General features: G+C 48.4%; 1 protein-coding gene across 2 annotated transcripts; it reads right to left on the bottom strand.

Annotated features, from left to right (window-relative positions):
• Window positions 1-2,498: 2,498 nt before the first annotated feature.
• On the bottom strand, window positions 2,499-51,688 carry TFDP1 (transcription factor Dp-1). Of its 2 annotated transcripts, XM_059685196.1 has the most exons (12): window positions 51,504-51,688; window positions 50,519-50,593; window positions 29,967-30,033; window positions 19,161-19,270; window positions 15,306-15,427; window positions 13,714-13,879; window positions 13,181-13,324; window positions 12,073-12,141; window positions 9,869-10,020; window positions 8,974-9,140; window positions 8,223-8,301; window positions 2,499-2,780 (listed from the first exon to the last, which is right to left on the bottom strand). In XM_059685196.1, exons 2-12 carry the CDS (start codon window positions 50,528-50,530, stop codon window positions 2,636-2,638), a joined length of 1,233 nt encoding a protein of 410 aa, XP_059541179.1. In that variant the 5' UTR covers window positions 50,531-50,593; window positions 51,504-51,688; the 3' UTR covers window positions 2,499-2,635. The 2 variants fall into 2 exon arrangements, with proteins under 2 accessions (XP_059541179.1, XP_059541180.1); XM_059685197.1 differs by lacking the exons at window positions 29,967-30,033; window positions 51,504-51,688 and having other exon boundaries at window positions 19,147-19,270; window positions 50,519-50,576.
• Between the last annotated feature and the right edge of the window lie 1,654 nt (window positions 51,689-53,342).

Genomic DNA, 53,342 nt, shown 5'->3' with positions numbered 1-53,342 from the left:
ACATCACTTTTCTTACTATAACTTATTTTTTCTATTAAGTTGATGAACTACCACCCATGTTAATATAAAGACTATCAATACGTTGATATAAAACATGACATGATAATGTACATCCTGGATGCTTGCTTCAAAAAAATGCAGTTTCTAAATTGTAAAAATAAATATATTAAAAAGCCACTCTTACTCTATATAAAACAGTCATGTGTTTCCTGATTTAGGGTGGAGAGGGGAATCAACTAAAAATATCAAACACCACTTTTTAAAAAATCCTCTTTTTAAAGTTTCCATTGCAAGTCAGGGAAATTACAAAACCGTTACAGAGGGACTGTTGCCTGAGAGCAGGCACAGTTTCAGGTCGTACGAACTAGAGGTAATTACAACCAGTAAACCTTCCCTTCACCAGCACAAGTCCTTCCTCCAGCACCAGGAACTCGTGTGAAGTCTGCAACTCCAGGCCTTTCGAAAAAACTGAAGTGAGAACAAGCCGTGTGAATGAAGCTGCTCTCACCAAGCGTCACCCACTTTTCACCCAAACCATTGCGAGAGGCCTGCGGCCCTTCCTGCAGGAGTGTCAGACACGTCGCCACAGACAGCTGCACCCAGACACCGGACAGGGAGACCCGTCAGCGTGAAACCCGGTTACAAACACAGTGTTTGCCGAGAGGATCAAAACCCTGTGAGAATTCTGGAAGGCCAACTGAGTCGTTATTTGCTGGGCAGCTCTACTACGTAAGACATGAGCAAGTGTTTCCTCACTGCTGACACAACCAGTAAGACTTTCTGAGCCAACCTGGCTGGTGTGGCCGTGTGGCTGAGTGTTGAGCCATGAACCAGGAGGTCCCTGTTCGATTCCCGGTCAGGGCACATGCCCGGGTTGCAGGCTCGATCCCCAGTAGGAGTGTGCAGGAGGCAGCTGGCCAATCATTCTCTCTCGTCGTTGATGTTTCTCTCTCTCTCTCTCCCCCTTCCTCTCTGAAATCAATAAAAACATATTAAAAAACGTTTTGAGCCACCTCAGAAATGTCACAGCAGAGGTCAGAAGTCAGATCCCCTCAGGTATGTCATGATAATGTAACACTGGAGGTCAGAGGTCCGACCTCTTTTCTTACCTTACCATCTTCTTTTTCTGAAAGTCAACCCATAAAATACGCCTCAACTGTGAGGATTCAGGAGAAAAGCAGGAAACACTCTCTCCCCGCACCATGGCCACAGGAGAGGAGGTGCTGCTTCGGTCTGCGGCCCTGGGACGTCCTCCTTGGGGCCACGCCATCCCTCGGGAAGCTGCAGGACAAGCTGGGGGCCCGTGGTGGGGTCCCAGCCCCCTACGCCTGGGCCTGACAACGTCTCCTCACTCCAGCAAAAAGCAAGACTAACAGGATAAAGTAACTTCTAGACAGTAATCCTGAATTAGAGAAACACAGCTTGTTTAAAATGCCCATGCGCGTTTTATTAATAAAAACTAACAGTGCCAAGTTAAACAAGTCAAACAATTAAAGTCTCTTTATATTCCATAAAATATTACAGAAAAGTTTATTTGTGTTTCAATAAAAAGACTATTGTTTTAGAACAGGCAGCTAACAGCAACTGTGCAGTTAATGGTTCTTCGTGGATAAATTTTAAAAGAAGCTACTGCCTGTCCTGAAATTCCTTTTCCTTTTTATAAAAAAAGAACTATTAAAAATGATTGACAAATTTTGAGTTAAAAAACTGTTAAAACATTCTCTATATTTAATTTCAACTTTATAATAGATTACAGGAAGATGCTCATGAAACAAATACAACATTTGTTTCAGTACATGTCTTTAAATGATAGACTTATAAGTATGTAAACAGCTATATAATAAAAAGTTCCCAAACGCTGCCTGTAAGAAATCAGGCAAATTTTACCATAAGCAAAAAACCATCCCAAGCTTTCCAGAGTTTTCACAGCTGCACCAGCACGGCAGTAAACTACCAAACCAAACACACAAACACAAATGAACAACTTTGAATGTTCGCTGCACCATAGACAAAAAAAAAAAAAAAGAAAAGAAAAGAAAGAGAGAAAGGGAAAGTATATGGAATCACACAGTCAATATAATTTAAGGGGAAACACATCATAATAGGCTTTGTGGTGCTCAATGTTGACAAGCAGCTCTGCCCTTGGCCTGGTTCTGCGGACGCCCCCGACTTTCACAAATGGGAACTCGGCCTGGAGCCTCACTCGCCGCCATGGGGTGGCACCATTCACCACGCGCTGCAAAGAAGTGGCCTTCGGGGTGGCCTCGACAGGAGGACGGCATTTTCGTTGATGTAGATGGAGCACAACTTCTTCAGCAAACTCAGCAAGAATTGTTAAGGGGCAAAAAGGAACTCCGAATTTTAAAAAAATAGAAAAATGAAAACACAAAACCCTACCAAGTAAAAGCCCTGCGCCAGCGACTAGAATCCACACACTGCAGCCCGTCTAAGACCCTGCAGAAAACAGCCCTCGCTTGCTTATCAGAGGTGCACGTCAAATGCAATAGCTTACCAATATCTTCTTGGGAGGAAGCCAAAAAGAAACAGGAAAGCCCACATTAAGAAAAGTTTCTCTTTCCTAAACATGTTTTCCTGAAGCTGAACTTGAGGGGAGCGGGGCCTGTGAGCACACACTTCAGTCTTCCTCGTCGTTTTCGTACTCCTCGTCCTCGTCGTCATCCTCCCCGACGTAGGACACGGGAGTCTCCACCCTGGACCCGCTGTACTGAGACCCGCTGGAGCTCGTGGCCAGCATCCCATCCGCACCGTTGGTCAAGTCACTGCAGGGACAGGAAATGACACAAGGGCATCAGTGACCCATATGTGTCGCCCGCGCCAAGGACAGGCATGCATCTCAGAGAGGTTTGGGTAGTTTCAGTTATACAAACAAAAGCAGAGAGTTTCCCACATCCACAACACCGAGTCCCCACACTGTTACTAGTTCCACCCCTTTCATACCCTCTCCCACCCAACTTCGTCCTCTTGAATATAACCAAGAAGACGAGGGGAAATTGGCAAGGCCACGATACTGCATCTCCCCCCCCCCCCGCCCCCACCCGCCGCCATTTATCATTACATCAGAAACAGAGTCCCAAAGCTATAAACTGAAAAGCCATTAGATCCTCTTTCCAGTCCTTTTACTTATGAACTCCTTAATCTCCAGGGAGGCAGAAAACGATTAGGAAAAAAGGGCCCCAAGGATGGCACGGGACCCTCCAAAACAAGGCTCCCTGGACAGCAGCGTGGGGCAGTGTGCCCATTATGTGTTGTGTACCTGTGATGGTAGGTGTGTGCATGTATATGCACGTATGTGTGCATGCATGTTTAATCACAACCTTAGGCCCCAACCTCAGCTCCTCTGGTGTCAACAGAGAGCCCAGGAAGCTGAGCTGTGACAGGGGAGTCTCATGCAGACACTCTCTCTGAAACCCATGCTTCCAGAGAGGTTCCAAGGACCCCCAGCCTTCTACAGTTTTATAAAATGGCATTTGCTGAAAGTCAGTGGAACTGGCCCTGGGCAGAGACCAAGGACCGAAAAGGGTAGGGGGAGCAGCTGGGCTGCACAGCCTCCCTCCTTGGGGGGAGGGGCGAGGGGGGGGGCGGGGGAGAGGGTCTGCATTATGCTCCTGGGAGCCTCAACCAGGAACATGTGAAAATTTGATGTCACAACTAAGGGGTGCAGGTATTGGCATCTGAAGCCAAAGGTGCTACCAAACAGTCCCCAAGACACAGAGTGCGCCCACAAAGAGTTGTCTGGCCCAAAATGTCAATAGTGCCACAAACGGCCTAAAACGGTAAGAGGCTGTAAGAGCTGGGATCCTGGTGAACGACTCCTGGGTTCAGTCACCACCCAGCATCCCAGCACAAAGCAAGTCAGACACCAAGGGTTAGTTACCATCCTGGGGCACCAACAGGGGATGGCCACGCCAGCCACGCAGAGGAGGGACAAATGCACAAATCCACCATGAATTGTGACATACTCCGGTTTGGGTCAAGGGTCATTTCAAGCCTGGCTGGCATGGCTTAGTGGTTGAGCATCAAGCTATTAACCAGTCATGGTTTGATTCCCAATGCCTGAGTTGGGAATGCCTGGGTTGCAGGCTTGATCCCCAGTGTGGGGTGTGCAGCAGGCAGCCAATCAATGATTCTCTCTCATCATTGACGTTTCTATCTCTCTCTCTCTCCCTCTTCCTTTCTCTCTGAAATCAATAAAAATATTTTTTAAAGAAAATAGCTCTACTTCTTTAAAAAAAAAAGTCATTTCAATTTTGTAGTACTTGAGTTGAGCAGCAAGAAAAGGATCCCAAGAAACATCAAGTATTGAAGGGAAGCCAATCTAGAATTTAAAATCTGATCCAGATCATGCAAATCCTAGCCTCCAAGAATACTTCCTGTAACTAACTCCAAGTTGCCCCAGAAGTGGCACAGAAAACCCGATTGAAGATACCAGAGCATAAAGACTCCATCAAAAAATTATTAGACTTAATACATGAATTCAACAATGTTGCAGGATACAGAATTAACGCCAAGAAATCTATGGCATTTCTATACACCAATAATGAATTTACAGAAAGAGAGACTAAAAAAGCAATCCCATTTATATATCGCACCAAAAAAATTAAGATACCTAGGAATAAACTTGACTAAGGAGGTAAAAGACCTGTACTCAAAAACTACAGGACACTGAAAAAAGAGATAGAGGAAGACATAAATAGATGGAAGAACATACCGTGTTCATGGATTGGTAGAATCAACATCATCAAGATGTCCATACTACCCAAAGCAATCTATAGATTCAATGCAATCCCCATTAAAATACCAAGAGCATATTTCACAGACCTAGAACGAACTTTCCAAAAATTCACCTGGGATAAAAAAAGAACCCAAATAGCTGCAGTAATCCTGAGAAAGAACAAAGTAGGTGGGATCTCAATACCAGATATCAAGCTGTATTACAAAGCCACTGTTCTCAAAACTGCCTGTAACTGGCACAAGAACAGACATATAGATCAATGGAATAGAATAGTGAACCCAGAAATCGACCCACACCACTATGCCCAATTAATATTCGACAAAGGAGGCATGAACATACAATGGAGTCAAGACAGTCTCTTCAATAAATGGTGCTGGGAAAATTGGACAGATACATGCAAAAAAATGAAACTAGACCACCAACTTACACCATACACAAAAATAAACTCAAAATGGATAAGACAGGAAACCATAAAAATTCTAGAGGAATCCACAGGCAGCAAAATCTCAGACATATGCCGAAGCAATCTCTTCACTGATACAGCTCCTAGGGCATTGGAAACTAAAGAGAAAATAAACAAATGGGACTACATCAAAATAAAAAGCTTTTGCCCAGCAAAGGAAACCATCAACAAAACAACAAGAAAGCCCACTGCATGGGAGAACATATTTGCCAATGTTATCACCAATAAGGGTTTAATCTCCAACATTTATAGGGAGCTCATACAACTTAACAAAAGGAATATAAACAACCCAATCAAAAAATGGGCAACGGACTTAAATAGATACTTTTTGAAAGAAGACAGAAGAAAGGCTAAAAGACATAGGAAAACATGTTCAAAGTCACTAATCATCCAAGAGATGCAAATCAAAACGACAATGCGGTACCATCTCACACCTGTCAGAATGGCTATCATCAACAAATCCATAAACGACAAGTGCTGGAGAGGATGTGGAGAAAAAGGAACCCTCATGCACTGCTGGTGGGAATGCAGACTGGTGCAGCCACTGTGGAGAACAGTATGGAGTTTCCTCAAAAAACTAAAAATGGAACTCCCATTTGACCCAGTGATCCCACTTCTAGGAATATATCCCAAGAAACCAGAAACACCAATCAGAAAGGATATATGCACCCCTATGTTCATAGCAGCACAATTTACCATAGCTAAGATTTGGAAACAGCCTAAGTGCCCATCAGCAGGTGAGTGGATTAGAAAACTGTGGTACATCTACACAATGGAATACTACACTGCGGTAAAAAGGAGTTCTTACCATTTGCAACAGCATGGATGGAACTGGAGAGCATTGTGCTAAGTGAAATAAGCCAGTCAGAGAAAGATAAATATCACATGATCTCACTCATTTATGGAATATAATGAACAACATAAACTGATGAACAAAAACAGATCCAGAGACAGAGAAGCATCGATCAGCCTGTCAAACCTCAGAGGGAAGGTAGGGGAGGGTGGGGGGTAAAGGGGAGAGATCAACCAAAGGACTTATATGCAAGCATATAGGCCTAACCAATGGTCACAGACAGGGGGGTGAGGGCATGAGTGGGGGGATGGGGGGTAATGTGGGGATAAGGACACATATGTAATAACTTAATCAATAAAAAAAATTTTTAAAAAAGGATGCAAAGAATAAAGCAAAACATATTGATGAGGGGAAAAAAGATACCAGGGCATGAAAGGGTCAGACTGCACTGGAGATGTGGCCATTGAACACTGGAAAACAAGGAGTTTGGGGGCACACAATGAATAAGTAACAAGTGCCCCTGTATTGTGGCAATATGCATCAGGAACCCACCCAAGGCCAGAGCTGCAATATATTCCAACATATATATGCACTAGAGGCCCAATGCTCAAAATTCATACAAGAGTAGGCCTTCGCAGCCACGGCGGCTGCCTCGATCCCTCTCTTGCAGCTGCAATTGCAACCCCAGCTTCGTCCAGAAGGTCATCCAGAAGGACGTCCATACGGCCGTTCAGTCGATTTGCATATTATGCTTTTATTATTATAGATTATTATAGATATATGTTAATACTTTTCACTGGTATTTGGTAAGGTGTACAATAAAAACTATTAAACACTGCACCCTTTAACAAAGTAACTCCACATCTGGAAAACCCAGCCTAGCAAAACAAGTCAGGAGGAGTGGAAAACTGAGCCATAAGGCTGCTCATTGCAGCTTTTCTTGTAACTGGAAACCACCTAAATATGCAACAACAGAAAGCAGGCCAGTAAATTATCATGCCTTCATAAAATATTGTATCATGCTACCATTAACGCTGGCTTTTCTTCTGAAATGGTAATGGCTTTACAGCCCTCATAAAAACTGATATGAGTCTCTGAAAAGTTCATCAATAAGATGAAATTTCATGAAGATGAAAGTTTAGAAAACACCCAAATTCCACCTTGAGGTAACCAATGCTTAGCATTTTACAGACTGACCCCTACATACACACACAGCAGGGGAGTGAGAATTAAACACTGAGCTGCCCTCCATCAAAATCTGACCGCATGCCAGACGCCCTATAAAGGACTCTGTCTCTTCACAAAGCCTTGCACAGATGAATGCTAGCCCATCGCCAGTTCCCATCTCCCGGCTGGGCTGCAGTGCCTGGGACCCCCCCCCCCCAGAGCGGACCCGGGGCCTCGCACCCTCGCTGCCTATGCCCAGCTCCCTCGGGACCACCCTGTGGCCTCGTCTGTGTCACACGGAAACCCAGAGTGCCCTGTTCAAAGGCTGTGGAGCACGGCCTCAAAGGCATGGCACACTGCAGTTTATTAGCTCAATCCCATCTCTGTTGAACCTCCAACCTGCTAATTTATCATATATTTTAAGAAATTAAACATTTATTAATACTTAGGATTAATATAAAGTAAGATGCATAATGTATAATGTTATACGATATAAAAGTTAATAAACGCATCTTTATCTTTAGAATACTAGGAGAAATGCTTAGGATGACAATTCTCTGTGGGACTGCCAGTCAAAGGATAAATGCACACGGATTTAAATAACAAAGCTTCATTAACAGAAAAAATACAACAGTAGAAAGCAAAGAGAAAAAAAGCAGAGAACAAAATTTTCTATGTACACTGAGACCTCAAGTGTGTTAAAACAGGGAAGAAATGACAGAGAAATACTGTCACTTGGGCTGCAGCAGTGGGGCTCAGGGGTGTGTGCCCCACTTCACTGTGTGCGACTTTTTAGGATGAAGAAATCAGTAAGAAAGCTTCTTTCCACTCAGGGGACAAGCTATGCGTGTGCGACGTGCCCTGGGGTGGGAGAGAGGGGTGACGCTGCTTCCAGGGCTCGGGCCCCACTGTCTGCACAGTAAGTCCAATTCCCAACAGCCGAGGAATTGAGGTTGTTTATATGAAAGCCGGGGAGCTTCCCGTTGCCAGGTGACAAGGTGCCCCCACCCCGCCCACCCAACCTGCCCAGAACTGCAGTCAGTCACCTGGCAGAAAGCCTTGTGCCGTTAGAGGTCGAAACCGCTGACGTGAGGAATACGCTGCCGAGTGATCCCTGAGCCATTTCTGAAATGAGAAGGAAGGTAAAGCAAACATCACGAAGCGGAGACCACAAGAAATGGGCGCCCGTGCTGAAACAAGAGGGCCTGGCACCTCTGACCGGCCCAGCGTTTTCTGCACTGCGCCACCCGCCACGAAGCAGCACTGCTCTTCCAGGGCGTGACCACGGGGCCAGTCCTCTGTAAGGAGGCTTGGAAGTCCTTAATTTTCGTGTAGTCACCAGTGACAACAAAGCTATTCCACTGAAACTTCATGTCGTCATACAGCAGAAAGCAGGAACTGAGAGCGAGGAGGACTGACATCTGCTTACTTTGCTGCAATGGCCTATCAGCTACCTCAGGAGACACATCCACACCTCTTAGACTCCTCAAAGAATTTCCTTCTCTTCCTTTTGGGGCCCTACCTGGAAGGTGAAGTCATGGCTCAACACCTTTATCGTATAAGCTGCATGGCCAAATCCACAAAATGCCACTTAGGCATTCCCAGCAGGGAGGGGCCTGCCAGATGGCCATCCTGCTGTCCACGCCCATTCCTGGGGTCCCCAAGACTCTCTCACGTCCCCACCTGTCCTTGCTCTTGGTGCTGCACACCTGAGCCATCCTCAGTAGAGGGCCAGGTGCCTGGGGAACTGTCCTCACTCTAGCCACTCGGCCACCACAGTTACGGAGGCCGACTGACCTGTCACATAGGGTTCCAGTGCTTTCGGCACCAAGCTTCTTGCCATTTTCAGGTCTTCAGCAGAGCAGCTTCCGGACTCCAGTCCATAGGCCATCCCCATGCGCTTCAGCACTTCTATGTCGTCATGGATTTCAAACGTGTTGTCAAAATTGAATAGATACTCGAATCTGGAGGAGAAAGTCCCTGTTAGAAAAGTGCCAACTGCAAGACGGAGACGGCCATGCTTGGTTCAGGGCTCTGACCATTCCGCAGGTGCCCTTCCATCTGGCGTCTTCACAAAATCCATCAACTCAGAAACAATGACCCGAGAGGCTCAGGCAGCATCGCTAACCACCGTCCACACTCTGCGGGCACATCCCGGCAGGCTGGTCTACCCTCAGCTCTGCCTGCCTGCCCCACAGGACCAGCAGTGAGCACCCTCTACTGGTTGTGCTATGTCTGAGCTGCTCTCCTAACAATGATCCTAACAGGTGCGATTTACTTTCCTTCTCAAAGAGAGATGCCTGCCCAGCCATGGTGGCTCAATGGTTGAGCGTCTACCTATGAACCAGGAGGTCACAGTTGTATTTTTGGTCAGGGCACATGTCCAGCAGGGGCAGAAGGCAGGAGGCCGCAATCAATTATTCTCTCTCATCATTGAGGTTTCTATCTCTCTCTCCCTCTCCCTTCCTCTCTGAAATCAATAAAAAATATATTATTTAAAAATGAGAGCGATACCTAATCAGGGAAAAGCAAATTTCTAAATTAATTATGCTAAAAAGATTATATTTAAAAATTATAGATACTTATATAAATAAATTGACCAGCAGTTAACACCAATGACTGTGGCATTCTTCACTTCTGACCTGAGACTCCCAGCTGAGACCATGGGGCCAACAGACAACCTTGTACCTACTTGTCATTAGAAATGCTGCAGTCGATGACGGTCTTCTTGCTGGTGTTCACAATGATGAAAGGCAGGTGGATGACAGAGTTGGGCGGAGGTGGCCGGTTGGCCTGCTGCTCTGCCTGGCGGTTTCTCTGCACCAGATTCTTGAAGGCAATTTGCTAAAAAAAAAAAAATGAGCAATCAACACATGACTCATATCAGTCGCCACCAAACCTAACACCTTCTCCCCCGGCATCCTCAAAACCCCTCCCTGTGCCCTACAGGACAGCAAGAGGGTCTGGGCTCGCCTTGGGAGATCAGAGAAAACTGAGGGGCTGAAGGCCCCGGTGAGCTGCCCAGCAAGGAAATGCATCCTAAAAAACCAAATCCCCCGAGAACCGAGACTGCCGAGACCCACACTCACACCATTTCGACAGAAACACCCTCACAGAGAAGGAGGAGGAGAAACGTGTCTATTCTGGAGGTTATGGTCCGCCCACCCGTCTGGGGAGGGGTCTGCGAGTGCCCACGCCTGTCCCATCCACGTGTCACGCCTTAGAAGGCAGACGTTCAGTTGTGGACCTGTAGCTTCCCGGGAAAGCAGAAACGCTCGATGGACCTGCTGGCAAAGGGTGTCGCCTCTGGGGACATGGGTCCTTATTTTAGCCTAAAGCCAGAAAGCCAGGGCCTTGGGCCCTGAAATGACGTTTACCTTCAAGATAATTTTCTTACTGTTAATGTAAAGCCAGGAGGATCCCCTCCCTCCCCAGCCAGCCTTCTGCCGAGCTGCCCAGCACTGGGACCAGGAGCTCCAGGCAGGCCTAGTGGGAGAGAGGCAGCGACCTGGATTTTTTTTTTAAGTAGCTATGAAGTGCTATGGATGCAGAAAAAGAAAACAATTCATTCTGGAGGGGACAACTGAGTGGAAGAACTTGGAAGTCCAGAGGGGCCACTGCCTGGAGCAACCTCCTGTCCCAGCAGAATCTGTGACCATTTATTTGCTCTTCCACTTCCCAAGTCCCCTCTGCCCCGCATCCCTGGCTGTGACCACTTCTCCCCCTGTCAAAGCACCCCTTAAGCTGGTCCCCCTCTTTTGAGGGCAATGGAGTAACCCAGAGTACAGTAAGGCCTCCCCATGCTGAGCGTGCCTGGCCTGGGCGAGGCACACACCCTTTGCAGTGGACCCTGGGCTCGCTGGACGCTGGGGCAGATGTACCAACCCCCACAGTGACCCCTCCTGGACTTCTCCCATGTCCTGAGATCTCCAAACTCAGCTGCTAGGCCTGTCCTCAGACCCCACCCCCACCCCCAAGGGTCTCGCTACCACAGCTTCTAATACCCCTGACCCTCTGGTTTTTGGACACATGTTCCCAAGGCTCCACAGCGGCCTCCAACCTGACCACAAGGCCCATGGCCTTGCTGCCCTTGGGGTCCACAAATATCTCAATAAATTGCTGCTAAGCCATCCTTCCCTTTACTGACCAATCACCACTTCTGCTGGCTGCTGGCCCCGTGCCCCAGGCAGCGACCCCAGCACTGTGCTGCCTCAGTCTAAGGACCAGCCAGTCCCCCTCCACCAAGATGCTTACACATATGTTTGAGTATTTGCTTCTAACCCAGAACATGCATCCTCAGGACCCTACAGGGGTGAGGCTGATGCTCAGGGATCTCTCTGCAGGCCCAGGGGATGCCCACGCAGCTCACTGTCCACCTATGTCTGAGAGGACAGGAAATGGGCACATTGACACCTGTTCTCTGACCATGTGTGCTGACCTCTGACCAGTAACTGCCACCTCAGGCTCACTCTGCATCTCACACCCCTGGGTCTGGGGTCTGGTACTCAGAGCACACTTTACACACACCCCAGAGAATTTGTACATGCTCCCTTCCTGAGGGGCTATCACTCTGCCATTTGGACACTCTGTGACAAGTGAGGCACTCACTCATGGTCACACTCACACATGCATGCATGCTCACACATTGCTCTTACATGCTCGCATACTCTCACAAGCATGCACACACTCACGCTCACACAATCTGTGGCCACAAAGCCCATGTTCATGATCGTTCGTATCAACGACACACTCACAGGATGAGCCCAGTGAATATTTATGAAATTCACATCCAAAACCTCAAAGCAGAGATTTTATTCACCATGTAGGAATAGAATGAGTTGCAAGTTACTAAAGACATTAAAATTACCTTGCCTCCAAAGATAAGCCTTTCATTACCTGTAGAATAAGTTCTTGAAGTTGAGACTGTTTCTGTTTTATTCTTTCAAGTCTTCTTTGTCTCTCTACCTTCAAAAACAAACCACCAATACGAGAAGTCATCGCAATTGGTTTAATACAGCAGAGTTTAAAGCCCGTATCAACACAAGGTCACCCAAGCAGGCTCCTGAAGAATGTGTTCACCCTGAATCTAATGATGGAAAGCAGACCAATCTAGAGCATGGCACATGAGACAAGAAACAGGCAAGTTTTTCTTCAATCCAAAATCTGCATACTTTTCTCCCGTCTTCCCTCACTTTCTGCATATGGCTATAGTATATTTTTAAAATCCGGGTCCTGACAGGATAGCTCAATTAGTTCAAGCGTTATCCCTATATGCCAAGGTTTCGGGTTTGATCCCCAGTCAGGTCACATACAAGAATCAACCAATGAGTGCATAAGTAATTGGATCAACAAATCAGTGTTTCCATCTCTCTCTCTCTCTCTCTCTCTCTCTCTCTCTCATACAAGAATCAACCAATGAGTGCATAAGTAATTGGATCAACAAATCAGTGTTTCCATCTCTCTCTCTCTCTCTCTCTCTCTCTCTCTCTCTCTCTCTCTCTCATACAAGAATCAACCAATGAGTGCATAAGTAATTGGATCAACAAATCAGTGTTTCCATCTCTCTCTCTCTCTCTCTCTCTCTCTCTCTCATACAAGAATCAACCAATGAGTGCATAAGTAATTGGAACAACAAATCAGTGTTTCCATCTCTCTCTCTCTCTCTCCCTCTCTCTCTCTCTCTCTCTCTCAACTCAATATATAAATTTTTTCAAATTATTAAAAATCCCCAAAGTTAGGATTCAGAACTGACCTACACTAGAGTTCACTGCCCTCACTGGTCCAACCACCCCCCCACCCACAGTGAGGGTCTGCAGAGCCCACACAGACGGGACAGCCCACCAACGTCAGAGACCCTGGGAAACCAGGACAAACCTGTCCACCTGGTCCAGGCCAGGCACAGACAGCGTAAGACCCTTAGCAGCACCAAGGCTACAGACAAAAACGCCTGCTTTGGAGGAATGATTCTACCTGGACACATGAACACAAAAGGTTAGCTGCGTACCTCTAAATTCTGACATTCCTGAGCTGAGTTGGTGGGCAAACCAATCCATTTGATTTCCTTCTTCTCCTTGGAGATGATGTTCATGGCCATCAGCACATTTAAGGCATCATAGACTCGCCGTCTTATGTTCTTCTGATCATAAGCCTGGGGAAGGGGAAGCAGGAGTTTTCCACATGATCCAGGACAGCTCACAGATCAACGTTAAACGTTAGACCCTGAACTCAAGGAAGTGCACTGTCAATCTGCTGTGTGTCAAACAAACCCACGGCAGCAGCCGGCACCACTCCTAACCCATCTCACTGAACCAGCCAGGCCAGGCCAGTAGGCATTTCTGCAGGCAGAGCTAGAACCACACACAAAATCATTTAGGGATCATGGGGCATCATATCTGCAAATGGGTCAGAAAAAATTCCTTTGTACTGTTCTCGGACCTCTCTGTACACCTGAAGGTGTCTCAAATAACACAGTGGGCTGTGCAGTGCTGGGGTGCCTGTAACTCCTGGCCGCCCCGTACCCACACCACACAAACTTACGGATTCGTTTGGTAAGATGTGGTTATCGGCGGCACTGAACTCTGCGACCAGCTCGTCGGCCACCTCATTATAGGACGTGGTTCCCTTCCTCTGCACCTTCTCACAGACCTTCATGGAGAAGTGCCTCAGGCCCTTACCGTTCTTCTCGCCTTTCCTGTTGCGTTTCCTTCAAAAATACAAAGGAGAGGTAATGCCCTTAGCATTCGTAGAGGCAGCCTCGAATTAAGACACGTTTACCTTAAGGGGCTAGCAACCTACACAAGGGCCCGAGTCCCGTGGGTGCTGGAGCTCACGCCACAGGCCGCAGGGGAACCTGGCTCTGTCTCCGAAGAGCACACTCAGCACCACCAGTGGGTGTCCGACGTTTCCTCTCTTTCTTCAGAGGCCAGACCTCACGTCTGTATCTTCAACTCAGGGAAGATGGGGCAGACGCCCAAAGGGATGGGACCCAGTACCTATCTGATCTGTACCCATACACTAAACACTGCTTCTTCAAACAATGTCCATCAACATCAGGAATTATGAAAATTTTACTGCAAATTTAGGACTTTTTAGGGCAAATTTAAGCTAACAGACAAGGGGAGTGCTGAAGACCGGAGTGTGCTTCCAATTAGGAGTGAACCCAAATGTCTGAACTTTAAGTCACCACGTTAAGGAAAGGGCAGTTCTGAGTTTCTAACTGGATGACTTTGAGGACTGATGATTTTTGCTTGAGAACCAAAATAGACATGATTTTATAGCTTTGTCTCTTTGTCAGTGTTTAAAGAAAGTCGCAAAGCTGACCTTCAAATAAAACTGTTCTCAAATTGGTTTGCTTTAGTGGAAGAAAGGATCAAAGTGACAGTGTGGTGGGGCCGTCCGGTGGGACCAGCGCCATGAAAAGGCAGCTCCATGTGGCTGCAGCGGGTGAAGCTGCTGCGAGTCCATCACATTTACACGTCATCCCCTGAAAGTTACTTTCCAGTGCAGACAAGGGAAAGTGCCAGGGTTACACTGTGCTGAAGGTCAGCTCCCTCCTCTTCTTCCCCCAAAGCTGACCACACCTTAGAGTGTAGCATAGCCATCATCCCAACTACTGGGGGCAGCTCTCCCGCCCGTCACAGTATAACCATCACCCCAAAACTACTGGGGGCAGTTCTCCCACCCTCTACAATATAACCATCACCCCAAAACTACTGGGGGCAGTTCTCCCACCCTCTACAATATAACCATCACCCCAAAACTACTAGGGGCAGCTCTCCCGCCCTCCACAATATAACCATCACCCCAAAACTACTAGGGGCAGCTCTCCCGCCCTCCACAATATAACCATCACCCCAAAACTACAGGGGGCAGCTCTCCCGCCCTCCACAATATAACCATCACCCCAAAACTACAGGGGGGCAGCTCTTCTGCCCTTTACAGTATAACCATCACCCCAAAACTACAGGGGAGAGGCTCTCCCGCAGCCTGACCTCCTTTACGAGGAAAAGCGTGCCTTGACTACACATCTCTTCTGGGCACACATTGGGCATTTAAAATCCTCTGGCATGACGATCAGCCCCTACGGCCACAGAGAGCTAGGGGGTTACAATTCTAGGCAATGTGCTCACCCGGCAGACCAAGGTGAGGGGTCTGAAGGCTGGTTCTGTGAGACAAAGTGAGTGTTAGGGGTGTGTGGGCTTCCTACCACGATAGTGTTTGGCGCTGCAGGTCTCTGAGGCGTACCAATTACCTACAGTCAGAAAAGACAATTCAGAACACAATCAGATATCTCCCACATACGACACTGCCATTTTATCATTTCTCATTACCTACAGCCGCTGGTGAATGGCAATGGCCACAGATATCAGAGAGAACAGTGACAATGTGAGTAACCCAACAGACGACCCTTTGAACTATTGACGATGTGGCCACACTATTCTGAACGTGTCTTTATTTCCCTTCGTCAACCTCAGGCATCTTCTCTAGTTACACAACAGCAGCAGGAAACATCAGGCAGCACAAACAAGCCAGCAGAACAGCGTGCACCTCCGGAGCTGGTGCATTTAGCTGTGAGGCGTGTAAATCACATGTCCCAGGTACAGAATTCTGGGGGGGACTCAGCACATTTCTATTTTCCCTCTTTTACTTCCCTTTTCATGATATAGATAAGGATAAAAATCTATCCTTCAGGGGCGCTAAAATGAGGCCAAAACCAGAAAACCGCTCTCAGAAGAAAAGGAACACAGGGCGACTCTGGTGCACCGTTAGCTTGTCCGAGTGCAGGAAGCCCATCCCAATGGTGGTTTTGTGGGGGGAACCCAGGCACCCCACAGAGCACAGGGCAGGGGAAAGGGAAACGATCAGCATTGGGAACAAAGGCAAGGGGTCTCAATGCCCACAGCACAGCCTGGGACAAGCCCATGTCTTAGGGTGACAGGGCCAACATGCCCCTCAACAGCTGTCTGAGCACGCAACACCCATCTCTTCACCAAAGGAAGGGAAGCCTTGCTTCATCTTTTAACAAGCACTTAGAACGGTGGTCCTATCAACTAACATTAAAATATTAACTTGGGGGACATGCAGACATTGTACAGCCAAGTAAAATTCCAACTTTTCTGGCAAATACTGTATGAACTCATTTATATGTGGAATCTAAAAAAATAAACAAAAAAAACACCCCACTCAAGCTCAGAGGTGGGGGGGCGGTGGGCAAAATGAATGAAAGGGGTCACAAGGTACAAGCTTCCAGCTATAAAATAAATGTCATGGGGTAATGTACAGCACAGTTAATAATGCTGCACTGCATATGTGAAAGATGCTAACAGATCTCGAAAGTTCTCATTACAAGAAAAAAATGTCTAACTATATATGATGGCCAATATATAGACTTACTGTGGTGACCATTTCATAGTGTATACAAATATCAAATCGTTATGTTGTACACCTGAAACTAGTATACTGTTGTATGTCAATTATAGTTCAATAAGTAAAATCTAATTTCAATTTCTTCAAAGATACTGTTGTCTGACTCTCTCAAAACTGATAAACTGGCCCAGGAAATCATTCAGAAACACTTTCTGAGTTACTACACAGCCAAGCGCCTCAGCAACCTGATGTCACTGAACATGTTAACATCAGGCACCAAATGCTAGGGCAGCCTCACCCACGGGCAGAGGGTCAACCGTGGCCTTAGGGACTTGCTGTGGCTGCCGCCTGGCTATTTTAAGCTGGACGCTCCTTCTAGTCCCCTTCTTAGCGGGATAAGTGTGTTACCTACGGTGGCCCTGGGGCAGCTGACCGGGCACTTTGTAAATTATCCCTAAGCCCAGGTCACCTGTCAATGTTAATGATCCACAAAACACGGAAAGAAAGACAGCTCAAGTGAATGTTATTCTTTTCATTCACATTTCCAATGACAAGCGCTTCATCACAGTGTTTTTCAAACTGTAGATCACCCTCACTCAAAAGCCATGAAGTCAAATAAATCAGTGAATTTTCTGAAAAAATTAAACAGGACAGAGAAGATAAATCTCCCAGAGAGGAGGAATGCCTTGCGAAACTTTTCTGTTAAAAAGGTGCGTGCATTTACCATGTACGGGGCGCTGGGTCACAGTGGGGAATGCACACCTGCTAAGGCCCGTGGTCCAGTTTGGGAAACATGGAGACCTGTCACTCACATTTTCCTGGACCCCGTTGGTTACATTCCCAGGAGAGTGGATTTAGGATACCACCTAAATGGGCGGGCACCAGCAAGGCTAACTGGCCTCACGTGCTGCAGCTCTGCTCAGAAGAGGGCTACCTAACTTCAGGGTCAGTGCCCCACCGGACACTCGGGCTGGGCCCTGAGACCAATGCCCTCTCTATTGTCCTCTCCCTAACCTGCGTCTCTTCCTCAGACCAACTGTTCTACAATGAGAACGGAAAGCCAGAGGGCCAGGCACACAGCAAGGGCTCAATAACTGTTCACTGTGCGACAGCCTTCCTAAATGATAGGCTAGGTGAGCAAGGAGGGCTCCTTGCACCCACTGGCATCACCCACATCTTCGTGGAGGAGTGGAGGCCAGCAGCACCTGCGGGTTTTCTCTCTTTGCTTTTTTATTTTCACTATTTTACATGGAGATTTGGCCCCATGGGGAACACCTCCATCTGGGCTGTGAGCCGAACACCCAGACCACCGATTAGGTGATGTGGAAAAACCAAACAAGCCTCAGGTTACATTTCCACTCACATGAAGTTCAAAGAAGTCTCACCTCTCATGTCAGAATCAGCCAGTCCTTTCTTTTAATTCCTTGGTATATAACGTTTTAAGAGACATTTGCAAAGTATAGGCTTTAATTCACAGTCCTGGGGTTTTGCAAAGGATAAATTACCACTACTAGCTCCACCCCAAACAGCTTGATTCAAATCAGTGATTTAACTTTTGGACTGACAAAGTTTAGGGTGCACCAACAGAAAATCTCCCCGTTATTTTCTTCCCAACTATTTACACTTAATAAAAATAGAACTGTTCCTATAATTAATGAGGTACTCCCAAGCTAAATTCTGCTATAATATACAGTACTTTAAAATGTTAATTATAAATTAGAACATAAAATGGAATTATTAGCTTACACCAAAACGACATTTACTGAAAAACTATGATGTACCAAATGTGTCTACAAACTACTTGCTTTGAAAAAAAAAAAAATCACAGCCATTTAGCTAAGCAAACATGGCCAAATTTTATTGAGGGGCTAAGTGACAGGGAGCAATTATATACCTGCCAAGGGTGATCACCCGGAAATGGGGGCCTGGGATGTGAACAAGCTCAGGTGGGTGGTAACACCCTTCTCTTCTCATGGGGGCGCATGGCCCAGGAGTAGGAATGACTTCAGCCTAACCAGAGTCTCAGCGGAAGAGGGGGAACTGTTCGGATGGGGGTGGGGGGGCAACATGGGGTAAGGGGCCCACACAGTCCTGGGAGAGCAGGTCCACCTCTGGCCCCCTCCCATGGAACTGGGAAGGGCAAGGACACACCTGTCACACAGTACCCTGATAGCCTGCCTCAGAGACCTAACCCCACGTGACCTGAACACGGACACCACCCTCGTTTCCCTGGCAGGTAACATCCACCCTAAGGAGCGCCAGAGCCAAGGTGCAGCCAGCCCCCACACAACTCCATGCCGCTCCACCTGAGCTCTCCATGGCACACCTAAGAAACCTGCAGGGCAGATCCAGGACCAGCAGGGAGCACGTAGCGACAGGGCAAGCTGCCTGGCCTGGGCTGAGTCCCACCGTCCCCCGCACAGAGGGGAAGGCCAGCCAGCAGCCGAACACAGAAGCATGGGGGAGACCACCTGTGATCTCCGAGGAAGGCGACCGTCCTAGCATTGCGAGCATTCGACAGGAAACTGCAAAAGCAAACCTCACATTCCAAACCCCAAGCTGGAACCTAAGGGTCACGGTCCCGAACCCACAGGCCCACCCTACCTGGGGCCCCTTACCACTTGCTGTGTAATGTTGACATTGGATGACTGTCCGAACGTTTTTGGCAAGAGCTGCTTCCCAAGCGTGTTTACTGTGGAGGGGTGAACAGCTACTAAGGACACAACACCTGCAACGCAAGGAAACGAGAGGTTAGCTCTTTGCTGAATTAAGGCTAATAGTGAGTTTCAGGTCAGTGATGCTTCTAATTAGAAAGTCCTTCCCCACTTTTATCATTTTAGATCTATGGATCAATAACACACACCTTTACTAGGCTCAACTCTCATTTAAGGGGGGCTGATGGACACAGCGGCTTGCTCTCCCTACAATCAGCCCCTCTCTGGGGCTGGGGCTCAGGTGCCCACAGGCTTTATTACCAACCTGCCCCAAACCCCTGTCAGCCCATCTACAGAATGTGCTGGTGGGACTACAAGCTGTAGAGATAACAGCTCTTAAAAGGCTCGAATTCTATGACAATCACAGAATAGAATACGCTCAGGTGAGAGCTCCAATGACTTCCGGGCCTTTACCACATGAGAAGAGGAGAGACTCCTGTTCCGGTCATGCCTCGAGACCCTTCTGGTTTCCCGAAAGCAGACCAGCTGGGAGCCACCTATCCTCTCGGGGTTTGGAAGTGGTGGTTCTGCAACCAGGCCTCACACGGGGCCGGCATGCCATTTTCCTTCATTTCCACCCAGTTCAGCATCACGACGACCTCCACATAACCAGTGAGGCATCGTCTTCAATGTAGCCTGGCCCAAAGTTTCACTGAACCCTTTACAATCCATGCATTTTAAAGAAGAGACCTCTTCAAAATTCAATAACCAATGAATTCTGCTGCTACATAGAAACACATTAATTTCTCTTTAATAACTGAAATTGACCAGCTGATTAACCTGAATATCTAACCAACAGAAACATATTTAATTTACTTTCTGTAAATAAGTATCTGTTTTGAATTTTTTATGTTCCTCTAAAAATAGAGATCTGCAGGGTGGGACAAAAGTAGGTCTACAGTTGTGAGTACACGAAACACAGAGTTTGCTCTTATATTATTATTATTAAGTACTAGAGGCCCAGTGCACAGATTCCTGCACCAGTGGGGTTCATTGCACCGGTGCACAATTGGGGCGGGGAGGGACTACAGGAATTGCTCCAGGGCGTGTCCAGCCCTTCTCGCCCAGTCCCGATGGGGCCTACTGGTCGGAGCATCTGCCCCCTGGTGGTAAATGCATGTCATGGCTGCCAGTCAAACAGCTGAACCATCAAACGGTCACTTAGGCTTTTATATATATAGACTAGAGGCCCGGTGCACGAAATTCGTGCACGGGGAGGCGGGGTGTCCCTTGGCCCAGCCTGCACCCTCTCCAATCTGGGACCCCTCGAGGGATGTCCGACTGCCCATTCAGGCCCGATGAGGCCTAAATGGACAGATGGACATCCCTCACAATCCAGGACTGCTGGCTCCCAACCACTCACCTGCCTGCCAGCCTGATCACCCCCTAACCACTCCCCTGCCAGCCTGATCGACGCCTTACTGCTCCCATGCCGGCCTGATTGCCCCCAACTGCCCTCCCCTGCAAGCCTGGTCCCCCACAACTGCCCTCCCCGGCAGGCCTGGTTGCTCCCAACTGCCCTCCCCTGTCAGCCATCTTGTGTCCACATGGGGGCGGCATCCTGTGTGTTGGAGTGGTGGTCAATTTGCATATTACCTCTTTATTATATAGGACTAGGGGCCCGGTGCACAAAATTCGTGCACTTCGTGTGTGTGTGGGGGGGGTGTCCCTCAGCCCAGCCTGCCCCCTCTCACATACTGGGAGCCCTCAGGCGTTGACCCCCATCACCCTCCAATCGCAGGATCGGCCCCTTGCCCAGGCCTGACGCCTCTGACAGAGGCGTCAGGCCTGGGCAGGGGACCCTCATTTCCCCCCATCACTGGTTCTGCCCCCAGCCCAGGCCTGATGCCTCTGGCCCAGGCATCAGGCCTGGGCAGGGGACCCCCAGACCCCTCCGATTGCTGGCTCTGCCCCTTGCCCAGGCCTGATGCCTCAGCCAGAGGCGTAGACCCCCATCACCCTCTGATCACCTGATAGGCCCCTTGCCCAGGCCTGACGCCTCCGCCAGAGGTGTCAGGCTTGGACAGGGGACCCCCACCTCCCCCCGATCACTGGCTCTGGCCCCCGCCCAGGCCTGAGGCCTCTGGCCCAGGAATCATGCCTGGGCAGGGGACCCCCATCTCCCTCTGATCGCTTGCTCCACCCCCCGCCCAAGCCTGACGCCTCTGACCCAGGCTTCAGGCCTGGGCAAGGGGACCATCATATCCCCCCCAACCCCCGGCTCAGCCCCCCGCCCAGGCCTGATGCCTCGGCCAGAGGAGTTGACCCTCATCACCCTCCGATCACCAATCACCGGATCGGCCCCTTGACCAGGCCTGAGGCCTCCAGCAGAGGTGTCAGGCCTGGGCAGGAGACCCCCAGCTCCCCGCGGTTGCAGGCTCCGCCCCTGCCCAGGCCTAACGCCTCTGGCTGAGGCGTCCGGCTTGGGCAGCGGGGACCCGCAGCTGCAGCGGCCCCGCGATCGTGGGCTCCGCTTTAGGCCCAGGCAAGGGACCCCTAGCTCCCAGGACTGCCAGCTTCGACCGTGTCCAGCTCCCATCGCTGGCTCCACCCCTACTTCCTGCTATCACTGGCCAGGGCGGCAAAGGCGCCTGATTCTCCGATCATGGCTGGGGGGCAGGGCAAAGGCGGCCCCAGGGCCGCCTTTGCTCTGCCCCCCATCTCTTAGCTCCCCCCTGGGTTTCTGATCACTGTCAGTGGCAGGGGGCTTCTTTCTGCTTTCCCTTTCGCCTCCCTGCATTGTGCCTACATATGCAAATTAACCGCCATCTTGTTGGCAGTTAACTGCCAATCTTAGTTGGCAGTTAATTTGCATATAGCCCTGATTAGCCAATGAAAAGGGTATCGTCGTACGCCAATTACCATTTTTCTCTTTTATTAGTGTAGATTATATTATTTTCCATACAACTGTATATCTTAACAAAAGCAAACATTTTGAATATTGTTTTAGATATGTTAAAAATACTTCAAAAGACAAAAATAAAGTTATTCTATTTTACACCGAGATTTAAAGTACAATTAAATATATTACTTTTCAGATTCACACATATGGATTAATAACGAATAAGTTTCTAAAATACTAAATTGATTCATTGTAAAAGGTAAGATTAGTTTTGTTTTGTTTTAATGTGCAAGTGATTCTCTAATGTTCAGTGAATTTGAAGAAAGAAAAGAGATTACAGTCACTGCCAACATCAGCAGCTCAGGCAGTGCTTATGACATCATTGTTTTAAAGCTTGCTTTGCACATCAAACTTATGGAAGTCAACACATCAATAGACAGGCCCAGGCAGTCATCTTCTCGTGCTAGACCTGGTCCAGCCACACCTGCCGCCCACTACACGGCATAGCACATACCACCCCAGAACCACGGTTACTGTCTTTCCATAAAATAGCAAGCTCAGAGCCCCAATCTGGGACTCTCACTTTATGCCCTAGCCAGGGACATGAGGAGGTTTCAGGGCAATGGCAGATTTTCGAGGCAGAAGTGGGTGGGGCCAGGGCTCCCTTCTTCCATCTGCTTGCTGACACTATCTGTCGTTCCCACCAGGGTTTCTCCCTTGTGTTTTTATTGAGAAACTCTTCAAATATAAAGAACTGTTTTTGCAAACAGTCTTACTCCAGTACACCTAGAATTATTATTACCGTTTTATTGTATTTGCTAAAGAGACTTGAGCAGTAGAGCTAACCTTACACTCCCAGACTGCCCCACCTCTCCCCGACCGGGCCCTGCCTGCTCCCCAATGGGCCCTGCCTGCAAATATCACTGCTTGATGGATGCATTCAGTCCATTTCATACTGTCCACATATGAATCCAAGAAAAATGTCTGTGTGACCCTTTTAAATTTTAGAAAATGACATATATTCAAGGAATTCTGCAACTCTGTTTACACTGTTTTTGAGACTTATCCTTAGAGAGATCTACTTGATTTCCTTCAATGATGTAATGCTATTTCATCTATTTATACCTAGATGTCATACGAAAACACCCTCAGTATGTCACTACTAAAACACGGCAGTTAATTGGGGCCTCCCAGGCGTTTTCTCTCATGAAGATGTGCCAAGGTCCCAGATGGCCTTCTGTATTACAGGCTTCACCGCAGTACCTCCACGTGGCCGTCCTGTGTGCACGCACGCACACACCCACATGCACCATAAACACATACATGCCAACACACACACCAAACACACCACAAATGTGTACACACACACACACACCACAAACACATACATGCAAACACACACACCACAAACACACCACAAATATGTACACACACAAACACATACATGCAAACACACACACCACAAATATGTACACACACAAACACACACACGCCACATGTACACACACCCGAGCATCCGGTGTTCCTCTCCTAGGCTTTTTCCAATTGTTGACTCAGTAAGACTTGTCAGTTTTTGACAACCTCAAAAATAAAATGGTATTTCATTTTTTGTTTAATTTAGCGATAAAAATTAGAATGTTTAGCACATTTTTCTAATAAAGACTGCTACATGCAATCTATTTATGGGGGGATTAACATTTCAGTTACAAGATAGGTTAAATTATAACAGTCTAGGAATCTACTAACTAGAAATAATAGTTTCAACTGTAAAATGTACTACACAGCCTTTTATAAAGAAACTCCATAACAAAATATTTTCAAATATAACATTATACAATGGAGAATTCCTTTCTTGGCAAAAAATTGAGTTAAAAATATACATGGTCTGCCCTAGCTGGTTTGGCTCAGTGGCTAGAGCATCAGCCTGTGGACTGAAGGGTCCCAGGTTCGATTCCGGTCAAGAGCACATGTCCAAGTTGCAGGCTCGATCCCCAGTGTGGGGCGTGCAGGAGGAAGGCAATCAATAATTCTCTCTCATCGTTGATGTTTCTAGCTCTCTCCCTCTCCCTTCCTCTCTGAAATCAATAAAGATATATATTTTTTTAAAAAGAACATACATGGTCTGATTGCTATAACCATTAAAAGAAAAAGAATTCTAAAAATGACTATATAAGCATATTTTTATAATTAGTAATCATAGTCTATTATTATATACTGTATAGGTTTTTAAGATAAATTATGAAAACATATGGTTTAGTGTTTTCTTGGAAATAATTTTAACCAAACATCTTAAAGCTTTGGAATCTAATGTTTTAAGAGTTACTATTTTGCCACCGTGCTACAAATATTGTTATATTAACATGACTAGACCGTGGCGACCCTGCATGCTGCACCTTCACTGTCTGGCCCTGGATCAGCCACAACAGCTGTCTCCTCAGTTCTTGAGCACCGAGGAGGAGCCGCCTTCCTGGGCCACCGCAGCAGCCACACCCGACCCACACAGACATGCTGCTCATCGGCCAGGCAGGAAAACCAGGGAGAAATGGGCTCTGCAGGGGCTCCTCCGTGGATCCGAGCTGAGGTGTGCCACGCCCCAGGGCTGCGCCCTGGCTGCATCAGCTGGGTCAGCCCAGAACCCGCATCCCAGGTGACTTCCATGCGGCCTCACTGTGTAGCAGCCCTTCTGCTCCTGGGCCAGCATTTAACTGAAGAACGGTCATCACCTCATGCCCAGGAGCAAGGCTCACAGGGCAGGACGTCACCGCCATGCTGTAAATGCCCTTTGGGTTAAAACAGAGGACAGGAGGAGAGAACAGGCTGGTGCCTCTGTCCCACGTTCCCCGGAGGGCAGCTGTCCGAGGGGCAAACCAAAAGTTCCTCCGCTTCCTCCTACAACTGGGCTCCCCTCCCAACCACTACAGAGACCAGTTTGAATTTACCCACCGTGTGCGAGTGTGTGCAAGTGTGTATGTGTACGTGTGCACGTATGCGTGCATTTGGGAGGGTACAGTTAACACACCTCGAGAATTAGAAAATAACACTCAGGTTTCAGCCACACATCACTGGTAAATTTTCATTTTCCTACCTCAGAACCCTCAAGCTGGAAAACAGCACTGAAGCAGGAAAACGACATTCGTCCCAGGAGAATGCCTGCTCACCAGTTAGGCAAAGACAATGATGCAGGAAGCAATGTTCTGGGTTAAAGCAAGAGCACATGGAGACGGGCCCTACCTCCAGGAGCTGAAGACAGTGACCTACACGTGTCTAGCATAAGGGGCCTTAGAGCGCTTCAGAAAAAAGACAGGTTCACGTCACTAATCAATCAACAGGTATTAGAGCTCCCCCACTAACAAGGTGCCAGGTAACAAAAGGTAACATTAGAAAGCGACAGAACAGCCCAGCTACAACAAACTGCAGTTACACACAGCATGAAGATCACCACCTGTCTCAATGCATTGCGTGCATGGACACCGGGTGCAGAAAAATGTTCCCAAAATAGGAAGTATGCACTTTAACATACATTTACATGTTTAACTGTACTCTCAGGTACAGCTGAGGTTTTTCTCAGTAAGCATATATTATCTGGGTAATAAATAAGTTTTCAGTTTGAAAAGGCAGGAGAAGTAATGAAGTGCAAACAGAGACCCAGAGTACAGAAAAAGGGGCACACTTGAGCTGTGGTCCAAGATCAGGTCTGTGCAGGGGACAGGCAGGGCGCAGGCTGGCAGGAAGGGCTGTGTGGGCACCTGAGTGGTGGGGGAAGGCTGCCTGTGCACCATTACTGTTTGGCTGGGGAAAAAGACCCAAGCAAGAACCATGAGGAATAAAGCGAGAAGATCGGCCGGGCCTGGAACTCATCCAGGTCGAGGTGCAGGGTAGGGGCGGGGCCTTAGGCGACAGGCACCGCACCCTGGACAGACTCCTTCCAGCAGTGTGAGGCCACAGGCAAGAAGGGAGTAAGAGGAAAGACCGTTTAGCACACATGAAGTTGAAAACACTGACGACATCACACATTAGTGAGGATGCGGAGCAACTGGAAGCAAAACAATGCAGCCACATATACATTTGCTATGTGACCTAGTTTCCACTCCTAAGCGTCTGCCCAGATCACAAAAACAAATGTGTGTGCAAAGACTCACACGGTGTTACAGCCGTGAGCAAACAATCGGAAGCAACCCAGATGGCTGTCACAACTAAAACGGCACACAGAAGTTACTGTCTGAAACTGCATCGGGGCTCTTGTCTTCGGGGCCTGTGGATGCAAAGGCTGTGCGGTCAGTGCATTTTTCTGGGGGAAGTAGATTTTTGAGTCTCGCAGGGTGTTATGGCCAACTTTATGTGTCAGTTTGCCAAGGCACTTACTAGTCCCCAGTTATCCCATCAAACACCAGCCTGGGGGCTGTTCTGGCAGCTCTTTGTGGACGTGGTGAGATCGACAAACATAGACTTTAGGTAAAGAAGAACCTAAAGTTGCCATGCGCCTGGATAAACCATCTAACCCGCCGAGAGCCTTGAGAGCAAAACCTGAGGTTTCCCTGAGAAGGAGTTCCGCCTTGAGACTGCAGCCCCAGCTCCTGCCTGTTTCCAGGCTGCCCTGCCCATCTCAGACCTGCCAGTCCCACAGGACACAGGCTGGTGATTCCCTGAAACACACCTCCTTCACACACATGACATGTTTTCCACCAACTCTGCCTCTCGAGAGAACTCTGGCTGGCACGGGGGTCTGGAAACACAGCAGCTTTAAGAACAGGAGTGATCCAGGAACAGGGTGGGCAGGGAGGCCGAGACTGGGAGTGGCGTGATGAGAACCCCAATGGGGCAAGAGTGGCAGGGCCCAGAGCAGGGGCACAGTAGGGCCCAGGTGCAAGGAAGTGAGTCAAAGCCAGAACTCCAACAGGAGCAGACGAGGAGGGAACTGGATGCTGGGTCTGGCCTCACCTGAGGATGTCTCGGGTTCTTAGCCGAGGGCAGCGAGGTTCCCAGTGGCAGTAATCAGGCGCTGGCCTGCTCCTGAATGCCCGGTGGGTGGGCGTGAGAGCAATGGTGAACTAGTCCCACAGGTACACGGTGCAGGGCAGGGGGCGAGGCCAGTCCCTGCACTGGACGCCCCAGCCTCTCCTGGCCTGGGCCCCAGCCTTCTCCTCAGGACCATCCCATCCTGACTACCGAAACCTCCACAGTGAGAACCAGCCCCTGCTCCTTCAGTCACTCCAGAGAGACTGGCTCTCCAGGACATGCTGCTGACCATGCCCCTGGGCTCTGGAGAGCTGTGTGTGTGGGGGGGGGGGGGGGGGGGCGAGGAGGGGGGGGGGTCTGAGCCTTACTCACTGTGACCCCAAGCCTTTGCCAGCTGCCCCATGGGAAGTGCCCACAGTGACCACTGAATCAAATGACACCCCAATGTGTCGCTCATGGGGCTCTCCAAGCTAATGAAATAATAAAGAACCCCAAGCGAACAGTTCAAGTTAGTACAACACGGCTTAAAACTATCCTTAAACTCATGAACCAGAAGCAACAGGCGACGCTGCTGCTGAAAGCCTGTCCGTCAGTGAACAAGGGTGGTGGCCAGACGGCCTGGTCCTACTCTCTCCACATCCAAGCCCCCACCGGCCAGAACAGCATGAACAGACAAATAGCTCCGCTTGTTAAAAGCTAATTCTCTGGAAGGAGCAGGAGAAACGTGGAGGCTCGGGGAGAGCTGCGGAGTGGGGTTGTGGAGACGTCGCCATGCGCCTTCTCCCTGAAGCACTGCTGTGAGGTGGAAGGGACAGGGGTCTTGGGAGAAGGAAGGAGCCCGGGACACCTGGAGGCTGCACTGGTCCCAGGACTGGCTCTGGACTCCACCACCCACGGGGCAGCCAGGCGGGACTGGTCAGGAGGATGAGCGAGGCCTGGGCATGAGGTCAGGGGACTCCCAATGGCAGAGCAGCACAGCAAAGGCGAGTGGGATGAGTGAGGCCGAAAAAATGAGCTGAAGAACACACAGGGTAAGATGAGGGGGCTGCAGAGAAGCTAGGCCATGCCCGAGGGAGACACAAAGTATTTTAAACGCTACAGGGAGCCAACACCAAAATATCTTAGTAGAGTCAAGAAACTATTATTTTTCCATCCTTCCAATTCAATTCCTTGGCTCACAATTAAACTCAATAGGAAAGGAAAAGGAGACAGCCAATGTGTGGTCACAAGTAAGCTTACTTGGAGAGAAATTCAAAATAAACACCAGAATGAAAGGCTTCCATCATTTCCAAGGGAGCAAAGTTTGTGGATTTTTTCCCCCATTATTATTTCTGCTTCATTGCTTTAATAGAAAATGTCATGCCTCAAATTTCTGAAAATTTTAAATGTTCAATTACTTACACTGAATTTTTCACTCGAGCAATCTGTGAGTGCCAAAAATTAGCTTCACAACATATCAAGATTAAAAAGTATGCCAACACCAAATCCCTCAGTGGGCTCTCCATCCTCAGACAGAGGGAAAAGAAGTGCAGGGCACGCCCATGACATTCCAGCAGTGAAACCAGGAGAGCAGGCGTGAGCCTACGCCTGGAGCAAGAGATCAGACAAGCCCTGGACAGGGTGCAGGCCAAGGTGCACACAGCATGTGGCCGTGTGCACGAGCCTCCATGGGCATCTGAAGATAAGTCCCGATACAACCGAGGGGTCAGGGTGTGAGTCCACAACCACCAGACTTGCTCAGTCACACAGGGACCTAGCTTCCCGGGAGAGGGGAATGGATGAGGCAGGATATGGCTGGGTTTCTGTCCAGTGCTCACCAGTAATGGATGGACAGACGTGAAGGGGCTGGGACACAGCGGGAAGACAGAGTGAGGGCCCCGTACCAGTTGAAAATCCCCAAGGCTATAGTAGCCATCAAAAGATCACTTATTAAGGCCTCATTGTTAGAGTAAAAAGGTAATCTTATGTATGACAATCACTAGAAAAAGCAGAAAGAAGTAATCCTTAAACAAGCTAGGCCCTAACACTGCACAAGGCCTCTGGCCCCAGCCTGGCTGGCACAGACAGTGGACGGAAGAGCTGGAGCCACACACCTGGACTTCATCCACCCCTGCAAGCAAAACCTCCTTAAGACAAACCAGGTCTCCCTCGGGTCTTCTCAGCAGTATTACAATGAGCTGCACCAAATGGGCTTGCTCGAACTTGTTACCAAAGCTCCACACCAATGCAGCTTTACAATCAGCCAAGCATCACACATCAACACTTTAAAGGCACATACCTTTGACGTGGATCCAGTAATTCCACGGCTACGACTTTACCTGAGGAGGTACCCAGCATGTTCAAATACACGTTCTCAGAGGGAAACTGCAAATTGAGGGACCGCTGGGAAGGCATGGCTTTAACCGATCCTCCCTGAATTCTAGTGATGCAGAGCAACGCTGATCCCCAGAGAAATAACGAAGATACACACACAGCCACTGACGTGGACTCTTGTTCGCACTGTGAGGTGTGCCCCTCACCGTGAGCCCTTGAAGTCTGTGTCCATCTGCTTCAGTGCTGGCCACAGGGCAAAGGCCTGGAGAGCACACCCCCAGCTCCAGGCCATGAGGTGGACAGAACACAAGTGACCTGTGTTTTCTTCGTTTCACTTCTCCACATTTCCTGAATTTTTGCCAACAGTATTAGACTTACAAACCAAAATAAACTCAGCCACTGGTGTGTGTGTGCAGGGGGTGTGTCTGAGTGACTTCCGAACACCACTCCTCCCAGTCCAACCTGGGGGCTCCCAGGCAGGAGGGCTCCCAAGGTGGGTTTCCACAGCTTTCAAGGGCTTTCATAGCAGAAAATTCACGAATACAGCAAACTTCACGCATTTATCAACAAACTCACATTTCCAAAGTAGGTGCCCTTACCTTTTCCAGGACTAAGGTTCTGGTCTATGAAGACCTTTAGTTCCCCGTTGGCTTCAATTAGACCGGCCTGAGAAAACAACAACAGTCACAATAAATACAACAGCTAATAGAGCGACAAAGCTGGTCTTTAACACACCATCCTGGTCAGAGGGAGGTATAAGTAACATCACAAAATACAGTGTATACATGACGTGTTGTGGAACTGTGCACCTGAAACCTGTATAATTTTGTTAACCAGCGTCACCACAATAAATTCAAAGGGGGGGGGGGGAGGCAAAATGGTCACCACTACGCAAAGAACTGCAGAAAGCCATGGAGGGAAACACCCAGGTCCACGTGTGGGTGCCTTCACCCATGAGTTACTTATCTGATCAGCATAAAAAGGTCATTTGAAGATTTTACTCTTTAAAGCTTAGCCCTTGAGACAGTAATGAAATAATGTTTTTATTTATTAAATGGCACATGTATTTTAAGTGTCTGAGGCTGGCAAAGGCGTGGATGTGAAAGGACAGGGGAGTGTCCCTCAGCCCAGCCTGTGCCCTCCTGCAGTCTGGGACCCCTTGGGTGATGTCTGCCTGCTGGCTTAGGCCCGATTCCCCCAGGGATTGGGCCTAAGCTGGCAGTCAGACATCCCTCTCGCAGTCTGGGGCTTTTGCAGTCTGGGACCCCTCACTCCTTACCACCCACCTGCAGTGGAGGCAGGAGAGGCTTCCGCCACCACCGCTGCACTTGCCAGCCATGAGCGTGAGCCCAGCTTCTGGCTGAGCAGCACTCCCCCTGTGGGAGCCCACTGACCACCAGGGGGCAGCTCCTATGTCAAGCATCGGCCTCCTGGTGGTCAGTGCATGTCATAGTGACCGGTCATTCTGCTGTTTGGTCGATTTGCATATTAGGGTTTTATTATATAGGATAGGATGACTGACTGCAAAATGTCAAAGACAAATGGTTATGACCAAAATAACTTATTTAGGTTTCCTGATCTTAGATAAACACAACACTTTAAAAGTCCTTTCTGGAAGGAGCAAGAACCTTGGGAATATATGAACTACAGTGGCATCTGGTCAGCCAGGTGGCAAGTTGCTACAGCAAAGCAGAATTGTTTTCAACAACTGAGCAGTTAAAGATATTATAGCGAGAAATACCAGAACAGGACAGGTCCACATATGACTAGCTTCCACATACGACTAATCTAAACCAGTTTCGATACGGGTTCATCCTACTCTTAAATGCCAAGAGATACAGCACAACAGATTTTCCCAAATAACACCTAAAACCAAGCCTCTCCCCACCCCCTCACCCTCGCCACCAATAGACTCCTTCTAATATGCTCTCTATGAAGGTGACAGAAATTATTTGGGGACTTGAAGACCAACCCCGACCAAACACACACTCTGCTTGCTCCAGGCTATGTGTGGGAACAGACAGCATCCTGACATTTGTGTGTCCACCCGTCCGAAGGTGCACAGCTCCTCTGGACTGCTCTCCTTGAGAACAACAATGCCGGGTGCAGGGGAGACCTTGTAGCACTAACATCACTGGGCAAAGCCCCGCCTCAGCCCTTTAAGAACACTATACTAGAACCACTTATGACACTGTGGAATTCAGGAGAAAAGCTGGTCTCTCGCAAACCCACACAAACTAACTCAGGTCCAGCGTCATCGCCCAAAACCTACCCAGAATCACAGCTTCAGCCTTCGTAATGGTGCTTCTCTAAAACACCGCCCCCTTCATGGCGTAAAGCACCAAAGGACAACTGAAAAACCTAACAAAGACCTCACTGGTGAAGGGTGACAAGAATCAACTAAGTATAATAGGAAATTACTGTCATCTTTCCTGAAAAAAATACCTCCCTATTGATTGGATTCATGTGCGGTCAACTTTAAGACACCCACTGAGTCCTGATACCTGGCCTGTCACCTGCCGAGAAGACCGCCCACTCCCCACATCTGCTCTGCTTCATTCCCAGGACACCCTCCCACCGGCTCCCCTGCCTGGGTGACTCTGCAGTCCCAGCCTCCATTGCCACTACCTGCAGACCAGGGACAAGCAGCGCCAGTCACACCTCCCTCACAGCTTCTACAAGAATCACAGTGTGACATGCAAACCTTTAAAAATCCACACACGGGTGACCAATCATGCTGGTCTGCCCAGGACCAAGGAAGTTCTGAGGGCTCCTGGGGTGCTGGTCTGCCAGTGCTCAAAGCAGGAACAGCCCAGGCCCACTGCAAAGTTGTCACTGTGGACAGAAAGCCTTCAGACTTGCCCACCGACGACAGTGCTGGTGTAAACAAGACTTATGAGGTCCTGCAGCAAACCCGTCTTGGCCTCAGAGTCGCCACTCTCCTTGGTACGGAGCCCGCACGTCTGGACCGCACCCTGACCTGCCCAGTGTCTCCTCTCAGCACCCAGGACTGCAGGGCGTTAGGCATGTGGGCAGTGAACGAGGCCTGACCTGTTTCATCTCCACTCCTTCTTCAGACAGTAGGACAGTCCAAGGCCATGCAACATGCCACACCATTGGGAATATATTATCAGCATGAGGACGTACTGAAATGAATCCCATTACAGCCCTCCTTGGGATTTTCCAACATGAAGTCCCTCCGACAGGTTTACGGTTAGTACACAACTTCAATCACACAACCACAGATACTGAATTAACAAAAATATTACAGTCACCCATTGGATTTCTTCCTTACACCTTGTAGCCCAGAGGTACGACCTGCAGGTACTTGATTATAAGCATCAAAACACAGGTTGTTTTTGTTTTTTTAAAGGCATTACTGAAATTGCAATTAATTTTAAGATAAGTGCATTAGACTTACTTTCCTACAAAATCCTTATACTTAAGATGCCGCCCTGGCCAGTGTTGTTAAGTGTTAGAGCATCGGTCCATGCAACAAAGGGTCATGGGTTCAATTCCCTGGTCAAAGGCATATACCTGGGTTGCAGGTTCATTCCCCGGCCCCAGTTAGGGCGAATGTGAGAGGCAACCAATAGATGTGTCTCTCTCAAACTGCTAAATATATTAACATCCAAACCAATAGCAAAGGTACTCATTTCCCATAACTATAGTTTTTCTTAGTTTCTATAATTAGCCTATTATGCTCATATTTAATGAAAATAAAAGTTGATTATTCTTATATTAGCTAATATTAATAGTAGCAATAACAAAGATTTAAAAAAATAGTGGCAATAACAGTAAAACATATTACCAAAGCATAATGCTGCTAGAAAAAGCTGAACCAATTAAAAATGAAAACTAAAAAATTGAATACGATTATTTTACTTAATTTAGAACCTTACTTGCGCTTACCATGTTCCAGGCTTTAGAAATGCAAACCAGTTTAACCTGTGACAGCCCCAAGAAGGGTGCTATGGCCACATCACTTCACGAGTGGCCCAGCAGAGGACAGGCCTAACCCCCAGGCCAGCTCCCACCACCACACTCTGAATCCCCACACTGGTCTCCTTCTTCCTGTCCTTCCTCTTTCTAAAACACACTCAACCATGACTGCCTCTCATCGCCCTAGGATAACGTACAAAGTCTTCGGCAAGACAGAGACCCTGAGACCAGGGACCGCCTGCCCACCCACACCCCTTTAGAAGGCCGCCAGAAAGATAAAGCCTCGCTCCCGGCCAGCAGGGCACAGCTCAGGGCGAGGAGGTAAAGGAAGGTGGTCTCAGCTGGTTGTTTACGTGGAAAGTGAGAAGGGTAGGGACCGTCAGCTGCTGGTGAGAGACCAGCAGGGCTGGACATTACCCAAGAGAACCAAAGTCCCCTCTTGGCACCCTCAGTTCTCACCGCCCTCCTCCAGGTGCAGCCCCCATGCTTCCTGCTACTTCCTGACTCCGTGCACTTTCTAAGTTACTATCCAGGTTACTAATTATTCTTGCCACTAGACTATAAGACCTATAAGAGCAGGATGTTTGTATGGAAAGAAAACCACTGCAGCAAGGACCCCAAAGCCCAGACTGAGGAGGTCGAGCAGCCCAGAGGAGAGGTGGGCCCTTGAAGGGCCTCAGTCAGCATTTGGGCCTTAGGGAGTGGTTCCCCAACTCCTTTTGGCCATGCCCCACCCTAAGCATCTCTAAAATCCTGATGCACGCCCCCCCCCCCCACATATAATTCTTATTATTCAAAAAGTAAACTCCTATTCATGTGGAGGAAGCCTAAAAGGCCATTAACTTGGTCTCACAAGCTTCCAAAGAACATGGCATCCATGAAAGAGAAAAATAAAAGAACAAAAGGACAGTTGAAGTACTGAGGAAGAAATCACTAAGAAATTATTATAAAAATAATAATATAAAGGGATATGAAAAAACAGCAAATAAAGTTTCAAAACATATAATAGAGAACTGAAATGCATAAATGTCACTATATATTTATATATTGTATATGAGGCCCCTAGAATTATAAGAAATGCAAAAAATTCACTGTTAATATCTTTCTCGAATTGCCCCCCTTAAAAATCAAGTAGTCCCCCTGTGGGGCTGTGCCCACATTGGGAACCACTACCTTAGGGTCATCTGGCGGCTTAATCTACAAAGGCCAGGTTAGATCTCAAAGACCAAGACTTCTGACGTACTGGCGTGTGCGTGTGTGTGTGTGTGTGTCTCTTATCTCTCCCTCTCCCTGCCTCACTCAGTCCCTCTGATAATGTGAACTTGCCCCATGGAGGGACCAACGTGCCCAGAAACAGAGGGTGACCCCCAGCCAAGAACCTTCAAGGGACGGAATCCTACCAACAACCAGGCAAGTGAGTGGATGCAGTCACCACCACCCCAACACCTCAGGGTACAACACCTTAGCGTGTTGAGCTGAGGGGCCAGTGCAGCTACAGCCAGACTCCTGACCCACAGAAACCGCGGGTAATAATGTCGAAGCGCCAGGTTGCTACATGTTGGGTAACTGTTACAGAACCGACAAAGGAGAGTGGTAAGGTGCTGGAGACCACACAGCTATCTCTCCTGAACTGTTCATGTGCTGGCCTGTTCCCAGTGTCAGCCACCTGCTGTGGGTTTGTCTTTGCTACGGAAAGAACATCATAGTGAAATCACAAAACAAGGAGATATGAAGCACGATGCAAGAAAAAAAAACTGAGAGCCCAGCTGGTGTGGCTCAGTGGTTGAGCGTCGACCCATGGACCAAGAGGTTGCCGGCTCCATTCTAGGTCAGGGCACATGCATGGGTTTGCCAGCTCGATACCCAGGAGGGGGTGTGCAGGAGGCAGCCGATCGATGTTTCTCTCATTGATATTTCTATTTCTCTATCTCACACCTTTCCTCTCTCTCTAAAAATCAATGAAAACATCTTTTAAAAATCTGAGTTAGAGCTATGGTTCATCACATAAAAAAGTAGATTCCAAGTGAATAAAAGAATAAAGTGGAAAAAATAAAGCTAGGAATGCTGTATCTGGCAACAGCCAAACAGGAGCTTCAAATCAAGGCTCTTGCTGAAAACAATACAAAATAAATTAATACAAATATCTATATTTAAATCTGTGTGGCAAGATCAGGGCACTCCTAGGACAGGGAAGGGAGGCGCAGGGAAGCGAAAAATCAATGCCTCTACCCAGCACCACCACCTGGAAGATGCCATCGTGAGAGTCCACCCCACAAGGGTATTTACCGCCGTTCTGCTTACCATAAAGGCAAGCTACTGGAGACAACCTAAATGCCCACCAGTAGGTTCAAATAAATGAGGGCACATCCAAACAAAATACCAAGGTAGATCTTGACGCAAATGAAGCTTACAAATTTGGAGATAAATGGAGAAATGCAAACACTAGCTATCTGGCAATGCTAATGAATTATTGTTTGTTGTCTTGGTATGTGCAAGAGTTCTTATCTTTAAGAGATACATACTAGAATATTTAACGAAACGACGTCAAGTTTGTCATTGGCTTCATGATCACCTGGCTGGGATTGAGAAGCATGGACGGACAAGAGGGCTGTGAAATGAGGCGGTAAAGGATGGTGACAGGGATGCAGGGGTTAATTTTTTAAAAAATTATCTGTTTATATTTACCCACATGAAAAAGCCTAGGACAACTTGTGGAATAAAATAGAAGGGAACAGAATGTGAGTTCACTTATGTGAAGTTGGATAATACATGTACACGTTTAAACAACACACACATCTAAGGAGTTAGTCCCCAAAATCACCACCAAAGGGTAAGACTAGTCACCCTGGACTATGATTTTCTGATACCATTTGAATTTCTAAATAAATCCTATATAACAGGTGCTCGAATAATGACATTGGACTCAATGTCGTTTCGTTGTAACATTGGTGAGATGCCGTAAAACCTTACCTCTTGTGTATATCAACTGGCCTGTGGTAAAAACTGGCTTCATTATACGTCATTTCACTTAAAGTTGCAGAACCTATCGGCAACATTGAGGACTTAGTGTATTTTTGTAATTAAAGCACAAAACTATTGTCATTTTCTAACAAAAGATACAGCCGCAAGGATAGCAAGATCTAAGGATGAGCCCTAGCCGGTTTGGCTCAGTGGATAGAGCATCGGCCTGCGGACTCAAGGGTCCCAAGTTCGATTCTGGTTAAGGGCATGTACCTTTGTTGCAGGCACATACCCAGTGGGGAGTGTGCAGAAGGCAGCTAGCTGATCAATGTTTCTCTCTCATCGATGTTTCTGACTCTCTATCCCTCTCCCTTCCTCTCTGTAAAAAAATCAATAAAATATATTTTTAAAAAAAAAAGATCTAAGGATGATGAGGGAGATGAGGATGGAGGCAGAATGCCATGGACCAGAGCTCAGGACCCCACGGAGCACCCATGGAAAAGTAACCAGGATGACAGCAAGAGACAATGGAGCAGAGCCCATGACCACAGAGCTGGCCCTGAGGCACAGGCCTGCGGAATCAGCTGGGGAGCAGAAAAGCAACAGTGTGGAGAAAACAATGACCAGGCAAGTGCCAATCCTTCCCCCACAAGAAACCCGTGTCCTCAGGAGAAAATCTCAGGTCCATCAGTAAAGGGAAGAGGAAGAGGTAGGAGTTAAATTGACCAACGCCAGCAGACTCAGAGGAAAGGAAGAGGAACAGGTGTGGCAGACTGAGGGGGGTTAGGGGGGGGTGGGGGGGACGGGGAGGAGGGAGGCGGGAGGAAGGGATTTGCTTTTGGTGCCAGGAACAGGGGGTTGAGACTGCCAGGGTTTCTGAAATTCAAGTGAGACCCTGAGTTCTCTGCCAGGGGCCGTGACATCAGCAATGAACACACATTACAATTGTTCTTCTTCTCCATGATTAGCAAAATTGGGATTCAAAGGGACAGCCTAGGTTAAATTCCGTTGTTGCTTTTTCTTTAGTTGGATTCGGAGCTCTCCAGTCTCTTCCGGCTCTGAAGTGCTAAGATTCTTCAGTTCCTCTGCAGTAGCGCCTCCTTCGGCCTCCTGCCTCCGCCACCACAGCCCACCTCTTCAGAGTGAAGTATAAATTAGCATTTCCATCCCACTCCTGCCCACCAAGCTGGACCTGAAGGTCAGTCAAATGCTGAATCACTTAACTATTATCCTCCACCCCACTCCACAATGCACAGCGCAGGAACTGCCGCCTGCTCACGCCGAGGTGTGCGGTTCCGTTTCTCGCTGAATCCAGTATCTCACTCCCCGATGACAATCCTTCCTAGAAAGAAGCAGACTGAGCCACAGCGTCTGCTCTTCGAATCCATCACCTGCCTCCTTCAGTCAGCATCTCAACTCGTGCTTTTCGGCCAGAAAAATATTAAACCTAATTCTAGAACAGGCACAAATGTAAAACTGCCTGGAAGAAAACAACATGGTTCCAAAACCATTTTTAACTATTTGCTTATGTCCCACTTTCTAGCGTTGGTGGCAGATTTGCGCTGGGTTAGCTCTGGAAAGCACCGACTGCGTTCTCTCACCTGCTGCATGGTGGACACTGTTCACCAGGACCTAATGGGGACACCTAACAGAGGCTAGGATTTGATTTGTCAGGAAGCTGCTCCCTATTATTTCTTGTTCTTTATGACAAAACTGCCCCATGTCCACCCTCCTCCTAGCTTCAGCCCCTAAAGGGGAAGCCATGGGTGTCAGAGGTGCTGCCCATCCAACCCTATTCCCCAGGGTGAGTCCCTGCTGCCCACCGCCCACAGGATGCCTCTGAATTCTAGCCACGGCAAGCTGCAGGTGGGATGGGCAGAAGTCTGCCTACAGAAAGACTGCAGTAGAGGCAGGGAACAGGGCCAAAACAGGCCACGTGGTCCCGACCACTCAGTGATGAGCCAGCGTCCTCTTCATGGCCTGTGGGTCCCCCACACCTCGTCTCTGGCAGCCTGTGACTCACTGAACCCCAGTTCTGAAGGCCTGCCTACTTCACTCCTGAGTTCAGGTCCTCACAAGGAGCCAACCCCACCCCACCCCCGATCACACTCGGAGCGAGGTCTACCCCTGGAGCTCTGATCAGACCAACTACTCAGGGCCAAGAAGCATGTGTCAGAGGCCCAGGCCTGTGACGAACTCCAAATTTCTTCAAAGCCTCACGTTCTATTCTTCAGAACCCACCTAAGAGTTGCCGGGGCCAGGCCGAGCACGTGATGCATCTGGTCCTTTAATCTTTGCTTCCCTGAGAGAAGAGTATGCCTGTTACCTCATTTTATAGACGAGTCGCCAAGCCCTGGAGAAGTTTCTGCCTGAGGTCACAGCACCGGAAGCGGCAGAGCTGGGACTCAGAAGCAGGCAGCGTCGGTCCACTCGAAACCACTGCCTTGGTCCTCACGCAGAAATCGTTTCCAGGAGAACACCCACGGCCCTGCGGCTCCGCATGCACTCGGCACCGAGGCCTGGGGTTTCTCCTGAGGGTAACACAACAGGGCGTAGAGACATCTTCTGCTCCTCTAATATATTGATTTTATTAGCTAATTTTAAAAGTAACAATACGCTAATCTGACTTCTCCACTGGAAATTTTATTGCAGCATACTTTTTTCCCTTTTACAACAAACCTAACTCTCTTTTTAACAAAAACAAAGTCATCCAAGGCCGGGAGTTTGCACAAGGACCAGTGCTCCTCCACAACCCCCACGGAAGGCCCCGGAAGCCTGCAGGGTCCAGGGTCTGAAGGCTGCGCGGGGTCTGGGTGGGTAGATGGCAGGGGACGAACAACTGTGACAAGAACAGTACACGGCCACCATGGGCCCTTTCCCCTCCCAGGGGGAGGCAGGGTCTCTAGGACCATGGTCCACACCTGTCCAGACCTCACTCCGACAAAGGCCTATGAGGTGGGGCGGACAGGGCCACCATCGTTGCACAAGAGGTCGGGCCTACAGTCATCACAGAAACCCACCTCCACACTAACCAGCGCCTCTCCTTTCCATCCCCAAAGTCAGACTTGGTCGTGCAGCTCCCATAGGAGCCACTTTACAGTTTGTTAGGAAAAAGAAGGGGTTACATCCGTGGGGGGAAGGAGTCTCTACAGTCCCCACTTCCGGCCTGGAAATGCTCTGCAACACCTAAGTCTACAGACAGGATTTCTCCAGAGTTACAAAACCCCATGAGATTGTTCAATGTTGTGACTTCCCTCCTACCCAAGCTGTGTGTGTGTGTGTGTGTGTGTGTGTGTGTGTGTGTGTGTTGGGGGAGGGGCACCTCAAGGCATCATAAAAGGAGAATGAAACACCCAACTATTCCATAGCCATCTTAACTCATAGGCTAACTATTTGGATAACATTAAGGCAAACCTTTATCTTTTATGCTGCACATCATTTCAAACAAGGTATCTAAATTTAAAAAACAGATTTTTCAAAAGAACTGCTAAAGTTATAATAACTTCAAAAAATAACTAACGTCTTTATCTGGATTAATCTAAAAGTTCACCAGGTCAAAGGTAAGTGTGGCTTTTTAACTGACCCCCCCAAACTCAGCTAAGAGACAAAGTTAGAGGTTGAACTCTCACATACTTATCTCCCTCCTCATCCCACTTCCCTTCTCTGCAAAACAGGATTTAGGATCTATCAATATAGGTGGCATAAGATATCTTCATTTAAGCCCTGATTTTTCTGAAAAGCAAACGAACCAACAGAAAAATAAGACCCATAGTAGGTACTCCAAGTCATTAATACTTTTAAACAAAGGAAGTAAGATATTATGCAACAGCTAAAAAGATCTGATGGGCTATACTTAGGCTGCACTGTAATCATTTACCCAAGAAGCTACAAGAATGCACACTACTACTATGAACTCGAGCCTCAGAGTTTTGATGATTACACTGAATAATGATGACCAATATATACTAATCACTCAAGTGAAGAAAAACATTAAAGTTACCTAAATATTATCTGTATTTAATGTTAAAATCCAAGGCTTATATTGAGGTGATTTTATACTTATGACTCTCGCTGAATGACAAAAGCAAACAATTGTTAACATTTTGCTGTGAAATGAAAAACAAAACTTTAATATCCTTAATACATAAAGAGTGGATGCAGCCCTAACCGGTTTGGCTCTGTGGATAGAGCATCGGCCTGCGGACTCAAGGGTCCCGGGTTCGATTCCAGTCAGGGGCATGTCCCTTGGTTGCAGGCACATCCCCAGTGGGGAGTGTGTAGGAGGCAGCTGATCGATGTTTCTCTCTCATCGATGTTTCTAGCTTTCTATCCCTCTCCTTTCCTCTCTATAAAAAAAAAAAAATCAATAAAATATATTTTAAAAAAAAGAGTGGATGCAAATTCACATGAAATAAACACCTGAATAAAGAAAATGAGCAGAGGGTATGTTCATCCATTCACAGTGGTACACTGTTTTAAAAGGAAAATATTCAACTTCTAAATAAAAAAATGCAAGCTAAAACAAAATGCCATTTAATATTTCACCTATCCAATGAAGCAAGCCTGTGGGTTTTTAAATTATCACCTAATCGAATTCAATGTTGAAAAGAGAATGTTAAAATGGGCTCTCACCTACAATCTGATGGAAGTAAAAACTGGTACAATAATTTTGGAAAGTAATCTGATAATCTCTCAAAGATACAGTGCATATACGTGCTGCATCACACACGTCCTCACACACCCACATCCATCCATGCACACTCATGCCTATCCAGGCATGGCCATAAACATCCACACAGAATTACACTTCCAAGAATTTATCCTAAGATATCATCATGGATCTGGGCAAATCTGAGATTTAACTGGAGACCACTGGCATCCCCAACATTGGGAACTGAGGAATTAAGGTACATCAGCATGGAGTAAGGGTTGTCAAATTACTTGATATTCTCCACTCTCTTATAAGATGCTGATTTCTTTCAGGACTCTCAGGTAACCCATACATCTGTGCTCCAGAAAGTTCAACAGCGTGCTAGCCAACACTCAGATGTGCTCATTTTCTAAAAATCTCTTTATGCCCCTCGTATGTTATCAAAAGCCTGGGGCAAACAAGCAAGTGTTGGCAAGAATGTGGAGAAAAGGGAACCCCTGTGCATTGTTGGCGGGAATGCAGATTGGTACAGCCTCTGTGGAAAGCAGCATGAAGTTACCACAAAAAACTAAAAATGGAGCCCGGCCGGTGTTGCACAGTGGTTGAGCGGTGACCTATGAACCAGAAGGTCATGGTTCAATTCCAAGTCAGGGCACGTGCCCGGGTTACAACCTCAAGCCCCAGTGGGGGGCATGTAGCAGGCAGCAATCAATGATTCTCCTCATTGATGTTTCTCTCACCCCCTCTCCCTTCCTCTCTGAAACCAATAAAAATATTTCTTTTTAATTAAAAATGGAGCTGCCTATGCCCCAGCAATTCCACTTCTGGGAAGATATCCAAAGAAACCCAAAACACTAATTCGAAAAAATATATGCACCCTATGTTCACTGCAGCGTTATTTACAATAGCCAAGATTTGGAAGCAGCCCAAGTGTCCGTCAGTAGTGAGAGGATAAAACAGCTGTGGTCCATTTACACAATGGAATACTTACTACTCAGCAATAAAAAAGGAAATCTTGCCCTTTGCGATGTTCTATAAGGGGACACCAGAGCGCACAATTCGTGGATGGATCTGGAGAACATTATGCTAAGTGACATAAGCCAGTCAGAGAAAGCTAACATCATATGATTTCACGCATATGTGTAAACTAATGAATAAAATGATCTAACAAGCAAAATAGAGCAGACTCACAGAGAGCAGGCTAGGTTGACAGCTCTCAGGCAGAGGGGGCGGGGGGTGGGGCTGGGTGGGGGGACGCTGCAAAAAAGAAAAAAGAGAAAAAAACTCATGGACACAGACAACAGTGTGGTGATTGCTGAAGGGATGGGGGTAGGGGAGGTGGAGGAGGATAAAGGGGGAATAAAGGTGATGGGCAGAGACTTGACTTGGAGTGGTGAACTCAATACAGTATACAGATAATATGTTGTGGAACTGTGCACCTGAAACCTGTATAATTTTGTTAACCAGCATAACCCCAATAAATAAAGGAAAAAGTCTGGGGAAAATGGCAAACAATCTAGAAGGTTGCATCAGTGTCTTTAAATGTCTTTTATGTTCTCCATCCATTTTACAGAAATCAGAACTGGATATTATGAGTACGGTTTATATAGGAGACTCAGCAACAGTGGACCCATCACCTAGAAAGGACTTTCACTCTATAGGCAAAGGAGTGGGGAGGGAGTGGATACACATGTTTGAATTTAAAACGATGTGTAAAGGTATGCATCATTTTTTAAATATATATTTTTATTGATTTCAGAGAGGAAGGGAGAGGGAGAGAGAGATAGAAACATCAATGACAGAGAGAATCATTGATTGGCTGCCTCCTGCACGCCCCCTACTGGGGATCGAGCCCGCAACCCTGGCATGTGCCCTTGACCAGAATTGAACCTGGGACCCTTCAGTCCGCACAGGGTGACGCTCTATCCACTGAGCCAAACCAGTTAGGGCAGTATGCATCATTTTTATCATTTCCCATTTTAACTCACTTTTTCAAGAACTGACCATCTATAATTTCCTGACGTGTCAAATAAACATATAGCTGCTAAAAATAACGTGGTTAAAAAAAAGTGACTGACTTGGGGAAATACTGACAATACATTAAAGAGAAAAGGGCCCTGACCAGTTTGGCTCAGTGGATAGAGCGTCGGCCTGTGGACTGAAGGGTCCCAGGTTCGATTCTGGTCAAGGGCATGTACCTTGGTTGTGGGCACATCCCCAGTAGGGGGTGTGCAGGAGGCAGATGATCAATGCTTCTCTCTCATCGATGTTTCTAACTGTTCTAGCCCTCTCCCTCTCTGTAAAAAAAAATCAATAAAATATATTTTTTTTAAAAAAGAGAAATGGAAGATTAAATAGTACAGTACATTTACATCTTTGTAAAACATGCCTTTATTAAATATGACTAAATAAAAATCCAACAGGAACATACTATAAAATACCAACAATTCATCTCAGATACTGGCTGATGATATTTTTTTCTTCTTTTTACTTTCCGGAACTCTCTAAGTTTTGTACAATTAACATTACTTTTGTAACAGAAGAAATATTACTTGAACTTTTTCAGTACCTCAAACTCTCTACTCATGGAAATTCTGCTAAATGTACATTCCAATGATTGTGACAGAAAAGCTGGTTGGTGTGACAGGACTGTCATTCATTAAAAACAAAACTCACGGTCTATGCTGAGGTGCCACACACAATAACCTGGGAATGACGAGTTCCTCTGCAGAATGAACCATGAAGGAGGCCAGCACACCTGTCACCTGTTACCTGGGCAGGGGAGGCACAGAACAGAGCTGAGCTGGGGGGCTGTGGAGACATCGAGCTCTGGAAACTGCCTGGTTTTCCGGCTTACAGGCAATGACCATCTGGGCTCTTGCCTAGCGGAGATAGTCACTGTCTCCTTTTCTTAGACCTTTGGGGATGTGATGTTATGTAAGGGACACCAGGGTGCACAGTTCAAGCATGTGTGTTAAGAGATGCTGCATTTTAGAACCTGAGAATGCAAAGCAGTCTCATTCATCCCATCACACAAGCATCCCTTTAAAACGGGATCGTGCAAAAACTGATGTTGATGAACAGGGTCCTAAGCTCAAACAACAGACCCTGACAAGAAGAGGTGAACACAACTCTTCACTCCGGAGGTTCCAAATCACCTGTGGCAGATCTGAACGGCACCCGTAAGCTGCAACAACTGAAAAGCTAGTCAGCCTCCAATACAAGTCCTCACGCAGAGTCGGGTCTGCAGGAGTCGCAGGCAGTCAGCAGGGATTTACTGACGGCCGGCTCCTTTCCAGGCCAGGTGCCATGCAGACACAGCAGCCATACTATTTGTGGCCGATACCCTAATAATGGTAATCATTTGAGTTAGGAGGTGCCGGAGGGTCAGCCAAGGCCAACACCCCACGTCCCAGATGACGTACATCCCAGAGGTCTTGTACCCTCAGCAAGGATCCACAGGGTCATGAGAGGCGCAGGTCATGTGCCACCCCTGACCCATTCCTGGTCGCTCTTCCCTAGAAATCCAGTCCCTCCTAAACAGTATGAAAACGCAGGCAAGAGAAGCCAGGTGTCAATGACAAATGAGAATTTCCTAATTGTCCTAACTGAAAAATAATTATTAATTTATTAAATACCAAGAGAGAAGACCTCTTTGAAAAGGCGATGATGTGAGGAAAACATCGTCTAGAAGTTACACAGCAAGTGAGGCTATGCATCAATACCACAGGCGAATTTCCTAATTGTTTCACAACCAACTCTGAAGATAATTTTTTTTTTTTACACAGCAGAAGGACAAAGCTAAAAAAAAAAAAAAAAAAAAAAAAAAAGCTGATTATACAAGGGAAAAAGATATCCCTTTAATCTTTTGAGTTTTATACCAGGTGTTTGTATAATACCTCTTTTAAAGCAAGATGTTTCGGGGCAACACTTTTAATTAAGCTCTATCTTTCTGCTGTTTGATACCATCTCAGAGTTCTCCATTTTCATTCCACGTAGAGAAAAATTAACTCTAAAACATGAAAACCCTGTTGCAAAAACAAGCACACCATCATGGGTTTCTTCTCTATTTAAACCTGAGTGACTCGGGCTAAATGTACCACCCTCTTAATCTCCAATGTGAAGCTGTTTCTTTATGAGGGCAGGCAAAAGAAAAGGCGGTACTAAATGACTGAATTAGTGTCCATTCCCAGAACTCACTGTATCAAAGACTGGCGGAAACAGCAGGTTATTGCCATGCCAGGTTTATTTCTTCAGCCCTGAATTTCATCACCGAGGTCTAGGTCTGCAAAACGATACTCAGGACATGTATTTTTAGATTAGCTCATTAGTCTCCTATTGGTATTAAACCAGGCCTCATTATAGCATCCCTCTAAAGCTTACATAGGATGCCTTTTTCTTTGGTCTCCATCTCTCAATAATACAACTTAGGGATTTTTTTTTTTTTTCCGGAACACAAGAGGACTCACAGAGCAGCTTTCAAACTGAGGCCCATCACTCTAGCTGGTTTGGCTCAGTGGATGAGGAGACAGCCTGTGGACTGAAGGGTCCCGGGTTTGATTTGATTCCGGTCAAGGACACAGGCCCGGGTTTTGGGCTACATCCCCAGTAGGGGGCATGCAAGAGGCAGCCAATCAATGATTCTTATCATTGATGTTTCTATCTCTCTCTACCTCTCCCTTCTTCTCTGGAATCAATAAAAATATATTTTAAAAAAAAAAACAAAAAACAAAAAACTGAGGCCCATGGACTGTGAATAAAAACCTACATGGCCACCCTCCCGGCCAGGAGCTGTCCCAGTACTTCCCCCACCTTAAGATCATGCTGGCATCTGCGGTGTCTTCCTCCCTCAGGAGGGCCTCTGGCCAAGTGCTCAGGGCTGGTGGCCTGGGGTCTGGGTCAGGACTCACTGGGCACACCAGGCTTCCCTCTGCTCTCACACCTGCAATGTGGAGGGGTGGGCCCAGGAATACCCACCACAGTCTGAACCTGCCACTCAACATCTCTTGGCAAAAGCACCCTTATAATTTAAAAAATCAACTATCTAGCTCTCTGCTCTTTACAAACCTTCGTGATACTGGACGAGGATGCGAATGCGATCTTTCCAGTGGGGATGGAGGTGACACTGTTCCTTCTCCTCCTCCTGCCCGGGGCCATGAGGAACTTCTGAAACTGGAAGCTGGGGACACAGGCTCTGCCTGTGACCTTGAGAGAGAACTTGAACCACGCTCTGGGCCACACTCCCTCACCCACTGACTCTTCTAGCTCCAGTTCTAAAAGAACTACGGCCGCTATGCAGATCCTTTATCTTATATCTACAGTTTTCCGAATAGTAATAGCATCAAACTGCTCGTGGGGACCTACAGATTGGAAAAAGATGGTGGGGAAGGGGAGCAGCCCAGGCAAGGACACACACAGGTGCCCACACATGAACAGTCATGTCAGATGCCATCCACTTTCTACTTCACACAATTACAACCTTTAATACGAAGATCTAACCATTATGACGTTTATATTTCCTTTAAAGTTTACTGTTGCCTTAGCAGCTTTCCTCAGTGCTGAAAATATAACTGCACTCTCAACAAGGCAAACCTTCCCAATCATGACCTGTGCTCATGGGAACTGTGGTTGGCACAAAATAAAATTCACAGACGCCTAATTTTATAAATCAATAAACAATAAACTACATTTTTCACCTATGAGGGTGACAAGACCCCATGATGGAGAGAACAGGCCCATGGCTGCGGGAACACAGGTCCACGCAGTTCCAGGGCAGTGACCGAAATGCATGCTGCCATGTCCTTTGACCTGCCATGATTCTCTCTACAGGAACTGAGGAAAAACATTCCAAGATGCACATCTAAGGATGGTCCCTGGGCATCAGGTGTGAGAACAAGGGACAGCCTGCATGCGGCCAGTGAGTGCCAAAACACACACACACACACACACACACACACACAGGGCCACGGGATCCTGTGAAGGCAATGATGGAAGACCCCAGAGAAGTCGAATGACCAATCAGTATTCTTTTCCAGGCTGCACTAGCCCCCACCAGGATGTTGGCAAATACAAGGAGAAGTGGCCCTCGGGCGTCTCAGGCCTGGGGAAGGGACCACTGTCACTGTGTAGGACAGTCCCCTCAGCAAGGAAATTCTTGCCCCAAATACCAATAGCAGCCAATATTTCTCTTACATTAAATTTCTGGACCTAACCCCCCAAATTGTTGTTAGTGGTCAATTTTGAGCGGCCACGCTTGGGGCCTCAGTAACTTCCACAAAGTGTGTCCACGCTGCTGCGTCTCCCCTTCCCTGATTCCTCCTCCTCCACACCGAGTATGAACAGGGAATTTCAACTTTACTATCGGAATTCTCACCTCAAGCACATATTAACTTAATTCAAATAAGCGAATGTTGAAGGCAAGAGTGAAGGCTCTGATAGCCTGGGGCCTGCTCTCCTCTTTGCTCTCAGGCCAGGCTGCTGGCTTCACTGAGACTGGCAGGAGGGGGCGTCTCGGGTCCTCGAGCAGCCTGGGCTTCTTCCACCCTCTCGCCACACCTCCCCAGCACCATCTCCCTCCGCCGTCTGACCGGAGAAAACCAGAGAAGCAGGAGGACAGACAGGGACTCACCGTGAGGACGCCTAGCGGCAGCCCACTCACCCCTGCCATTTTAAACACACATCCTCGCACACCTCCCGCTGAAGAGACACACTCTTGAAATGAAATGTTAGCTACTAATCACCAAGGAATCAGGCTCATTTCCCGATATTTCTGAGAAATGTGGGGTTTTTCTAAACAAAGGAATTACAGTGTTTTGTCTAAATATCTTTTTTAAAAATACACAAGTATTTAATCTGTGTTCTTGAAACAGAAGACATAAGGTTTACAGTTGGTGCCAGAGTACAATATGGGAGCCCCACTTCCATGCTCCTCCCTGATCCCCACACACCACCTTAGCTCTTCCTCATCCTCTGATTTCAGTGAAAACGGCTCTGCTTTCCTGAGAGGCCCCCAACACCTGGCCCCGCCACTCGGCTGTATCCCACCAACTGCAAGCTTGGTGAGGAGCTCACTGTTGGACACAGGCACTCAACAATGGCAACAGTGGATGCGTGAACCGAGGAGCGCGGGTGACCATTACTTCGGGTGTCTCCACCTCCAGCCCACACACCAAGAACTGAGGCAATGAAATACCCACAGGAACCAGCGGGCCAGGCTCGTGTACAAGTCTAATCTGAGGTGCATCTACAACAGGACAGGAGAAAAGCTCCAAGTCTTTCCAGAAGACCAGCTGGCATCGGGCCCCTTAGACCAAAGACACTGTTCAGCAGGTTAACCTGCAACAGTCGTCCGTGCCCAGACCACCCCCCACGGGCCTAGTGTAGTGCAGCTCACCTGTCAGGACAGTCATGCTGCCCCTCTGCAGGCCCTGCCAGCCCAGCCCTTCACATCCAGTCAATGGGCTCACTCCTGCCCAGCCATTTCCCTGGCTACATCCCTAAGACCTGCTGGTCGCACTGGACCTCCACTGGACATAGGAAGCTGCCACACCGTTTTTCCTCATCCTCCTCACCAAAATCTGACAGGCTGACCCCTCAAGTCTCCTAAGTTTGTCCTCCTCTGTGACCCCCAAAACCTAACTCCAGCCCCCTCCAGTCTCCCTGGGCCCCAACAGCCTCCCATGGAGCCCCCAGAGCTCTGCAAACCAGGGGTCCTAGCCCACCCGCTTCAACCCAAAAGGCTCGGCTCCCACCTGGGATTTTGATCGTACACCTAAGAAAAAACTGAAACACCACTGCTTAATTAAATTAACTACTTCTCCTTTCCCCTGCAATACGGCTGCCAAAGTCATCTTTCCAAACTCAAATGCCACTCGCCTACTTAAAAAAAAATAAGGTTAACTAGAGAAAAGGCCAAAGAAAAGTAAATGCCCTTACTTGACCACAGTCTCCATTCCCAGCTTGGTCCAGCAGCCCGGGTGGAACCTGGCTGCAGCCACTCCTGACATCACCCAGCTCTCAGGACAGGGAAGGCCACTTCCCCTGTTTCTCCCCTCGCTGTTTCTCAGCCTGCACTACATACCCCATTATCATCAGAGCGCCCAGGACCAAACATCAGCCCCAGGAGAACCACCCCACAACCCAGACAGCCCTCAGCTGCCCCTCCCTTCCCAAGGGCTGCTTCTCCAAAAGAAAGTGAACGTCAGAAAAGGCTGTTGATGAGCCCTTCTCCCTGCACCCAGATGGCAGGGGCCGTGACTGTCTCTTTACATCCTCCAGAGGCCGAGGCGTCAAAGAGAGTCTCCCCTCTCCTCTAGTCGTTAATAAAAAAGAACAGATAAACTGGGCTCCCTGAAGCACACAACCCCAGAATTGCACGCACTCTTACGGAGGCACTGGGGTCCAGCGGCACCCTCTGCAAGATGCCACATTAACCTGCTCCTGGGCACATACTAACCTCTCTTGCCTCTCTGGGGAATACATGGGTAAATGCAATTAGAGATGATAAAAATCAAGCTAACGTGATATATGGATTACGACTTCAACTTAAAACACAGCGCCCAGGATGCAACTGTGTGTTCATACACACTCCACCAAATCAAACCCAGCGCTGGAAGACAGGAGCCAAGCGTGAGAGCACGCCCAACAGTCGGTGAGAGCATGGGGCGCTCTCGGGCAGACTTCTCAGAGACTATTAAAACCTCTGAAACGACGAAAAGGCATAATGCCCATTATTGGTTCCACAGATCTGGACACATTTTGACTTCCTCTCGCTGTGTTTCAGGTAGATGTAGTGCACCTGAGCTGCAGTTTCCACCTCTGTGCAATAAATCAGCAAATAAACAAACACAGCCTCTTCTCACTGATGTTTACAGGACAATGCATTCTAAGAAACACTGAAGGATAGAACTGGGGTTTCAGTGACTTTAACTGACTGTATTACGAAGTGCAGTAAGAACTACAGAACCAATAAAACGGACTATGTTTTTAGACCTAAGGCCAATTTCTTGGAACAAGTTAAAAGAAAAATCATTCAATATATCCTATTGTTTCATGACAAATACAAAGCAAATTTTTTACATTTCATTAATCACCAAATTCCATTTTTCTGAGGAAAAAATGTGGCCAAAACAGGGTGGGTTTTAAACGGCAGGAGTACTTTGTTGATCAAAGCTGAATTAACTTCCTGCACTCTCCACAAAGCAGGTACACAGGGGCATTCTGCACACAACCAGTCCCCCCAGGTCCCAGCCCTCCATCTCACTGAATTCAGGGTGGCCTTCAACAAAGATATTCAAATTTCTAAGTTAATACAGTCTGAAAAGATGAAGGAAAAGTCAGATGATACCATTTTAGCCTCATGCAACATCTGTCATTGGTGCCAAAGCTGCAAAACCCAGGGGTAGAAGCCAATCACACACACCTCTGTAAAAAGCTATGAGAGTTATTTCATCTCTTTCACTTTTATCCCGTATTATTTGCTTTAAAAGTCTGGTAATAAACAGCACTGCTGTTTGTGTTGTCATTCTAAAATAAAGTGGGAAAACTACAAAGAATGGAGGCAAATATCTGTCTGTAAAACCAAGCAAATATACTTACATCTTTTGCCATGTTATCAGATCCGTGAAATCGATGCTATAAATGTTCACCCTCCAGAGAAGAAAAATGATTTTTCTGAAGGAAGGAAAAACAGAAATGAGTAAGAATGAGAAAAGAAGTTAATAAAATATCAACATTTTCCCCAGTACCAGCACCAACCATCCTGACTGCCTCTGCAGGTAGCAGGCACTTTCCTTTCTAAACCCACACTCCATCCTCAAAGCGCAGCTGGGGAAAAAAAACAAAAACAAAAAAAAAACCCCACACCTGGGATTTTTGAAAGTCATCTAAATGAACGAAAATGCATCCAACACCAGGATGCCCAGTCCCGCTCCCTGCAGACCCCCGTCCACCCCGAAGCCCACACAAAGACTCCAGCACGGCACCCGGTCAGGCCTGGGACCCAGCCTGCGCCCGCGCACCCAGGGCGCAGCTGGGGACCCCTTGCCAACGCCTGGAAGCAGCCCCTCTGTCCCTGCGCAAAAGCGCACCCCAAGGAGCGCCCGGGTCCCGCTGGCTCGATCCCCTCGCCCACTCGGCCGGCCGGTAACTCTGACAGGTGGGCTTCCGGGGTCCGGCCTCCGGCCTGTCACTAGGCCGCGGCCGCCTCGCCGCGAGCGCCTCCCGCGCGCCGGAACCGGCAGTCGGGCAGGCCAAGTCGGGGTCAGCGCCGCCCCCACGCACCCCGGACCCCCAGACCCTGTGCGACCGGGCCGACCCCCAATCCCCGCCGGGTGCAGGCGCCGGCGCTGCTGCTCCGCCGGAAGGCCACCTGCAGGCCCTGCCGGGGAACCCGGGACCCCGACCCCACAGCCGGGTCACCTGGGAACCCCCGACGGCGGCGCCCAGGACTGGGGGCAGGAGGCGGGAGAACCCGGAGAGGCGCGCACACGCGGCGGGGAAGGGGGAAGGGGACCTGTGGGCGCCCCGCGTGTCCGCGCCCCTCCCGGGACCCCGGCCCTCTCCGGCCCCCTGCCCGCCGCACCTGGCTGACGGTCGGCGCGCGGACACTCGGGGACAGACACGAGGGCGCGGAAACGGACACGCGGGCGCGGACACGCGGACACGGACACGCGGGCGGTCCCGGCGCGCACTCCGGCCCGGGGTCCTGCCCTGCAAGGCGCCGGGCGCGGGGCTCACCCTGCCGAGCGGGCGTCGGGCGGCGTGACGTGCGCGGCGCGGTGACGTGGGCGGCAGCCCGGCTCCCGCAGCGCGCCTGCGCGCGCGTTTTCGCGCCTTCGGCGCCCTTCTCCTCCTCCTCCTCCTCCCGCCGGGCGGCCCGCGCTTGGCTCGGAGGGGATGGGCTGCGCGTGCGCGTGTGTGCGCGCGCCGAGCGGGGATGGAGACCCAGGGACTGGCGCCGGGCTGCGGCGTTGCGCGCGCGGGGGAGAGGAGCCAGTGCGGTGTGCACGTGTGCGCACACGGAGGACAGGGGCCGGGGATGTGTGCACCTGTGCGCACACGGCGGACAGGGGCCCAGGTTGCGTGTGCATTTGTGCGCACAGGGGGCAGCGTGTGCGTACACTTGTGCGCACATGGGAAACGGATGAGAGTGTATGCACACGGGTGTGTGTGCACCTATGAGTATGCACACATGGGTGAGAGTGGGAGGCTGTGCGCATGTGTAAGTGCACAGAGAGGAAAGGGGCCAGCTGTGTGCCGGTGCACATGGGTGTACTTGCTGGAGTGTGTGCACACGGGCAGAAAAAGGGTTGATTTTGTGGCCACGGGTGTTTATGTGCATACATGGAGGAGGGGGACCGGTGTGCCCACTTGCAGGTGTGCGCACTTGGAGGAGGAAGGGAGACTGGGTGTGTGAACACGTGCAGGTTGTGTGCACGCAGCAGTGTATGTGTACTTGAGAAAGGCAGGCAGGCAGGGATGTGCCCACGGGCATGTTTGGTTGAGTTCCTGTGTATGTGCACAAGGAGAGGAGGGCGCACGTGAGTTCAGATGCTTGGAGGAGGCAGGGAGTGTGCGCACGCAGCTTGTAAGGCCCTGCCCACCTGGCGCTCTCCTCTCCTGGTCTGGCCCTCAACCTCTACACCCACGCTCCGCTTCCGCGCAGATTACCCGCGTCCTCCTGCAGAAGGGTGCTGGGAAGGGAAACCAAGCAGTCAGTTTGCTCCTTATGTGTGAGACTGATGAGCCCTGACTTGTGCCCCTGCAACCCACCACCGTCAGGGTCAGGGCCTTGCGCCCCTCCCCGCCAGCTTTTTAAAGGGGCTGGCGACCCAGAAGAGGGTGGGCGGGTCCTGAGAATCCAAAGTTCAAGGCTGTATCAGGGGTGCTGTGCTGAGAGCTCAGGCTTAATTAACGTTTCAGAGGACAAGCACAGAGCAAAGGCCTCTGCACTGTATGGACAACATGTTTGCTGCATTACACCCCACCTAGCATGGTTTCACAATTTAACCATTTTATGCTGACCACACCCACTCCTGCTTCTCTAATGCACCATTTAAACTGTTAACATCTTAATCAGCATTGGTTTCTTCTTGAAGGCAGCAAAAATCTTCACATTCTTTCTCTGATCAACCTACAATGGACACAGAGAAACATGGGTGGTGGCGTGATATGGGGTGAATAAAAAGCTTACGGAGGGCTGCCTGGCCAGCGTGGCTCAGCGATTAAGCATGAACCTATGAACCAGGAAATCTCGGTTCAGTTTCCGGTGGGGGCACATGCCCAGGTTGCTGGACTCAATCTCCAGTGTGGTGCATGCAGGAGGCAGCCAATCAATGATTCTCTCTCATCATTGATGTTTCTCTCTCTCTCTTCCTTCATCTCTGAAATCAATAAAAGTATTTAATAAAGAAGAAAAGCT

Source organism: Myotis daubentonii, chromosome 2 (genome assembly GCF_963259705.1).
Source record: "Myotis daubentonii chromosome 2, mMyoDau2.1, whole genome shotgun sequence".
Lineage (NCBI taxonomy): Eukaryota > Metazoa > Chordata > Mammalia > Chiroptera > Vespertilionidae > Myotis > Myotis daubentonii.
This window is presented reverse-complemented; position numbering and strand designations above follow the sequence as displayed.

What these genes read in the sequence shown, in the direction of transcription:
- TFDP1 (XM_059685196.1), bottom strand. An exon ending in GAACCTTAGTCCTGGAAAAG is followed by an intron (nt 19,271 to 29,966) that starts GTAAGGGCACCT and finishes CTTGCGTTGCAG; the next exon opens with GTGTTGTGTCCTTAGTAGCT. An exon ending in AGGAATGTCAGAATTTAGAG is followed by an intron (nt 12,142 to 13,180) that starts GTACGCAGCTAA and finishes TTGTTTTTGAAG; the next exon opens with GTAGAGAGACAAAGAAGACT.